At 37.4% G+C, this 72,089-nt stretch overlaps 3 protein-coding genes across 4 annotated transcripts; 2 read left to right on the top strand and 1 right to left on the bottom strand.

Moving 5' to 3' along the window:
* The first annotated feature begins 6,795 nt into the window (after positions 1–6,795).
* Positions 6,796–27,084, top strand: CIBAR1 (CBY1 interacting BAR domain containing 1). Its single transcript, XM_077782917.1, has 9 exons — positions 6,796–6,890; positions 8,707–8,941; positions 11,396–11,464; positions 16,437–16,538; positions 20,086–20,190; positions 20,702–20,815; positions 22,405–22,524; positions 26,265–26,366; positions 26,951–27,084. The coding sequence occupies exons 1-9, from the start codon at positions 6,859–6,861 to the stop codon at positions 26,969–26,971; spliced, it is 900 nt and encodes a 299-aa protein (XP_077639043.1). The 5' UTR covers positions 6,796–6,858; the 3' UTR covers positions 26,972–27,084.
* A 3,669-nt stretch (positions 27,085–30,753) lies between these two features.
* On the bottom strand, positions 30,754–37,120 carry RBM12B (RNA binding motif protein 12B). 2 transcript variants are annotated; one of them, XM_021543201.3, is made up of 3 exons: positions 37,023–37,120; positions 34,090–34,135; positions 30,754–33,408 (listed from the first exon to the last, which is right to left on the bottom strand). In XM_021543201.3, the coding sequence occupies exon 3, from the start codon at positions 33,378–33,380 to the stop codon at positions 31,281–31,283; it is 2,100 nt and encodes a 699-aa protein (XP_021398876.1). In that variant the 5' UTR covers positions 33,381–33,408; positions 34,090–34,135; positions 37,023–37,120; the 3' UTR covers positions 30,754–31,280. The 2 variants fall into 2 exon arrangements, with proteins under 2 accessions (XP_021398876.1, XP_021398878.1); XM_021543203.3 differs by lacking the exon at positions 34,090–34,135 and having other exon boundaries at positions 37,023–37,098.
* Positions 37,121–38,862: 1,742 nt separating this feature from the next.
* On the top strand, positions 38,863–69,295 carry TMEM67 (transmembrane protein 67). Its single transcript, XM_077782910.1, has 28 exons — positions 38,863–38,961; positions 40,867–40,955; positions 42,403–42,496; positions 44,038–44,137; positions 44,573–44,642; positions 44,747–44,821; positions 46,017–46,079; positions 47,448–47,602; positions 47,723–47,831; positions 49,341–49,427; positions 51,312–51,377; positions 53,513–53,669; positions 54,040–54,163; positions 54,999–55,104; positions 56,911–56,967; positions 57,061–57,159; positions 57,638–57,736; positions 58,067–58,153; positions 58,891–58,990; positions 59,091–59,230; positions 60,649–60,789; positions 61,256–61,336; positions 62,478–62,594; positions 63,774–63,890; positions 63,970–64,074; positions 64,433–64,535; positions 65,517–65,659; positions 66,112–69,295. The coding sequence occupies exons 2-28, from the start codon at positions 40,899–40,901 to the stop codon at positions 66,190–66,192; spliced, it is 2,733 nt and encodes a 910-aa protein (XP_077639036.1). The 5' UTR covers positions 38,863–38,961; positions 40,867–40,898; the 3' UTR covers positions 66,193–69,295.
* The last annotated feature ends 2,794 nt before the right edge of the window (positions 69,296–72,089 follow it).

Here is a 72,089-nt window from a genome sequence, read left to right as displayed (position 1 = left end):
ATTGCTTAATTGTCTTATCACTACCCTATTTTTGTCAGTTGCAAATTGTTCTCTCTCAGACAAAGTATAAGCATAGTGCTGGGAATAATTTCCTCCAGGGAATGATCACAAAACAGTTGACTGAGATTGCTCTGGGCTTGCCATGCCCATTTGCCCTGCAATTAACTCCCTGCGCTCTCTACCATCCTTCAACATTATTGCAGCAAGGCTTGCAAATATCTCATAAACCACATCTCAGGACATGTATAGCCTCAGTTCTATGCTATAAGAGCACTCACAAGGGCCATTTCATGCCTTTGCATTATTTCAGCCACAGTGGCAAGAGGCACACAGGCTCCATCCAGGCACACAGCACAGAGGTGGGCAGCCTCTACCCCTGCTGAGCCAGGAATTACAGCAAGGGTGTAAGACAACCCCTTGTTGGGATTTCTGGGAAGAAGTTGCTTATATGAGAAGCAATTTAGAAACACGCCCTGTCTGTGACCTCATTCTTGGAGAGCATTATAGACATCCTTCAGGAACTCTGCCAGCATAAACCTGGTGTAGAAGGCATGAAGAGCCTTCCATAAAAGGCACTGCACCTGGTACATGTTGGAGATTCCTGGTTCAAATACGTGAGCTCCCTCCATATCATCACTCTTCCAACCTCACTCACTTCAGTTGTGAAGGACCTAGCAGAAACTCCCTGCCTGCTGAATGGGTCAATCAAATAACTCTCTGCCCTGCTTTTCAGGCAGCCAAGTGACTTGCCACCAGTTTTATAGCTTAATAAATACCAAATTGAAAGTGAATAACTCTGACTTGCTTGTTCTTGTTGACTCATACTCATTTCAATAATAAAGTATGTCTGGAAAAAAACCTATTTACTAATTAAAATTATGTACTATGTTAATAATAACAGTGTCTATTTAATTAATGTGTTTATTAACACAGTTATCTGAAAACAAAAGGCAGATTAGATTGCTTCTGGCACTAGCCTGAGGGGAATGGCAAAGCAGCCTGGCTCCACTGCCTACCTTCATCAATCAGAGCTCTGGAAAGCTGAGCAGGCTGTGACAGTGTACTGCCACTAAAGAAAGGAGAGACTCTACTGCAGAAAGTAGCAGACCCGCTACCCAAAAGTGCTTTTCCTTAACATCTATACACTAAATTCAAATAAATATTTTGCTTTTTCTAAAGATCTCCATGGAGATGTGTAGTAACAGTCTCTTTCCAAAAGTCCCCTCTGCCTTGTCTTTCCAAGAACAGAAGTAGGTTCATAGAGACCCTTTGTCTTCAGCAATGCTCACAATGTACCCACACAGCTCAGGAACCATGAGCAGACTTCAGGTGAAGCATTCTGACAGCCTAATCTTGGATTTCTACATTGCAACTAACAACCAGAGCACCATTTGCTGATACTAATGAATAAGAACATTCAGAATCACGTAGACAGTGAATCCAAGAAGCAGATATTTTCCAATTTCTTCCTTGGATTACGAATCAGTACTCACCAAACGTTACTGAGATCATGGTCTGCATCACAACAAATATGATTACCTGAAATAGAGTATCAAACATCATAAACCAGGGTCAACAAAGAACATTTTCATCTGTCCATATTTGAGCAGTAGCTCTTAATGATAAACCAGAAACAACGTGGATTAGTCAGGCTGTGGAAGCAAGCCAAGGACTCAGGGTCCTACTACATAAATAAGAGTTTGGGAGAAACAAGTCTGGAAGTTTACATGGCAAGAAAAAGTGGCAGTAACACTGAACAAAAACTTACTGTCTGATATATCACTGAAAGCAAGACACAAATAAAACTTGTACAGCAGCATGTTGCAGACATATTTATTATTTCACCTTTGAACTTAGTTTGCATAAAGAGAAGCACAGGAGCAAAAATACTTACACAGAGGTAAACAAGGAACTCAAGTAAACAAAAGAACTCGTCTTTGTTTATAAAAAAATAACACCTTAAAAACATGAGTGCCTGTGCTGAAGAAAGACCCTGTTAGCCCAGCATCCTGCCTCTGACAGTGGTTAAAGCTCTATTGCAGAAGTAAAAAAACAACAGGCAAATGCATAAATCATCAAGAGGCTGCTATGCTTTCACCAACACTGACAAAATGGATGACAGAAGGTTATACCGGCCTGCGGGTATTAGCCTGAGGAAACAATGTTTTACTGCTTTTCTAATTATGTTGACAATTTTTTCTCTAACAAACTAACTGATTTTTAATTAAGATATCTGAAACTTAGTATTGGAAGCTTGTGCATCAGAGGAAGATGTTTTCCAAAAGCTGCCTCTTGTTCCTGAGAAAACACAGAGCTAGGAATAAGAGGTGGTGTAGTTCTGCATTAAGTAAGGGAGCTGCAGGCCCAAAGAAGTGAAATAGCACAAAGAGAAAAATGGTTACAGAAGGAAGAAACACTTGAAATTATTAAATCTAAATAATGCTAAATCTGCTAGGAGCTAAACTTCTCTGTAAAATAATGTTGTTTGACATTCAAGGTCTGCAATGATTGCCTTTTAATACATATAATAAGACTTGATAGCATAGGTGAACAGGAAAATGGAACATTACATAAAAAGTTTAAAGACTGCAAAAAATATTCTAAAGTTATAAACACACTGTAAGAAAAGAAGTAGTAACATGAACATAGAGGCAGCCTATCAGCCACATACAGACTAATCAACCACAGTGCACAGATGAACCCCTGGACCTGTATGGATCACTCTGTAATTACTATACCATATAAATTAACATCAGTTAGCAGAAACAAAAGTTGACTGAACATTCTGTTGGTATTTTACATATATCTAGAACATACTCATTGGAGAAATTCCAACAGAGAAATATGGCTTTACCTTACTAAAGGCTAAGGCATTCCCTAAATATGATGGAAGAAATTCTATCCCAATTAGTTTTTCTGAAGTTTCCACAGACTTATGCATACCCTGCTTTTTCTATGCAGTAATGACAGGCAATTCTTCACTGCGCTGAACACTGCTGGAGTTACATACTGTTGTTCAATAAAGCAGTACAGAGAATTTACTCAAGCTGATTTAAGTCAGGAGGAGTCTGTTGCTTATCTGGAGCAATATTGGAAAACACTGCCAACTGGATATTTCAGAGCTTTCTTATCTGCAGAATTTGTCATTTATAAGATGTCATCATCTTTAGTATGTTATTCTGGAAACTTACTTAGAGGTAATGAGCAGGAAATTTGGCATAAATTTCAACATAATTCTCCATAATTATTTCTAAATCATCATACAAAAATATTTTTCCACTTCATGATTTATGCAGCTTGTGCTCTTATACACTCTGATGACTCAAAATTTCAAAAGGCCCTCATGACATTATTTTCAACTTTCTATGTGCAGCTGGAGCTGGTGGGCCGTATATTCCAGGACTATCTACAGCATCATATTAAGAACTATTAAGTCAAACCATGTGTGAAATCAGCATATATAAATTAAGTTTTTTAATGTCTATGCCAAGTACCATACTTCAGGACTGAAGTTCGTAATAACTGAAGATGAGCTGTGATTCCTCTTTCATGTCTTACTCCAATGACAAGTACTTCTTGAACTTTAATCACAAGTAACTTTTCCTTATTTTCAGTCTGGTAGCCTTTCATTAAGTTGCAGTATCTGTTTCTCATTGACCCACAGTTTGAAGCAAATTGAATTGTACTTCTTTTTACTGTTTGTATAGTACATCATAGAGCACCGCTCTGCTGTTTATTAAGAATTTCTGGGTATTCTAGAACTTGCTTTGCTTGACCATTCCTGGGTGATGAAGTCCAAACCTAAGTAGCAGAATAGATGTTTCCAACTTTCAGAGCTCTTAAAATTTGTGAGTGGAAGGTTCTGCTGGAGTACAGGTCCTTGTAAAGAGACAAGACTACCTCAGGAGACCAGGAGAAGTTCTGAAGAACATGTCAGGATGCTATCTGAGCACAAAAATAGTGAGGAAAAAAATTACCAGGATAAGCCTTGCTCTGGTATGTCAGTTGTCTGCATATAGGATAAAGTGCTTAGATGTAAATGGAGTTAGGTGAAGGAAGGAATAAAATGGAATAGTATGTCCGAGAAAGTGTGACATATAAACAACATACAGACAATTACATAACTGAAGGAGAATTTGGGGAAAAAAATCTCCCTCAAAAAATCCATCCAGAGATGGATTGTACTGCACCGATAACAAGCAGTGTGATTCAGTCAAGAGAGGGGTGATATTCAATTTTGATTCAGTGGTAGTTTTGTGTAATGAATAAGATCCAAGAGTGATAAACTTCGATCTTGCTACAGTGAGGAGAACTACAGAATTTCACAGTAATAATAGTGATGTCATTATTTGGTAGGTCATTTAGCTGATTTATTAGATTATTAATTGTGGGAAGATTTAACAATAAACACCGAAGCCTCTGTTCTCAGGCCTGCAGTTGAGAAATTAAGACTTCCAAGTAACAGCTGCCCTCTCACCCTTGCGTCCTCTGAAAGATATTTTCCATTTAGACATTAGTCTACCAACTCCTTAAAGGTTGCAAACCTTTAGAGTGAGTTTTATCACTGGTTTCACAAACTTGCCTTAAGAAAAATTGGCAACATTTTGTTTTAGTTTAAGTTGGTCCAAACCACTAATTAGATCTTCATTATTTGAAGAATATTTTGTTTTGTGTGAATCAAAGTTTTCATTGAAGTGATCTGAATTATCTACTTTCAAGAGAAAAACCAAGAAGAAAAGTTAAAAACCAAATTTTAACTAAATCAGTTTCTATTCGCATGCTCATGTAAGCCTATCAAGTTCTTTTCATACATATGGGGAAGTAGCACTCACCTTCTCCCTGGCTGACACATGGGGACAACCAACCTTTCACAACTCAAGGAGGGTATGGGAAGAGGCAGAAGCCCTCGGTTCACAGACAGTGCCCCAGTGAACAGGGCAATGACATTTCTGCACCATGACCTCCATCCAGGGAGAATTCCTTGGTCTGAGTGCCCCTCACCACTCCCTCCCACAGCAGTGACTATTTTCAGATTGAATATCTCTTAGATCCCTCTGACCCTTAGATCTTCTAGGTTCCCTTGAGTGAGAGGCCTCTTTGTGTGTGTGTATGTGTGCACGTGTGTGCACATGTACAGTTTTGTGTAGTAACATAATCCCAATGGATACACCAATTCTGTAACCTGCTAAATGCCATGGGAGCATCACCGTTACCCACCTTGTTCATTACTTTTGGCCATTGGTTTTAGTTGGAACTTAAAGTTTGTTATCTGCATGAAGTTGTTGCCATGCACCTCTGTGCCAGCATGCTGACAGTTGTCCAGGTCCTTAGCTCTCATGGACCACCATAATACCAGAGGGGTTTTTGTTAGACACAGCACAATTCCCACTATCCTCCTTTAGAGCCTTTTCTGCATTAGTCTCATACAACAGGGTCATGGCCACACAGTCCTGAAGCCACATTCCCAATACATTACTACGACAGAGAGGGGGTTAGGGGTTTTTTTATATTTTTGGTTTAGTTTGGTTTTGTTTTGTTCTTCTTTTTTTTTAAGATCTTTTCTGGTGCTCCATTGGATTTTTCCCATGGCTGCTCAACCTCAACAGCTCTTCCTTAGGTGAAGACAAGTTAGCCTTTTAGAAACTTTTTTTTTTTTTTTTTTGGAGGGGTTAATGGGAGAGGTTTGAGCTTTCTGGCTTTCTGCTCCTGCAGCAGCCCAGGCCTTGACACTGCACTTGTCCTTGAACAGACAAGTTCCTTGGTAGGGCTCATGTGTGGGAGCACCAGTCACTGCTTGTGTCTCTCAGGGAGCAGTATTGGTCCCGGTCCTAGTCAGTATCTTTATTGATGATCCGGATGAGGGAATCAAATGCATCCTTAATAAATTTGCGGACGGCAGCAAGTTGGGCAGGAGTGTTGAAAGGATCTGCAGAGGGACCTGGACAAGCTGGATCAATAGGGCAAGTCTGACTGTATGAGGTACAACAGGCAAAATCCCAGGTCCTGCACTTGAGTCACAGCAACGCCCTGCAGTGCTACAGGCTGGAGGAAGAGGGGCTGGAAAGCTGCACCGTGGGAATGGGCCTCGGGGGCTGTTGCCAGCGGCTGAATAGGAGCCAGCATGTGTCCAGGTGTCCAGGAAGGACAGCGGCACCCCGGCCTGTATCAGCAATGGTGTGGCCAGCAGGAGCAGGCAGGGATTGTCTCTCTGTGCTGGGCACTGCCGGGGCCACGCCTCGAGTGCTGTGTCCAGCTCTGGGCCCCTGCCACAAGGACACTGAGGGGCTGGAGCACATCCAGAGAAGGGAAAGGGAGCTGGGGAAGGGTGTGGAGCACAGGTGCTGTGAGGAGCGGCTGAGGGAGCCGGGCGTGTTTAGCCTGGAGAAAAGGAGCTCACGGGACCTTATCGCTCTGGACAGCTCCCTGAGAGGACTGCAGCCAGGCAAGGCCGGGCTCTCCTACCGGGCAACAAGTGACAGGACTAGAATACATAATCTTAAACTGCGCCAGAGGAGGTTTATGTTGGACAAAAGGAGGAATTTCTTCCCAGAAGGGGTGATTAGACGCTGGAAGGGGCTGCCCAGTGAGGTGGAGGTGTTTAAGGAAGGCCCGGAGGCGGCGCCCAGTGCCATGTTCCGGCTGGCACGGGGTGTCCGGCCGGCGGTTCGACTCCACGGTCCCAGCGCTCTTTCCAGCCGCACTGGTTGTGCTTTCCGGGACTGTGCGCCGGCCCCGCGGCGCCTCGCGGCCGCAGCCCGCCCCGCAGGCCGAGGGGCGGGCCGGGTGTCCATGGGAACGGAGCGCACGCCGGCGCCGCCTCCTCCCCCGCTTCCCGCCGGCCGCGCCGCCGTCGCCACCATGATGCTGCTGGGCCGCGGGCTGGACGCCAGGTACGGGGCCGCGGGGCGCCGGGCCCGGCTGCTGCGGGCAGAACCCGCTGCCCGCGGCGGGCCCGCGGCGGCGCGGGGGCCGGGGGAGATGCGGGCACGGGCTTTAGCGCATCTGCCTCCCTAGGAGATGGGACCGCCTCTGCTTTCCTCCGCTAAAGGCCGCAAAACTTTTCCAGGCCTAGTCTGCTATGCGGAGATGGGGTAAAGATGTGCTGCCGGTATTTAGTCGGACCTCTCGCGGATGATTCTGTGGGCAGTTCTAAGCGGTCGCGATAATGAGAGGGGGAATGAAGACTTCTATACTCCCACATAAGAAGATGCAGTGTTCTGCGTCCCAAAATTAAATACTAGTTGTATGGGTGTACTGTAATGTCTGAATTTTAAAGTGGGCGATTATGTCTTCCTTCTGGAGTGAATCAGTTTCTGACATGAAGATCTTTCAAGAAAATAGGAAATATATACCTTTTACTGAAGATTTTATCAGGTAATGTAATTTTGAAAAACAGCTTTATTAGTACTTAATGAAATTCTTAATTGCCTGCTCACCCAGTAAAACCGTCCCTATTCAAGTGGTTCTGTGCTCCATCATGTCTTGGAGGACTGAATAACTTCCATGGGTTTGTTTTTTTTTATTTTGGCCTGAACGGAATCGCTTTTGAACAGTCTTTTAGACAGTTTGCCATGAAGCAATCCAGCTGGGTTTTTGCCTAAGGCAGAACTCTGGCATGAAATACTTTTCCTGAAGTAAAGGTGTTCCTCATTTGACTTGATTGTATTGTTTAGTCTCAAAATACCACATTTTTTCGAATTTTTTTGATTGTCATGTATCCTGATACGAAGTCAGTACTTAAATACTAGTCAGCAGTATTGGGATAGCTTACAGATATGAAGGAAGTTTTTATTTCTGTCCCTTGCCAAGATAGTGGTAGGAGTGAATTCTCTTGCAGAGAATTCTATCACTTCAAATCAACAACCTTGTGTTAGACCTTAGAGATTTCTTAGGACCCAGTATCTGGCAGGCACTGTTAGCTGAATTGTCTTACAGCTGATGCACTCAGATCAACAACGGGCATGAGTTCACATGACCATCAAATAATATAGGAATATGAAGAATATGAAAGCAAAATACAAAGTGAAATATGTGAGTTATTGGAATGACTTATCTGAATCATTAATAATGAAACATACAGGTATTGGATCAAGTAAATTAATTAGATTTATGTAGTTTAAAAGAAAGTAATTTATTAGTGTGATGAATGTCCTTCTTCCAGTGGTATTACAGTTTTCACCTCTTGTGTCCATTCACCTTTGTTCTTTAATTCTTGGTGGTATTTATCCTCTGTAGTGCAGTTTGGTAATTGTTTGCAATTTAAAGAACATTTAATGTCTTTAGTGGTTTGTCCTCTTCTGCCTAATTTCTCCAGCCATTGCCTTGCCTGTTTAGATTGCAGGCTGTTGCAGGAAGGGATGGTCTTGCAGAAGTCTTGTTTGACTGTAGGTGTTACCACTGTGTTAGTAACTAATGTCATTAGTAATAGTGATCTTTTGCTTAAATGCAGGAGAAAATCTTCCAAGCAGATTTTTGTGATTTGGGTTTTTGTCTATTGGATCTTTAAATGTAAATCGCTTTTTTGTTTGTTTGTTATGCATTCATAATAAGCACATATTACATCAGTTACAACATTTTCTTTTTCAGAATAAATTTCTAATTTGCACTGAAATGAGATATCCAAATTATTAGTGGTAAAATTATATCGTTTTTCTTCTATATGTGTTGTAAACATTTCTGCCTGTCTTATTTTTCTTTGGTATCCAGGGACAATCAGACTAGACAAATGCAAGATGCTGTTTCAAATGTGGAAAAACATTTTGGTGAATTGTGCCAAATATTTGCTGGATATGTACGTAAAACTGCCAGACTACGAGACAAAGCAGATCTTCTAGTAAATGAAATATATGCATATGCAGCTACAGAGACACCAAACTTAAAAGTTGGACTGAAAAACTTTGCAGATGAATTCTCCAGACTGCAAGATTATCGCCAGGCAGAGGTACAAAATTAAAGCTGTACATGTTCTGTTTGCCATCTGAACTTTTCAGTTACTTATCTATGATTAAAAGGGAAATCATATACTCTGCAATCAGAAGAGAAAAAGGAGACAACACATCTAAATATATTAATGTCTGAGCAAGGTAGGCTGCCAAAGCAGTCATCATTTACACTCCTAATCACTTCAGGAAAAACTGCATAAAATTAGTACTGTTGAAGTCAGGAAAACTTTCCATATGAACAGTTGAAGTATTTGAGAAAGAGCAATTTTTTTTTATTTGTCTTACACTTTAGATTGTGATTTATGGTTAATAGTGTTCTTTTTAGTTGTGTGACTTGAGTTGTGTAGCAGCAGCTGATGCAAAATTAGTCATTTTCCTTTTGCTGAGCTTTATCAGAAATAGTATTGAAGAGGTGCTGTTAGGGACCACTGTAGATATCATAAGTTTGTACTTCAACATTAAAAGTACAAACTTGATTTGGACCATATGTGGCTATATAATCACATTTCTGTTAGATGAGTGAAAGTGCAAAGAAAGGTGTTTATGCCGCTTACACATTTACGTGTGGTGCCAGTCAAACTGTAACATATGATGCAGAATTCCAGATACTGAGGTTAAATAAAAAATCATTTACATGTACTCAAACTAGTTTTGGGCGTATATATCTATTCTTTTAGTAGAACATAAAAAATTCCCTTTTATAGTTTTGAACAGCTAAGACCCACTATAATTCTAAAAAGAGACTGAAGTAGACATTCTTTATTAATGAAGAGACATTCTTCATGTCTTCAGATAGGACTTTTATTTTGGAGAGCATTGCAAGTCATCACTTCATGATAACAAAGTGGAAAAAGAAAACCTTTTAAAAGTAGTTAATATGGGAAGCAGAGAGCTTTAAATACAAGGAATGTGTGTGGATCTTTAACAGTCTATTTAGGGAGGGATTTTTAAGAAGTAATAAGAAACTTCAGGGTGTGTGCAATTTTTATTTTTCTGAAAGCTCTTTTACATCTGGCTCCAGCTGAGCCACATGTAGGTCCTTACGCTTCAGTTGATGTAATAGCAAATTATCCTCTGCTATTACATTTATATTATGGCCAAAGGTGAATGTGAACTCAGACTGCATGATCTCTGTTTTCATCATTCAGCTAAGAACCTGTAATTTTGAGGTACACATGTAACAACTTGAGTTTTGCTTTTGTTGATTTTAAATGTGTTTTTAAAAACTGACATTTGGCTTCATCCTCCTGCCATGTCTGTCTGTAAACTACCATTACCCTGTGAAAGAAAAAACACAGAAGCAGAAAAGGAAAAGAAAAGCTTTTAATCTTTAAACCAAGTTCCCCTTTGCTCCTCAAAATATATTATCTCAGCTTTGCTTCTTCTGGGCTTCAAGTCACTTAACAGTTTTTCTGTATGCTGACAAAGTGGTCAAGAGAAAAGTATCTTATAAGGATTATCAATTTCTGGTTTTTAGCTGCAGTGCTAGATCTATAAATACTGAGGTGTGAGGTACCACAACATTTGGTAGGGTAAGATGGGCAGGTTATTTGGTATGTCTGTAACACATGTGTTGTTTAGAGCCTTACTGACCTATTCCTTTCTATTCTATTGGCACTTCAAGTGAAATTGTTTGAGAGTGCACTGGTAGATGGTATCAAGGAGAATCTATGCTCAGCTGGCATAGATTTTGGCTGACTAGTGACTACCAGTATCAGTATAGAGGGAACTGTCCCTTCCCAGGAGGGGTATGCACCTTGTTCTACTCTGTATGTAGCAGTGATGGGCCACAGGACTCACTCATGGTCCATAAGTCATTGGCAGATTACACTGAGGCCACTCAGACAGTTTTGTAAGATTTGACGAGCAGGTCTTATCCTATTGCCTGTCTGACCATATGTAGCTGTTTTTCTGACTAGGAGAACTGAAACAAAAATTCAGAACCACTCATCTGTGAGAGCATTTATGCATTCTACATACCTGGTTACTGGTATTTTTAGTACACTCAGTAGCAGTGATGCTATTTCCATTATTTTTAAGTGTTCCATTCTGTACAGTAAAGATTGCTTAGTCTGTAACCTTATCAGTAAGTGTACAGCAAATACACTGATCTTCAGACAGAAAGCTACAGAACTCCAAGATGCAATGCTGGATGTATTTAGTACTCAGTTTGATGTATTCATAATTTTCCATGTTCCATTTATCCTGATCTAATTAGAAAAAAGGAATTCCACTAGAAATCAGCTTGAGCTCTTCAGAAAACAAATTCCTTCTTGGTTAATGTACTTGACTGTAGTTTTTAAAAAATTTTTAAAAACCCTTATCCTAATATATTTTCAGCATATATGGATTTAATTGGTAATAAGATGAGTCACTATTAAAAGAAATTGTCTCCTATCCCTGCACACCATGAATATGGATGATTTTAGCAACCTTGTGATTTCTTTTTGTAGGTTGACAGGCTGGAAGCCAAGGTTGTTGAACCTCTGAAATCTTATGGGACCATAGTGAAACTTAAAAGGGTAGGTTAAACATGTGTTTTCTCACAAGGTACATTTCTACGTTCTGGCAACTCAGTTGAAAACTTCGTGTTTGTAGGGAAAATAGTTCTGATTTTTCATATTTCAGTAATTAGTTTAAATTATGTAGTTAGACATCTGAACTGAAGCAATATATAAGTTGGAGGAAAGAGCTTTGATGCAAAGACAAGGCTCTCCAAGTATAAACAAATGCTCAGAAAAGGCATTAGTATGAAATTGCCTGGATAATGTAAGTTCAGGACTTTTTATTTATAAATAATGTCATTTATTATTGTGTGATTTTGATTATATTATTACTACTACTTAGTCATCAATATGCTGCCTTTAACAGCTTTTCTAACTCAGAATTATGTTCTACATTAAAGTTCATAACTTAGAAAACACATTTGAACCTGATAAGTAGGTAGTGCCTAAATCCCGCTCTGTTAAGTCAACACTATGACCTGAAGATACACAAAAATCTGACATCTCTTCATTCACTATATTTTTGAAACAATGTTTATAGGGGTTTGAAATATTCCCTTAAAATACCTGTAAGTTTCTTTCCCCCAGGAAAGATAAGCTTGAGCAAGGAATTTTTAATAAGCAAATACTAAAATTAGATCTTTGTAATACATGTATCTTATACAGATAATACCTTAATCCTGCAGACTCAAATCTGTAATTGATGTATATGTCTGTACCATAATCTATATAAATCAAAAGCTTGGATCATTATTATTAGCTGATGGTATTTTACAAAAATACCAAAACAGAAATCTTGCGGTGTGTTCATCATCATTGATTTGAGTAGGTGGTGGCAGTGCATCTCAAGCAAGCCGTTTTCCTATGTTTTTTGGTTTTTTTTCATATGGTGAAGAACCAAATATTGTTTGGAACTTACTGCACAGTTACCTCACTTGGTGGTTAGAGAAATGATTGTGAAGGAAATGCATCCTACACTTGAGTAGGACTACCCTCGGTAGTCCTTAGCAGAGCTGTAGACTGTAGAGCCTAAAACCTGGTATCTTAATGGTCACCAGTTTGTGAGATCTGGGTACTTTGTAAGGTATAAATGCTGAGAGTGGAAGACAAGTTTCATGTGTTTGTGGTGGTAGAGTTTGCTGAGGAGACACAAAACGTCACAGCAATGCCTGGGCCTTCCGAAGCATTGAAGAGACTTCCTTGAGGTGCTCTGCCGCTGATACCAGTAATGCTGAGGACAGAAGCAACTGAAACCAAGTCATTGCTTGCAACAGTGAATTGAATTTCCTGTGGCCTTTGCCTTTCATAATGTCAGAAAGCCTTGCATAATCTTTATTTTAGTTATAATGAGAAATACAAGAGCATTTTTAAACTGTAGATGAGATCAACTATTTTACCAGTTTACCTTTGAACTAAGATAGAGTTCTCTAGAGATGTATACCATTAAATGGCTATTTTTTCCCTTGGCACGTTGACAACAAAAACCTTGGTTAAAACTTCAACTACCTGGTCTTCAGTTATCATCTATAATCACTGGGACATATTTAGTGACAAAGGAAATTTTGTCACTCATGTAAATCTAGCACAAGGTGCTAGTTCTAGGACTGCTTTAGCTGTAACTACGTTAGCTGACTCAGTTAAATCAGGCAGAGTATGTCATTATAGCTACTTTCTATAAAGGGGATGTTCTCACTGCTGCTTACTCAGTTGATCTGTTCAGAAGTAGACAGCAGTATTTCTGTACTTTATCTAAAAACAACTGTTGCTTTTTGTGTGGTGTAAGACATCAATGTCCTGTGCTACTAAATGCTTTAAAGAGGCTCAGGTCAATCACAGTAGTGTTGTCCTTGATTTGCTAATGCAGTAAAATTGTTTCATTCACTTGTTCTTCTGGTTTACAATGCTGAATAGCTTCAGTGGAAGCTAAAACAATATTCTTGTCCTGTAACACAGCTTAAATGTAGGATGAGGATTTCTTTCTGTTTCATTGTTCTATATATCAGTCTTCACTTTTCTGCTTTTTGGCAACTCTGTTCCTGGTTCCTTTTCTTCATGTAAAACAGGACATCATAAAACCAATGTGATCCACATACAGAATAAAGGATTGATTTGCTTTAATAACTTCAGTGACTAAAGCAGGTAACAGTACAGTGATGAAGCTCTGCCAGCTCATTGTCTGGTGGATGAATTATAGCTGTACTTTTGTATGATTTGGAAAATATGATTTGACCAGAGTTCTTTCTTGTGACTTTGAATTCATAGTTAAAACCTAGAGGGACTATGAATAATTTTATATTCTTTGTACCTTGTATCTCATTGCCTATTCCATTACACTTTTTCTAGAGTGTACCTAAAGCATATTTTCCAAAAACATGTCAAAGCTTGGTCTAAAGACACTGGAGGTGAATGTAGGACTGTTGATGGTAGTTAGTGGTTAGTTGATGTTTGTGGTGTTTTGTTTTAAATGAAAGATTTCACCTAATCTTTAGTTCTTGTTATGTGCTCCACTGAGATGTAAGAGCTCTGTAATGCCCTGGGTTTTTTTTCTGCATGAAGGTATTTAGATGCTCGTAAAACAAATTTTTCTTTTTTCTGTTAGGTAATAGATACCTTGATTCTTTCACCATAAATTACATTTCCCCAGCTTTTTAATATTTTTATTGGGGTTTTTTCTGCACCCTTTTCTTGGACAAAATATGTATGTAACTGTGCCCTACTTTTGTACATCCAAAACTTGTATATAGCTTCACCACTATGGCCATCATAGCACTAATTCTTTGTCACACTTTGGCTAGAAGAGAAATATGTTTCATGATGGCTGTTGCTACAGAAAACAGAGGTAGAGGAGGGAACAGTTCAGTCCCTGTAGGTATTTCCAAAGTCACTACATGCTAGAAAGAAAATACTGAATTTAATAATGATAACTCTAGAACTTTGCATCCTTGAGTACACTTTGCTTGAAAGTCAGTACCCTTTCAAGCCACAGTGTTAAATCTGATTGACTGTTTTAAATGGGCCTAGAAAGTCAGTGCTATTAACACTAACAGTGCTATTCTCTTTCTCTACCTTTACATTTTTAAACTGGAAAAAAACAATTTAAGAATTTGTACTATTGCTTTTCTTGTAGCCACATGGTTCTCAAAAAAGCAAAAGGCCTTTTCAGTAGTCTTTGACCTTACAGATTTTGTAAATTCCCTTCTGAAAGAACAGCAGTAAAATCAGCATTGATGGGCTGAACATGAAGTAGTTTTTATTATCAGAAGTCAGCTCTGTGTCCCTAGAGATGAAGGAAAATGAGTTATATACAAGGACATACAGACAGTAAGGATAGAAACAAGGAAGAAACTGCATGTTTTGACCCTGACCTCATGTGCAGTCTCATTATTAAAGGAACACACAGCACTGTGAAACTTGGCAATCTTGTGCTTGTCACTGAGTAGTGATCTGGTCATGGGATCACAAAACTTACTGAAAGACGTGTTCTTAGTTGCATATCCATCCTTCTTAGTCATGGCAACATACAAGCATTAAAATTGTGAAATCCAAGGAAGGAGCACAGACAACTTCCCAATATGATAGATTCTAATAGCTCTAACTCCATTCTGGAGTAATAAATAAATGGGAAGTGGTATTTTAGAGTGAAAAGTCATTTGAAATGTGTGCCCAATCCTGCCTCAGATTTTGTTAGACTTTAGACTGTATTTCTACTTATTCTAAACTACTGCTCCTTTAAACTGGAACCATCAAAATTAATGACCTTTTCCATACCGGCATCAGTGGAGTGATAAATACTTGACTGATAATCTTACATTCCATGAACGCCAAACAGTTAGAAAAACAAATTTATAGCATGAACAAAAATTTGAGAAAACTGGTAGATTAACATTCTTGAATTGTCACAGATATTCCTAGAAGTACATACTACTACTCCTTTGGAAATGGAACAAAACCAGTTATCAACAGTTTCTGCCTTTTCTAGATCAGTTAAGTTTTATCTTCTCCAGCTCCATCATTACTTGGATGTATTTTGTTTCAAATGGTTTGAAACACTTTACTAAATGCATATATATATATATGCAGCTTAACCCTTTCAGCCATAGAATATGATACCTTCTAGCACAGAATTGTTTCAGTTGAAAAAGATCTCTCTAATCATTGAGTGCAACCATTTGCCCTGCACCATCATGTTCACCAGTAAACTCCCCAAGTGCCATATCAGCACCTTTTTGGAACACTTCCAGAATTGTGATTCCATCCATTCCCTAGACAGCCTATTCCTGACCACTCCTCCCATGGAAAAAATTTTCCTAATATTTCATTTAAACCTCCCATGGTGCAGCTTATATGTCCTCATTCTGTCACTGATGGCCTGGGAGAAGAGACTGACCCACACCTGACTACAGCCTCCTTTCAGGGAGCTGTAGAGAGCGATAAGGTTCCCCCTGAGCCTCCTCCAGACTAAACATTCCCAGCTCCCTCAGCCACTTCCTCATCAGACTTCTGCTCCAGCCCAGTCAGCAGCTCCACTGCCAGCAGTGACAGCCATTGACAGTGGACAGGTGACAGCAGTTATATTTTCTTCATAACTTCTTGGTACTGACTGATGTCGCTTTATTTGATGCTGCTTTTTATTTCTAAGTACCACATTTATTCTATTGCTAAGTCAGGAATGAGTCTGCCTTCTTAACACTTTGGGGATCTCAGCTTGCAACCATCTGCTGTACTTTTCATGTAAAGCTGTGAATATCTTTTTCTTTTCTTCCCCACATTTTCAACTATAACATGTGCTGTAGGGAGTTGCACAAGGTGCTAAACTCTCCGAGTCCCCACTGACTTCTCTTTCATAGGATCAATTAACAGATCACTAAAATCTGTTTTTATTTGAAGTAGAGCTGTTGTCCATGCTTTCTAGGCAATGCATGTATGAAGAGAGCATATTTTATATTATGCTAACTGTATTTCAAACATGTCTAAAACATTTTATTTCCAGGATGATCTTAGAGCAACTTTAACAGCAAAGAACCGAGAAGCCAAGCAATTATCTCAACTGGAAAAGACACGTCAGCGAAATCCATCAGATCTACACATTATTGTATCCTGCATTTCTAGTCACAATGAGAAATATTTTTTAAATTTCTTTGGAATTAAACTGTTGTTTAGGAAGTAGTAATAACAGGTAGCGCTCCTTAGAGGGTAGAGGGACTGTTTCCAATGTTGAATCTTTTCTTAAACTTAATGAAGAGTTATAGCTGCTACACAGCAGTAGTTACTTTTGACTTGAAAAGAAACTATGAATGATTTTGTTTATTAATTATTTATCAATTATTATGTTTATGCAAGAGAGGCAGGCATAGATTACATCCAGGAATTTGGAACTTCTTGAAAGTAAGTGTAATCAAACAATTTATTTTTTATTTCTGTGGATTTATTGTTTTTCTCCGTGCCATTTTGATCTTCGTACCTAAATGGGATATGAGTTTTCTCCAGCTGCATGAAAGTTGTTATTCTGCTAGTAGAATACTCAACTAGACTACACTTCCTTTCCAAAGACCAGTCACCATCCTCAGTACACTATTCTGTACCATGGTGGGAAAAATTAAGCCTCCATCAAACTGAAATATGATTTCTATTAAAATCTCGTCAAAGTTTCAAATTTTGAAGCAATCAGAATCTAAGGAATGCCAAAATAAATGGGATCAAGGTAATCCTACTTCAGTCTTCTTATGCTTGTGTACTATGATAGAGGATCTATCTTCATGATGTGCTGTTTACTTTTTATCACATTTTAGTGTTGGACTTGAGAGTTAAGCAGTCCTATTCATTGTTGGATTTTATCAATTCAGAATCTTCAGGATCTTTGTAGTGACTGGGGCATGAGACTGTAGAAAGAATGAAAATGACTGTGTTGGTCAAACAGGACACAGGAGAACTTCATTTTATTTTTGTCTTCACCAGAGAATTTCCATTTAATATTAATCAAATCAGTTAAATGAAGGAATTACTTAATTAGAGTTCCTAGTATAATAAAGACAGATCTGTGTCAGCCAAAGGGTTAGAATTTGAGCTGTGTTGCAAAGTTCTCTTTTGTTGGAATTAAGGGAGTAAATTATAACAACAAGCTGTTTTTTCCCAAAGGGAGACTGGTCCCATTTTTCTCTCTTGAGCTAATTCCCATTTAATTTCATGGGTATGTCACTGGCACCTAGTTCATTTCTTCTTGTTTCTTTTCTAAGCTTCTCCCAAATACTTTTCTGTGAATTAGCTTCTTTTAACACCTGTTTTCTACACTTAAGGCTTTGCCAGAAGAGTTATAAAATCTCAGTACAGTCTGATTCTGCACATGGGAAAAGCACCAAATGTTGCCTATTAGCATTTTAAAGTGATTGACACTTTAAAAGGTCAGATTGACACTCAAAACACATAAAAAGGTATTAGGAGCAGGAATGTGTTAATTTGCTTTTGAGGGTGTGTGCAGGTCAGCTTTCAGATCTTGAGAGAGGCTTTACCACATTAGAGCTCATCAGCTGGGTTCCTGCAGGGGTTCTCTTATTCTTGACCAACTGATGTTGCAGCAGTGAACAACTTTGGCCACAGGATGTAAAGAATCTGTACTCACTCCCATCTTAAAAATCGTGTGTTAGCACAGCTTTGAAAGGGAAACATTACCAGATTTTTAAAAATACACTCCTGTAAATCAAAATAGATTTTTTTTTTCTGAAGAAGTCTGCTAAACTGTAGGTTGCCTGCTTTTTATTTTTTTCTTTTAAATATAAATAACCAAGCCCTCAGTCCAAAACAGATAGCTCTCCTGAAATGTTTTGGTCTGGATACTTGAATTCTAGCAAAGCTCTAACAATGTTTACATCTTGCAGCCAAAGGCTTCAGACAACATAATAATAGCACTAAATATATAGATGTTTTGAAATAACTAAGGTAAATAGTTCACAGCAAAAGTAGAAGTGAAAATAAACACATTCATGAATATTGATTGTTACATTGCCATTTTTTCCTTTACTAATATTTCCAGTCACAGGTGAGTGTTCAGAAGAGAAAACTGCTGTTGTCCAAAATATGCTGGCTCTGTGACTTTAGACATTTCACTGTAAAATAACCAGAATTCCTCTCCCAAACCATATGTGCACAAATTATGTCCAATCTAAGATGTATTGAGGAAGTGTATTTGATTATCATAGAAATAACATACTGTATTTGTGTGTGTAAGGGTTGCATATGCTGCCACCACTTACAGAGTGACTGATGGAAGTAATTGAAAATACACAAGATGTCTTTTCTTCCCTCCTGTGGTTTGAGCAAAATCAAGAAAGAGAGAGATGAACATGTGACCTTATGTATTACTAAATATCATTATCAATTTTGTTTGCCCCAGAATGGCAGAATTGTGTCTGTGATTTTAGGCTGTTTTTGAACAGAGATTGTTTCAAATTGATAATCCTGTAAAATAAGATTAGCAGATTACAATCAAAGAAGTGAATAGAGCATGCCTTATGCCTTTGGTTTCTATATCTGTAACACTAATAGCTAGATCACAGGAACTGGACCTGTGGTGTCTTTTTCCATTAAAAAAAATCCTCTCCAGTTGCAGTTTTGTAGAAATGGGAAGAGGCTTACTGCTTCATCATAGGATACAGTACTTGATCCATATACTACTCCCAAATCTCATGACAAAACAGATTTGTGATGATACTGACTGAGCATGTAAGTATCACCAGTGTATGATGTTTCAGCAATAATGTATGGAAAATAACAGGAGTTTAGACCCAAATCTTGTAGATTTCAAGTGCAAGCTCTTACAGCTGTACATTGTTAATTTGTAATAGCACACAGTTCTCAAGCTTGACTTAATCAGAATAGTTTCAATATCTTTCATTGAATGGTAGTCAACTTTATACAGAGTTATAATCGTGTCAAAGTTAAAATAGCTCTCGAAAATGCTTTTTGTAACAAAATAAGAAAAAAACTGTATTTATGTGTTAAAAATTGGTTGATGTGTCCCCTTCCCAGTGCCCTGCTGAAGATGGTTTTTATAAGATATTTTAATAATACAAAAACATTAAGAATATAAAATACCTGAAATGCATTTGAATCTAAAAATTACAATGACTCTAGCCTGAAATTGAGATATTTATGTGATAAGTACATTAATTCCAGCTGCTGCTATAATTGTCTATTTAAATAATTTGTAAAAACTTACTAAGATGAGGTTCAGCACACTATACTGGAAAATAATCTTGCTGGACCCAGCAGGATAATCTGCAGTAGAAAAAAAAGGGTTATCTTTCCTGCTCACCCACCACTCTGGCCTGTGCTGGGTTAAGTACCTAAATCCAGTCACTGTCTTGCCAAAGGGATGTCAGGACTGGCTCAGTAAAACTTTATTACAGAAAATTAATCAGGGCAGAGGGACTTTCCTGACTGGCTGCAGCTGGTCAATTTTCATGTTTCACATCAAAGTCACAACACTGTAGAAAGCATCTTTATATGTTCATTAAGCTACAGATTTAAAATACTGTAACACAGATACGTATTGTTTGGCAAACTCGGACTTAAATCACAGCAATTACAGCAAATAGCTTTGTATCAAATACAAGACTAATTCCAACTTTGTGTTACTTTACCAGGCTGAAAATGAACTGCAGAGAGCAACACTGGATGCTACTCGAACAACTCGGCACTTGGAGGAAACCATAGATAATTTTGAGAAACAGAAGATAAGGGACATCAAAGTATGTGTGCTCACATTTCATCTTGCATAATAAAATTACTATAGTTAGTCAGAGGCAAGATTAGCAACATTCTAGTATTCACTGAAATGCAAATCTCATGGTATTCATGGATATTTTACAGATTTGTAAATTACAGATAGAGAATCTACAGATAACTTATCCTCAGCCTGTTATAAAAAATAGTCTTCAAAACAGCAAAACTTCTGATGATCCCTTGGGAATACATATTGGAGATTATCGAGTGACTTTTCAGTGACAGGTTATTCCTAATATGTTTCCTCTTTACTTTTAAAGTAGTTATTTGGAATTTATTATTAAATAATAACTGCGTAAATGATAGCCCAGCCAGAATTTGTGTTTAATGTCTAAAATTCAGGTCTAATTATTTAAAAGTACTAAGTATCATGCAGTTATTTATATCATGTAAATACCAAACACAGAATACAGTAATTTTTTGAAGTGCAAATATACTTACTGCATTAAGAAAACCTTTCTTTTCATTTGTTTTCAGAACATATTTTCTGAATTTATAACTATTGAAATGTTGTTCCATGGGAAAGCTTTAGAAATATATACTGCTGCCTATCAAAATATCCAAAATATTGATGAAAATGAAGATTTGGAGGTAAGAGTGACTGAGATTTGCTTTTCTGTTTACTTCCTATGTGAAAACAGTATCACAGTTCAGCTACACATGTTCCACACAGAAAAATGCAACAAATACTTCAGGTTCCTAGAACAAACTCATGTATACCAAGCTTCTTTTTTTTTTTTTCACTTCTTCAGCAAATGTGCAGGTTTGTAATCCCAGAGAACACAAACAGAGAACAACTGCAGTGGCAGTTTAATCTTTCCCACAAAACACAGAAAAGAGATTCACAAAATTACCTGCCATTCCCAAGCTCAGCTAAACAAAAAACAGTTTTTAAAGAACACTTCTGCAGTGAGTCTTGCTCTACAGATGCACATAGAAAAAAATCTTATACTGCTGTAGTAAGATGATGTAGAGATTAATTACTACATTAAAGATCTCCCTCTAACCTGAATTTTGTTTGCTTGTATTCATCTTTTAATCATTTTCATTAGGCTGTTCTAGAATTAAGAGACATTTGTTATTTACTACATTGTAGTTTTTTGCCTTGTGGCTGTAACCAGCTTCAAGTCGCCCTTTCTTTTTGAATTATAGTCTCTCTTGCCCAAGATACGCTTTTCAGTCCTTTATTAATTCTTGCAGTTCTTCTGGATGCTGGGTCTTTAAACTTAGCATCATGGAAGTGTGTGTTGTGTATGTATGTTTGGTTTGTCAAAAAAGTTGGATCATTTTCAGTCTTTTTGTAAATCATACCAGTCATCATTTTATTTTTTCTATGACGTAACTCAGAACCAAGTTAGCACAAGACTTAAAAAACCATGAGTCTTCAGTGACAGTTATATTTGAGACTACTTGGTAATTTTACTTCATTTAAACTATGCCATGGGAATTTTATACTATTTTAGTTTCACAGTTACAATGTCACATGGCACCAATTTAGAAATCTCTACTTAAAGTCAGTACTTTGTCTTTCACAACCAAATTTTTAATCTCATTTTAAATTTCCTGTTAATTGGACAATTACTTACTTTTCATAAAAATACTGACCATAATATACCATCCTCTTGACTTAAAGTCTTGCACAAATAGCTGTATTGGTTATCGAAATAACTTGAAAATACTATGGATGTCATCGTCTCCCCTGTATTCCCAAATTTTTCTTGAGTTGTACATATCATGTACATTGCAAGTAACATTTTTCTGATGCAGTTGTGACCAACAGCAGGGATTTGCTTATGAAGGGGTTGAGTTCATCTTTGTAAGAAATGGAGAGCCTGAAGGAGTTGCTGGGGTTCATAATTCTAGCTTGGCCTGAAACTCAGCTATGTATTTTGGTGGGAAATTATTGCAGTTTTCCCTGTGTAAATGTCCCCAAACCTCTTGAAGAATTTTTGACCACATAAGTATGTTGATGTTTCTCAGGTTAAGCAAGGACTTTGTTTCAGCTAAAAGTGATCAGTCCAAACTATAGTCAATGCACATCTCTAGATCTCATGATTATTGCAGAAAATTAATCTAATCAAGCTGCAAGGTTCTTCTCCAGTGCTGCATTTCTGCAAGCTTCAGTCTTGGTGATTCATAGCTTGCAAGTATCTAAGTCACAGCTTTCTCCATTTGATTAGGTTTTTCGGAGCTCCCTTTATCCACCAGACTATCAGTCTCGCTTAGACATAGTTCGTGCAAATTCCAAGTCCCCCCTGCAAAGAACTGGCTCCTCAAAATCTTCACTGAGAACAGCACAGGTAAGAGAAAAAATACATACTAAATCACTATAATAAAGCTCTACTTAATAATGTTTTAGCTAATACACATGGATCCACTGTCTTTACTCAGTTCAGGACCATCAGAAATGTAAAGAAACTTTCAATGGCATAAATACCACAATAGGCTCTTGATAATGCAGCTTTATCATTGTAGGGAAAAAACCCTCAGCTTTTAAAGCTATGTTGCTTACTTTTGACAAATGCTCTTCCCAGTAATACTTGGTCTTCCATCAACAAACTCCACAGAAGAGCTCTAGGAGCTCATTGAAAGAGTAGAGACATTCTTTAAATACTTGCATATTTTTAGTATTCAGATTCTAGAGTGTGGCCTCTCTACCAGATCCTAATCCAGACCAGTGATGCCTTCTAGAGCAGAGCAAACCCATGACCAAGAGATCTCTCATTTTATACTCTGAAAATTCACAGCAAGTGAGGAGAAGGATGACAAAAATGAGTGAAACAGTTGAAGACAGTGCCACTCTTTTTGGACCAGCTACCTTTCAAATATCTTTGCCACTTGTTTACAGCAGCAAACTTGCAGACATTGCAAAATGCCTAAATTATTTTTAATGCATTGCAGCTGTAATCCTGTAACTACAATGATTCTTACCAGTGTTTCAGTTAAAGACAAAGCTGTATTTAAAATGCATGTATCTTATCTTTCTTCTTTAAATATAATCATGCATTGATACTGTAGTAAGGTAAACTTTTCTTGACTTCATACACACTTTACACCTTCTCTGCTCTCAACACAGTTCAATAATTATAGTTGAGCTGTTCTGTTGAAAGCATGAATTGTGTCATCTGAAAAGATACAACCTAGTGAGTCACTGCATGAAGTACCACCTTGACTGAGTAACTTGCCAGTCCTATCACTCAAGCAAATTTCATATTCAAGCTACTTCAGTAAATGTAAGAGAAAAAAAAAAACTGAGAGTATGTATACTGATTTCTCCCAGAGGTGGAGTGGAACTGCATTTTTACTAACTTAGGGTTAACCTTTCTCATTTCCTAAACTACTCTTAATTTTAACTTTGGGCGTTAGTGTTCTCATAACCTTTAACTTACCTGAGAAGAACAGAAGGTCATCTAGACCTAGAGGGAAACTGCAGTGCAATTCAAAATGTCATCTTACTTGGCTGTGCAGTGTGTCTGCAGAAGAGGATCATATGGCAGAAAAAAGGGGTGGAACACCCTACTAATGCAGTCACCATAGGGCAGTGAAGAAAGGGCAGCCCTTTCTGACTCTGTAAATAGCATGGTGCTGAATTACACTAAGGGCTTTAATCTTTGGAACGACCAAACATCTCTTGAGAAAAAAAAATGCTGCATTCAGAAAAACCTGCAAGTGACTTGTTATCTTTTCTGTGGATCTTTCACTCTGAAATTTTGACACATCTAGTTTCCTGCTGCACAGTAATCCTTTACTGCCTGTAATGTAGTACTTTGCAATTTCTAATGTAAAGCAGTATAAATTATGTGGGAAGCAGTTCACAGAATCACACGGCCCAAGTCTGTGGGGCAGGGGAGGACAGACACACACACACGGACACTAACCTGTAGGTGGGGGACAGTGTGGGAAGTCACTGCATACCAGATGGAATGAAGTGTGCCAGTAACACAATTCAGGTCTTTTCAGAGGATTTAACACATACCATCCTTGAATTTGTTTCTAGCTCTGTAAACTAACTTTCTGTATTATCTGTATGTTAAAAATCTAAAGTACTCTTTAAGCCTGATTAATTTTCTCACAAAGAGCTGTGTCCTTCATTTTACAACACATCTCTTGGCAATTTATCCTTAAGGTTTTGGTTTACCAATTCAGGTTAATACAGCTTATGTTTTAGAACTATAGCAAAACAGAATTGACCTTTTTGAGATACTTAAAGTCAAATTTAAATTTAACCATTATTCAAATGTCTGCATCTGTATGCTCCAGCATTAAGATGTGGAGAGAATTGCCATGTTTCAGAAGCAGCATTTGCAGTGAAAGATGGAGCTGAACTGCTTAACCAAGGACTGTCATCACTTACATGCAACTCACAGAATTAATTTTTATGTAAAATTATTTATGGTCAAAAAATTATATTATTATTTTTTTGCATTAACTTATGAAAAATTAAATTTCAGTAATGGTATGTTGTAGCTCTTTGGCACAATAACTTGGATTTAAACTGCATAATTTCTTTTCCCATCTTCCTTCCCTGATCCAGTCTGTATCTTAGGGATAGCCATCTTACCACCACCAGTGATAATATTTAATATACTATTTAGTTAATTGCTGCATGATCAGAGGTATTGGAGTAGTGAGCAGGAAAAACCCATAAAGCCATAACAGTTCCTATTTCAGGAAAGGGGGGAGCTTTTCTTCAGAAATATGATGCAAATTCTGCTGAAGAATTTCAGATGTTCTATACTAGGAAAAAGGCTTAGAAAATTAGTCTATCCCAGTGACATTCATTTCACCTTAACAGGCTAAATCTGCAGCATTCCTTAAACTCCAATTACAAATCACTCCCATTGTATTTCTTTCACAGAATGAGAGACTGCTGTTTAGACATTTCAATTCCAGTTAGCCCAGCTTCACCCAACGATTAACTGAATTTTCTGTTGTGTTCAGGAATTTGTAAGCAAATACTTGCTTTGAGCTAAATTATGTACTTTGTGAGCATGAACAAGATGAAGGATTTTTCTTCTTTCAGCAGTTCAATGACTACAGTTTGCTTTATGCACCCACAAAAAACTTACATTACATACATGGCTGTATGAATTATAACATGTAGGAAGTCAATTTAATAATGAGTATTTAAGGACCTTTAAAATAGGGGGCTGCTTAAAAAAAAAAGGCAAGCTCTGTCTTCAGTAAGAAGTTTTTATTATATCACTGTATGTGAGAAGACACAGAAAATACAACCAAAATTAGAGCTGCAGATGCCCTTAGAAAACTACTGAACCTGAAATTTTTCAAAAGCATTCCAGATGACTTGGATAACTGTCTTCAGTGTTCTCTTTCTTATGGGGAAAGGAAAAAAAATGTATCCTTTAAATTGTAAATGTTGCATTGTCTGTGAAGAATCTATCTTCAATAGGAATTAGATTGAGCCCTCATTAAAAAAAAGAGCAGACTGCAGCATCTGTCAAATGGGATGAAAGCCTGGCAGCTGGCACTTGTTTTTAATGTTTGATTAATCAAAAAGAGGAGTCACTCTAAAGGCAAGTACTTATGGGCAGGGAAAGAAGTTCATCTATGAATCAAGACTCTTAAGTTTGCTAATTCATTTCTTGAAAAAAAAAAGGTAAAAAGCTTAGAGCAGCATTGTTTTGAGCTTTTAACTACCAAGGTCTGATGTCTTCAAGGTAAGATTAGGCCCTAATATGCCTCTTCAGCCTGCTGTTTCAGCAGTCACCCCTGGAAAAAACTGATTTGCATCTTGTTGATGCTAAAAATCAATTTGGTAAAAAATACCATTTTCCCTATCCTATAAAAGCTCTGAAGGACTACATGGATTCTTTTAGCTTTTAAAAATCATTATAGTATTTTTATTGTGTGTCATGTATTTTTCCATTGGTGTGCATCCTACGAAGAGTAAATAAATAAACAACTTGCCCCCAAATGAAAACCCTACAAACATTTAGGCTGAAAATGCCAACGGATAATTATTTTTTGTTTGCAGAAAACAAACAGTTGATATCCTTTTGTTGGGTTTTTGTTTCATCAGATTTCCCGTAGAATGCTAAGAAAAGATGAAGAAGAGGAAGAGGAGGAAGATGAAGATTCTGAAGAGGAGGATGAGGAGGATGAATTTGATGCTAATAAGGAAGTGAGATAACAAAACTATTCTAAGAGGGGCTTTTTTATTAAGGGAAAAAAAAAAAAAAAACCTTTACCTAAAGGCTTTTGTATGTTGGATCTAGAATTTCACCAGGGCTATATATTTAGAATTCCAGCAGGAGCAAGAATCGGCACTGATTTAAGAGTGCCAGACAAGAAATGACCAGTTGCAAAGAATGGAAAAAAAATCCACTGAATGTGGGCAATTTCAGTAGCTAGAAAATTAAATATTTAAATAGATGCCTGTATTATATTTGCATAGATGTTCTATTGTAATCACATTTGCTTAAACTTACGTGATGAACAGCGTCCAAAAACTGCACTAAGCTTTCAAGCAGTTACGAACATTGTTTGCTCGTTATTTTGCCAATAAATTACCTCTCTAGCAATACACCTATTGAATTTAAGTAGTCTAGCTGTAACTGATATAATTGGGTTTATACATCCTAAATAACTGTAGTAATTGAGAATCTGTTTTCAGCAACAACCTGTTAAGATTTCATTTTGCTATCCACCCTGGATGGCAGAAGGCATGGTGAGGTGTATTTTCTTTCTTATTTTCATTTTTCTCAGGCTTTCATCAGGTTCAGATGACTTTTGATTCCTTTACACATACAGAATGAACAGTCACTAATGAGGACCTGGCCCAGTATCTTATGTTCAATGCTGCTTTGCTTTTAAATAAAAGTGCCTTCATGATTAAACTAGTGGATATTTTATGTAGTTGATCTTTATTATATTAGTTGACATGCTATACTTAATTCAAATTTCATGTGTTTAGCTGCATGATTCAGTTACTTGTTCCATCAAACATACAAGAAACTACACATTTTGAGTGTAATTTCTTATCTGATTTGGAGTTACAGGTTGCATGTGTTCATTTTATAACAGTGTATGGTTGTCCGCCACACTTGCTACCACACTGTTCCCCTCCAGCTTTAGTATCTGCTAAAGAACAAATGCAGAAGGAATTTAAACTTGTGACTGGGAAAACAAGTTATAACAAAATCTTCTTTCAGTTACAGAAAAAAATCAGGAAGTGCATTTATAATATTGATGCTACTTTTGTCCACTGATGCAATGCATGCCTGTTTTGAAATGTGAAAAAAACAGCTTTTGCCAAAAATAAGAGATGAAAATAAGCAAAAAGTTCACAATATAGGGTTGTTTTAAACCCAAAACATAATTTTACACCAGCATTACATACCAGACATTGAAGTACTTCTGGCAAGGAGTAAATACTTAAGTACTTTTTAAATACTTTAAAAATATCTACATAATTAATTCCCATTTATTTCAGCAACTAAGGAACTTCCATAAATAGTCCTATCACTTCAGGATTCTGGTGATCACCACTTTACCATTTCACACACACAATGAAGTAGTCCATCTCCAAAACAGATGGCTGACTTCAAAAATTTTCAGGTTTTCATGTAATATACATAGATACAAATAGCAAATATTTGTGTACTATGCCTTAAGAAAGCAATTCTGAAAAAAAGGAGTTTTGTTTAGATAAATTGCCTTCTAAAAGTTTATGCAGTTCACAAGCATAAAATTCATTCTCCCTACATCACAAAAAAAAGTCAACTTCAGGAATCACAGAAAAACTTCCAGAAAAGTACCATTAGGCAACTTTGTCCTGCATGCATATATGTCTTAACTTTGCATGTTGCACAGAAATTGTGAACTCAAAACTACAGATTAAAAGTTCCTGACTAAAATACTCCACAGCCAGAATAACAATTTAGGATGTTAATAAAGAATTAAATACTACCTAAAGATCCTTCTGCAAAGAATTTTCTCATGGTACAAGTGCTTACTGTAAGACTGACCTGCAGTTACTCCATTCACTCATTTGTGTCTTTAATTACTGGCACCTAGATGATGCAGAGTTGTATCCATTCTTGCCTAGATTATTTTGCCTCTCTGTTGAACACACGGGCACATTCCTTTGGGATTAAGAGTTCTGATCAGACTGTCCTGTTAGACCTTCCCTAAATGCCTCAAGCTGCTTTCGTAGGTGATCACTATTTCTAGTGCTTGACAACAAAAACTGGTTTTTTTACATCAGAATTTTTGGACAATGGTAGCAAAAGCAACTTCAGAGAAGGTATAACTAAGGAAACTTCACATGTTCTCTATCAGCAGCACACAAACTGTAGCATTTCATTTGTTACTCCTTACTATATGATTATACTTAAAAAGGAAACACAGGATTTCAAGCCATGTAATTATAGGCAGTCTCTTGATTTGTCCTTTGTACTGGAAATACAGTGCCTTCAAACCACTAAGCATCTGATATTATAAAACCCTCTTATCCTGTTATGTTACCCTGTTAGGAAATGCTGTCATCACACCATGCACTTGTACCATCTCTTCAGGCAGAATCAGAATATAATACCCAGTCTGGAGAGGCAGGGGAACAGAGGCAGATGGACATGCACGGACCCAAAAGATCAACTGGATAACAGCTAGGAACCAGCTGTCCTATTAACCTTACTATTTAACTGATGTATTGGCATCCCTTCCCAAGTTCCCTATGCTTCAGTGCATCTGTACATAGTCTGAGATACAGCTCTTTATAGACAGTAAAAAAAAAAATTTTCAGTCTATCAGTCAGACATTTCAGATTACCCCTATGGTAGCCATAATCTGTCTTTAAATTAAATACAAATCAGCTACAGGGCAAATAAAAGACCATTTTGTAATGCCTTAATTATGACCTCTGCCATTACAAGCTTTATGATACTTTTGATGTGTTCAGTGGGTGGAGGGAAAGTTTACCATCTGAAAAACTATATTGTCAGCAATTACTGTTAACCTTTTCTGAAAACAGAGATTTTTTTTCTAAAAGATTTTTTCAAATCTCACATTTTACTGGCGAAGCAGCCTACTAAACTTTTACCTTTCCAGCCTCCAGGTTTGAAATCTCCTATTGTGTAGTAACTAGTAACACTTTAAAATCAACAGATCATCTAAAACTGATTAACTGGAGAATTTAGTTGTATTCACATTTTCAACACAGCTTAGTTGTAAAGATGCTAGCTTCCAAGAATAGTTGCAATGAAGTTTTCAACAATGATGGTCAGGGAATTATTTTGAGAATTCTCATGTCTTTATTTTTCCTGCAGCATCTTCTGGCTTGACCTCTTTTAAAGTAGATATTAAATAAAGCACAAAATTGTTCCATTTTAATTCCTTTTAAGTTCAGAGGAGGATTCAAAACTCTATGATTCTGAAGCTAATTCCTACCAGAAAGCAAAAACCAGTATGTGTTCAGAATTTGAAAACTTGGCCATTATGTTTCTTGGCTTAGGGGAATCTACATATACAGACCTTGCATTATCATTCAAAAAGCTTTTTTCTTGGCACTTAAAACACAATAAATAATCTGCAGAATAAATAAACCTACACTAACCTTTTAAATATTACAGAACAAAAAGTTCCATTATTTTTGTTTTCTTGTTCCAAACAGCTGGCATGGAAGTTCTGCAATGATAATGATGACTTCACATAAAGTAATAAAGGTGTGACCACCAGTGAGGGGGGATCATTCACTAGAAAGGCTGCCTGGACATCTCTGTCCTTAAAGCTATTCAAGATGCAATAGACAAGGCCTTGAGTAGCCCATTCGAGCCAAAACTTGTTCTGAGGAGGGAACTGAAAGAGACCTCCCTACTTCATGAATTTAGAAATTCTGGTGATTGAGCAAGCAAAGGTTGGAAGTTTTCACTGCCAAGTTGCAACTTTGTTGTCTCAGTTTGAGGGGACTGAGACTTACCCTTTAGTACTACAGATACTATCTGGCACAGTTGTAATGTCAATGAAAGTCCTTGCCCACACAAAGTTTCCTACTAAGTCTTAATTTTGAAGATACAGCTTTTCCAAGCTTTTTTCTTCCTAAAATTTAAATATGCTGGTAACAAACCAATGAAAACAACATATTCTAAATGCTAACATAAGCATTTCTTTTATTACGTAAGAAAATAACGGTTGTCAGCTTGGTTGCCCATGACAGATGCCACTTAAAACTAATCACAGACTGACCTGGAATGCATCCAGACATCATTAGCCAGTTAGTATTCATATTACGCAGCATGTGAAGATAAAACATAACCACCGAAGTCAGAATTCTTGACTGAATTCCAACTTTCATTTTCTGCCTCAAGGTACTACAGTGAATGAGAAAAAACTGATTAACACAGCCTCTGCAATCTCTGTCAACTACCCGTCCTTTGCTGTGTTCACAAACTACCAGTTCACTCTTTCCAGACAAAGCAGCCAGCATCATTCTCACCAAGACCCAGATCTGCTGAGCATAATAATTGAGATCATGAACTATAGAAATTTTAAATATAAGACACACATTTAAATGGCAATTTCATTTTTATTTTAAAAAAGTTGCAAAGCTAGCTAATGAGAACAGCAAGCTCTTAAACAGGAATGCCTGCAAACATATGAAACCGAATAAAACCTGAAAAGTTTACACAAAAAGAAATAAAACAACAACAAAAAAAAAAAAACAAAACAGACATTTAAAAATTTTATTAAGCTAATCTCAGTAAGAAGTGTCATTTGCTAATGCAGGTAGCACTGCAAATCTTCTATCTGAACCGTTTGTGTAGTCAGTCAACCAGCACTTATGTTTTTATTTGATGCAAAGACATAAGACTGGAATTAGTTTAAAACAAAACCAAAAAACAAAGCATTATAACTCCATCCTGTTATACCTTGATGTATGACATTCAATGTCCTACAGGTATTTCAACCAAGAGCTAAACAACTGAACTTGGGTATTATTTACAACCGTTGGTGGAAACTGTTTTGCATCTTCCAGCAATTAAAATAACTGTCAATACTGTCAAACCTAGAATGTGTTATTAGAGCATGTTTTCCTCCTTTACAGCAAACTCAACTTAACTTTCCGTGGACCAATGGGCCTATCATTCAGTTCATTAATAGCAGCCATAGCTTCCTCATAGTTTGTCATAGCAACAATGGCATCACCGGAAGGTAATCCTTGTTCATTGTACTGCAGAGAAACTGACTCTGGTATCACTCTATAGCCATAGAAAAAATCCAGAATCTCATTAGGAGTAGCTTTAAAAGGTAAATTTTTCAACAGAATAGGCACAACACGTTCAGAACCACCACTGAAACTTGGATCTGGCATAAATCTTCCTTCAGGAAAATTTCCCATTTTATTATTCCCAAACTCCATTCTGCCACAAGGTTCACTGTCACCACCAAAATCCATGAGGGGTGGTGGACCCCTAAAATCCTTAGGAGGGCACATGAACTCCTCAGGGGGATGTCTAAATTCAGAATGATGCCTGAAGTTCCCAGGGGGACCAAAAGAATGCATGGGTGGCCCTTGTGGTGGCCCAGATGGTGAACCAACTGGACGGGAGAGGTCACCTCTGTCATACGGATGTGGATGACCATGCATTTCATTTGGTGCAGATAATGATGCAGCAACACCAAATTTATGCATCTGATCTTGAGATATAAGTCTTATTAATACTTCTGTTCCCAAAAATGTTTGACGGTTTAAATTTTCTGCTTTCATGGCTTGTTCTTCAGATTTAAACTTCACTAGAGCTTCTCCCAGTCCAACTCCTTTTTCATCATATAGCAAGTAAATATCATCTTCGTCAATATCAAATCTTGCAAAGAACTTTTGCACTTCAATTTTTGACACATCAAATGGAAAATTTCTTACATAAACACAATTCCTAGGGCTGGAATGACCTTCCCGATAACTTTTTTCTGATATGGCCTGTCCAAGATGATCTCTGTCCAGTGATCTTTTCCTCTCACAAGAGTCAATTATTTTCAACATTGACTTTCTTGAAATTGGAAAAATGTACACAGGACGATTGATAAGAATCTTTCTATGACATTCCAAAGCAGCCTGATATTCTCTCTCATTCCTTAACATCACAAAGGCATCTCTAGTCCTTTTCTGATGCTTATCTGTTAGAATCTTGATCTGCTTGCTGTGTATATCCAGATCAGGAAAAAAATCTCTCAAATCTCTCTTTTCCACATTAAAACATAGATTTCTTAAGTGTATGTAATATTCCTGACTAGGAGATGAACGAGAATGTGTTCTTTGTCTCCTTGGTGATCTTGAATGAGAATGCTTCCTTGAATGCATGTAGCCTGAACTTCTTGGAGAATGGTCTTCACACAAAAAGTGATCAATTTCATCTGGCGTGTCTATCCGCCCACCACATTCAATCCACCGTTCCTCTGTAGTTGGACTAATTTCTATAAACCTCTGACCCATGTATTGTCTATGACGTTTAAGTCCTTCTAAGGCATCGCTAGGTGTAGCACATTTTATCAAGCAATCACCATTGTTTAATCCATTGCGGTGCTTTATCAGAATCACTCCATCCACACGTATTCCCGCAAGGAAAGCCCGTACTTCAACTTCTGTTGCAGAATAAGGTATACCACGTAGAAATAAGTAACGATCGTCTGGGGTAAATGGGTGAGAATCCTTTCTTAACTGATAGTTTGACTTGGGTATACCCATATCACCATATCTTGTGCCGTTGGTATGGAAACCAGCCTCCACGCGATTTGGTGGCCCATAACTAGGTTTTCTTATTCCTTTTGGAGAAGCTGTAACTAAATGTGGTATATCTCCAACACGTGATGTACTAGAACCATCAGTACCTGTTCTTCTAGAGCCAGACAAAGTTTCTCGTCCCCCACGGTCATATCGTTTCCGGCTCATTTCTATGGTATTCTGCATCTCTGCCTTGCTGCTGAGAAAGAGCTCTATGCGCGAGTCCTTGATAAACCCTCCCGAACAGCTCATGGCACGCCGTGCATCTTCATCTGTTGCAAATATAATAAAAGCCTCCCCAATCTCTCCTCCAATAATATGCACACCTCCATCAGGAATATTCAATCCCAAGAAGAAACGACGAATATCTGGAGGACCCGCAACAACAGGAAGCCCCTGTAAACGGATGACTACAGCCATGCTGAGCTCAACCCACAGCAAAAATCACCTGCAGACAAAAAGGTACACATGATAGCACGTCTTTAGTACTCAGCTATTACAGTATCTTATCACTTAAGGAGCTAGAGCCTTTTTAATGAATGCCTTTGTCTCATCAAGAGAGAAGGTATCAAAAAACGCACAAATTCACAAGAACAAGATTAAAACAATTCACTGAATGTTGATTAGTCAGAACAATTAGCTACTCCACCAGCACTCGTGCACAAATCTATCAATATTCCCTACCCTAATGGCAACAAAATCCACCTAAGTCACTCCTCACCATCCACAATACCTAGAGAACACCTCAAGTCTTTTACAGCATAGTTCTATATGCCAGAGATCTCTGCCCACTCCTAAGGAACAAAAAAAATCCAGTTTACTTTTGAACAGGACACTAATTGATAAAAGGAGACAGGAAAAAGAATAACTATGTCACTGGAAAATGAAGTAACTCACAAACAGTGGTGACTTTACTGCTTTGACAAGTTGCTCTACCCAGTATCAGTTCTGTTCAATAATGTATGTTTTCTCAGCATTCAAAAATGTTGTCTCTTTGGCGTAGTCAGAGTATTAACTGCAGTGGCCACAAGCATATCTTAGTTGCCAGCCACTAGTCTGTGAGGAAAAAAGGCTGTGTATGATCTTGTCACAATACTCAGTGAGAAGTGTTAAGCTTTTGACAGCTTACCTGTTTCTGCTTTGGAGACCTGATAAATTCTGTAAAATCAACTTAACTGTGGAAAGAAAATGAAACATAATTAATGGCTGATACCTGTAATTTGCTTTACACACTGTGCTACACTGTTGCAGCCCATCCATAGCAGTGGCTAATACTAAAGCCAAGCATATTATGAACCCATGTGAAGAACTCCTTCCATGTTCCAAGATGCCATGCACCACATCTTTCTGTTTCCATTATAGAAGAAAAAGAAACTCAAAATTTAAGTTGACTTCTGGAAACGATGTAAATACGATGAGATTACTTGGTCTTCAGTTGTGCCACACTGAACTGTTGCAATGAAACAGTCTGACAGAGTATCGAGAGAACAGTTCTCAACTGAGTTCTTGAAAGGTGCTTAGGTCCATCTCAGGATTACACGACACATCCATTCTTCTGAAATCCACCTGGTTTCAAACTTCACAACAAGAGTATGCTACTCACCAGTCCAGCACATACACAGTGAAGCCCATCAAATGAGAGAGCAAAAATATCCAACAAGGAGAAACTTCAGGAAGTACTTGAATTTACAAAGCCAACTGCAGTATTTTCCATAAATCCTTACTCTACTGCCTTTCAAACATAAGAACAAGACATCCTGATTTTCAACATTTTCTAACATCACACAATACATAGGACAATATTCTCAGAACAACACAAGCCTCTGTAGCAAATGACTACATCCCTTTAAAATAAACACAACAGCCCAATTCTCCAAGCATTTGAGAACACTCCTGCAAACCTTGCTCAATAAAGTACTAGATCCTATCAATAGGATCTACCTATCAATGAGTTACCTACCAATAACCATTACTGTCACTCCACCTGAACGTAGCAAAACAAGAGCAAAGCCCAAATACTGTCACTAACGAACTCCATGTCACTTCTGCACCAGTACTCTGTAAGCACAACAAACCGAAAACAACTGCCCATTTAGAAACTTCACTAAAGACCATCTGTTCTCTGTACTTTTGTGGCGAGTCGACCCCAGCCATCAGCCAAGCACCCACACAGCTGATTGTTCACTCATCCCCATCAGCAGGATGGGAAAGAACAAAGTCAAGAAAACTTGTGGATCAAGATAAAGACAGTTTCATCAGTGGAAAGAAAAACACAAAACAAAGGAAATCAGTCACCACCTCCCACAGGCTGACTGATGTCCAGCCTTCCTTCAAATAACAACTGCTTTGAGAGCCAAGAAAAAACCTCCCAAAGAAACCAAAACCATTAAAATCCTTCTTCCTCTACCTGTTTTTTTTTTTTGCCCAGCACAACGTTACATGTCACAGAATGTCCCTTTGGTGAGTTTGGGTCAGCTGTCCCAGCCACGTTCCCTCCCAGCTTCTCACCTACTCTGCGCACATTCACTGCAGGAACGGAGAAGGGAAATTGATAAGGCCTTGATACTGTGCAAGTGCTGTTCAGCCACAGTCAAAACACTGATGCGTTGTCAGCATTCTTTTAGCCACAAATCCAAACTGAACTGTATGGGTTGCTGTGAAGAACGTTAACTCCATCCCAGCCAGACCCAGAACACTTTATAATGTGTCTTCTCAACAGATGCAATGACAGTGCCAAAAAAGCATGGAGAATTCAAGAGCAGCATTTTCATACAGCACCTTCATGTCTTGATAAAGCAAATCCGCTGCCCTGCTACTTCATGATGTATTTAATCTGTAGTACTTCTGGATTAACAACTCCGCTTTCATATCCCAATTTTTAAGCAAAATTCACAACAGCTCTCCTCCATAATTCTTCGGTGATAAACAGCAAGTTCTTGATGATGAACCAGAGATACAATACATAACCTTCAGTGGTGAAGACCAGACACAGTGGTCCCAGATCAAAATGGGACCTCCAAGAAGTCCATAAACAAATGCAAGTTCAAATAATAGCTCTTACTGACTGTATAGTAAACCATCACATACAGACAGAAAGCACAGACAAGCCATCCAAGTTTAAAGAGCATAACCTAAAAGAGTTGACTTGTCATGAAAAGTAAGAGCAATTCATTAACTGAACAAGGACTTCAGAGAGCAAGGATTTGGAGAATAAATAAACAACTTCATGCCACAGCTTAAAAACACAGAAGTGTACAGTTTTATGAAATTTTATATATGAGTAAAATTGGCTAGAAAACAATACAATGCCTATTCTTCCACAGTTTCAGGAAATTCCAAACATTAAAGCCATTAAAATACTTCACAACTTGTAAACGCGGTAGGAAACTAAGTCTGCACTAGACTAGGATTTTTATCATAACACTGAAAGATTAAACAGACTGCAAGCTAGAAAGAACACCCACAGAACCATCCCGTCTATGAAACTGGACCAATATAGAATAACCAGCGAAACGGGATGGTTTCTTATTTTGTACTTCAAATAAGTCTTAATAGAGGAAGCAGTCTGCTGCGAATAGCAGTTTTCACAGTGCTGAAGGAAAACACGAGTGAGCCCTGCAGCTGAGCCTGCTACACGATCGAATGTAGCACGGGACCGCTCCCGAGCCAGTCGCCCCGCCGGCACCAGCGCTGCTGGAGACCCGGGCGGGCGGCCGGGCCGGGAGCGGGCGGGGGGCACGGGGCGAGGGGCACGGGGCGGGGGGCACGGGGCGAGGGGAGGCCGCCCCGCGCCACACCCCGTCACGGCCGCCGGTGCCCCGCCCCCACGCAGACGCCCGCCTGCTTCCCGACACCGGGACAGGGCGACGGGAAGCAACGCGAGCGGGGAACTGTGGTGGGAAGCCCAGGGACACGAGAAGGCCGGGGCACACGGAGCAGCCGCGCACCGGTTCCGCGAGGGTCGGGTAACCGAGAACCAGCAAACTGTGCGGCGCCCTCGACCACACGTCGCACCCCGGGGAGGCGTGCTTTGTCCCTCACGCCATCCATCCACGCACCCACCGGACACGCCGCTCGGACGGGCCCCGCAACTCCCGGCACGGCTCTGCCAAGATGGCGCCGCCTCCCCTGCCCCCCCCAACGCTGAGGGGAAGCGGAGCTGCGCGAGCGCGGAGCTGCGCGCGCACCCTCCGGGCAGGGCGACTCCGCCCCCTCCGCTGCAGTGCGCGTGCGCAGGCCGCGTGCCCCACCGGCGCGCGGGCGCGAGCCGCGCCGCAGGCAGTGCGCATGCGCTCTCCGCCCCGGCGCGGGGTGTGCGGTGCCCGTTTAAGTCGGTCTGAGGGAGCTGTGCAATGATAGATCGCTGTGTCTGTGGATAGGCACAGTGACAGACCTGCGCGGCGACAGAGCCGTGTGTAGAGATCGGGCACACGGTGACCGAGCGCCGCCGCCGCACGGTGCGCTGTGCTCAGGCTCGTTCCCGTCGGGGCCGGCGCGTGCCGCGCCTCAGGCGCCCCTCACGGCTCTTTGGATGCCTGGACACGATTTGTAACGCAGCTCGGGGCTGGCTCCTGCCTGGGCTGGGAGAGGAAGGGAAGGCAGGGATGGAGGAACGGAGGAGAAAGAGGAAAGGTTCAAGATTAAGTAAAGGGAAGGGAAGAGGCCGAGTACTTTGGTTGTGCAAGCGAGGTATACTTATCCTAATGTTTATCCTACCTGCCTTCTCTGACTTTACGTTCTTTGTCTTTTTATGTATACCCAGTACTTGTCTGCTCCATTTTATGTAGGAAAAACATCCCTGTGCTGTTTATGGTAGATTCACCTAGAAATGTTACCGACTTTAGGATGTGTTTCAACACGGATAGTCTCGTTTAGAAAAAAGACATTGTTTATTTTGTGCAGGGTACAAGGTGGGGGTTTCCACAAATCAAGCACACCACTAAGAAGTTATGTCTTTACACAATCAAATTTACATGAACGTGAGCCTAGGGACAGGTAATTTGATTTGAAAACATAAACTCAACCTTTTAATAGTTGTTGAGCCAAGAAAATAAATCCAGTGAGAAACAAAACATGCTAATGTTGAAAATCATAAGGCGACTAGCACGCAGGAGAGGCACAATGAGAAATAACTAAAATCCAGGACACAGTGTGTTGCAAAGTTTTGGTAACAACTGAGGGAATGAGACAAAAGGCAACAGGCAGAAACCTGCAGAGAAAGCTCCACCTGAGCGTGAAGAACTTCACTGCGCGGGTGCACTGGAACAGACTGCTCAGAGAGGCTGTGGAGTCTCCCTCACTGGCGATACTCAGGAGCTCTGGTCACAGAGCTGTGCCATGTGCTCTGGGATGATCCTGCTTGAGCAGGCAGGTTGGACCAAGCCCCCCGCTATGGTCCTTTCCAACTGGACTCATTCTGTGCTTCTGTGGGACGTGAACAAGAGTGTCACAAAGGTATAACAGTAACACTGGCTGAGCATCCACTGCTCTCGGCATTTTGTATTTTCACCTTGTTACCCTCTCTGGGGAGAAGTTACAAGCACCTGTTCCATTTGGATGATGCACTGTGCATCAGTTCAGGAAACGAGGTACCGGAAAGTGCAAACCGGGCCGGGGTGTCCTCTCGTTTCTGGCTCCTGGTCCCGCACAAGACGCACAAAACTCTCCGCGAGCCAAACGCATCAACTCCGGCCGCCGCGCCCTCCTTCGCCGCGCCCCGCGGACGCTTCGCTTGTTGCGGCGGCGGGCCCCCGGCGCTCGCCGTACCGCGCGGCTCTGGCCAATGGGCGCGCGCGGGCGGCGCGCGCGGTGGCCATGGCGACGCGGGGCCGCGGGGCCGCCGCCGCCGCGCTGCTGCTGGCGCTGGCCGCGGCGCCGCGCCCCGCCCGCGCCTTCTCCGTCCCGCTCCAGCGCCCCGCCGACTGCGGCGCCGACCGCTACTTCGACAGCTCCCGCCTGGCCTGCGCGCCCTGCGGGGCCCACCAGCGGCAGAGCGCCGGCGGTGAGCGGTGGGGGAGGCGGGCTCGGGCGGCTCCGGCTGAACCCGTCCCCAGCAGCGGGAGGTGCTCAGCCGGGCTCCGGCCCTGGCGCTGGAACGCGCCCGAGGGCGGCTCTGAGACAGCCGCGATGTGTCCGAGATACAGCTCAGAGAAATTACTTTCAACCTTTTTCTAATAACCTTTCTTTTCCTCGAGCGTTATATTGTATTTGCATTTTCATCTGTGAAATTCTACAGGACCCTGAATTTATGTTCTCGAGCACTTCTGTACCTTGAAACTCCTTGTCAGACTTGAATGTCCGAGATACCAAGTGTCTGAGATCCTCAGGCTGTGCCTGTTCTAGTCCAAGTCCCACACGGGAACTTGGAGCACATACAGCACAGCCTGACAGTACTAAATGGAAAATACAGGTAGTTGGCTGCTTTCTTTTGGCCATAAAGAGGTGTTAAGGGGTTAATCTTTCATAAAATACACAGTCCAACAAGAGTAGGAGTTCCCTGTGTACAAATTTGAGACTAAGACCTGACAACATCTCTGTCCAGAGCTGGTTGTTTGGGTGGAAGTAGTGATGGGCAGGGCTGTGTTCACAGCTGCTGCCTGAAAACTGCTCACCTTCACCACCACCATGAACCCCATATTTCACTTCCTGGAAGAAAATACAGTATTTTCAGATGCCCTGATAACGAGGGTGCCTAGATCCTTAACTCCTTTTTAGGCTGAATCTTCCTCTAAATAAAGGGCTTCAAGGAGAGGAAAATTCCAAGGAGAGGTCAAGGGTTAATTTTTTCCTGTAGATGTAACTGGAGCAGTGTAGGTAGGTGCTGCTCAGTGCTGTTTGCATCTTTACTGAATTCCACTTGAGATTGCCCAATTCCACTGGCTAGCCCAAGTGGAATTGGGCCATCTTGGCTAGCTCATCAGTCTGGATTCTGGTGTTAGGTCACATGCCTAAAAATCTAGGTATTGTCACTGTGAGTGTCACAACTCAAACTTTTCATTTATCTAATCCAATTGGGCTTTTTCTTCTTTAGAATTAAGTAGAAATGTTTGATCACTTTAACAAATGTTTCTGTACAGCTGGTCTCATTAGAATGTACTTTAAAGTGATAAACTTCCCACAGAATTTGACATTATTTTTGCCTGCACAGTTCAGTAAGCTTCAACAATAGAAAAAGTTCATTAGTACATATAATCAATTTTGTTTTCTGCTATGTGTTTAAAAATACAGAGGGAAATTCATTACACTGAGAGAGGGAAAGTTTCTAAAAAAACTGTTTAGCACTAGTAGATGGGCATTATACTGTTCCATTAAAATAGTGTTTAATTTCATACAAAATATTAAGTATTTTTTGTTCACTCACTGGAAACCATTCAATATAAACCTTGATCCCCATGCACAATTTTAAAAGTCTTGGGTTTAAAACAGTTTTTCATGCAACAGTTGTATTTTGAAAAACCTTTTCACAGGAACACATTTTGGTTTTAGGGCTGACTTCAAATTGAAAAAGTAAAACCTACATAAAAACACGTAATGTGTTTTATGTTGTAGAGGGAAAGGTTGTGGCAAGATTTAATGGAGAGATTATATCTATTACAGACCAACTGGTAAAATTTGGTTTAATTAAAAAAAAAAAAACAAACCACAAAATACAAGCTCTGGGTCCCTGTTCCACCCTGGTAGATCAGAGGCCGTGTAACATTCTCCTAAAACATCTATGTGCAAACTGTAACATCGGCGTTTTTTAAAAAGCAGGATGATTTTCATTCACATCTCACTCAAGTGTTTTATGTCTCTAATAATCCATCTTGATCTCTTGAGAACAATAGTATTTATTCTTAGTATTCTGTTGCAACCTGTCAGTTCTATATAGCTTAAAAGTGCATTTGTTGTTTTTTTTTTCCTTCAGGTAGTTCCTGTGAATGTGAACCAGGATACAGGATGGTTTCTAGTAATGATGGGTTCTCTGTTACTTGTGAAAAATGCCCAGAAAATATGGTAAGTATTGAATGTTTCATGTTTGCCATAATGATAGAATACAAATCATAATCATTATGGGATATTAAATTTTATCCTGACTGCAAGTTATTTTTCATTAATTTAAAATATTTTTGCATAATAGTCTTTCATTGGGAATTTTTAAGAACATGCTAATATGTAGTATTTTTTTTCAATTTAGAGTTGTCTATTTCTATTATTTTGTAGGCTTTTTTCATTACAAATTTGGCCCCACAGACAAAATAATAATTTTTTAAGCATTTAAGTTCTTTCCACTGCTTTTCTTCTCTGCTTTGTCCTTGTCTAGAGAGCACAACTCTATACCTTGTTAAAGATGCTTTTCAGCTCATAGGTATCTTAACTGATTATTTATGTAAATACTATTACTGTAATATTTAGGCTGTATCTTCATAATCCAGAATATTTCATCTTCTTACTTCAAAATGAGCTGTTCCTACTATGTTACTTTAATTAAAATTATAGTTTGATCAGTTCTTCTGACATTCCTTGACAAATTAAGTTATAATTTTTTGTCATAATCTCAGCACTGATCCCGAAACAGCAGGCTAAACCAGATTTTCCCCACTATAGTAAGCAAAGAAATGTATTTTTCCATCAAATCAACATTTGAAGCATTCCTGAATACTTCTTTCTCTTCAATAGCTATAGAAGAACTCCCAGGAGAGCAGCTTACTTGCCTGAGTTAGGTGTTCAGTGGCTAATGGGCTATGTTGGTAACCTCCCTTTTCTTTCCATCTTCTTGCTGTGTTAGACAAAGACTTTGGCACATATCCTTTCGTGTTGTGATCTTTTGCTTTTTTTTCCACTTTACTGCTATGGTGGCATTTGCCTTTGATCTGCTGCCAAGGCTTTTGCAAAGATAAAATAGTCATAATGGAGAAGGGAGTCACATCAGTAGCGCTTGAGGATGAGCAGTTGTCTTCATTCTCCTCGGTGTTTTTTATCTGTAATGCAATTTCTTCATGGTATATAATCAGTATGGTTGTGAACTGTCTGGATAGGTACAAAATTCCAAACAATTATATAAGCTGTTTCACTTGGAACTCTTCCATTTCCATTACTTCTGTATATTTGTATGCAATTGCAGTATGCAATTTATATGCAAAATGTATATTATGTTATTCAATGTATCAGTGCATTATTATGTTTATTCAATGTATCTCTTTTTAAACATTCTACTTTTCATTTTCCCTGAAGGATGTAAGCTAACAGGTTCAGAAGAGCTTAACTTTTTTTTGTGTGTCTTCTAGAAATTACTTTTGTCGGATTGTTTAGCCTTTTTTTATTTTTAAAAGCTTCATGAATGTTATCAATGTTTTATCTGAATACATTTCCTAGTAACTAAAGGCTGGATAAGGCATTCTTCACAGATACTAGGTGATCTCTACATTTTTGAAAATTCTAATGGTTTTATATTTTATTTTAGAGCGGAGTTACTCAAGATGGATGGAATTGTATTACTTGCCCCAAAGGCCTGACTTCAGAAGGAAATTGTAAATGCCCCAGTAATGAAATATTAGGTAAAAAATGTAGTCCAATTATGAGATAATAGCACTTGTTTTACATATTTGAGTTTACTAAGATAATGCTCTTCTGTTCAGTAAGAAAGAAAATTTTACATATGTTTTCTTATCTGTTGTAAAAATTCAAAATTGGTCTTGATCTTAATTGTTGTGAAAGACAATAGATAAATCTGTACCATTGCTCATTGCAATAAAAACTATTATGAAAACATTCCATAAATGAATACTGATGTATTGCTTCTTCAAGCTCTTTGGCAATTGATGGTGTCATTAAAGTTGCAATAAAAACAGTATCAGTATAGACTATAAAAACATTACAACATTTTGAAGTATAAAGAGCAGAAAAGGAATTATACCTACATGAGTAGGTGGAAGAGAACACGCTAAGCAAATCAAGCAAATGGCTGTGTATTAGTGTCAGTGGATTTCATGCCTCCCTGAGACACTTGTACCTGTGACTTTCTGAGATGTGCTTCCCTATACCTGTGCTTCTTACTTGATGCTCTCTAGTAATTTCAGATGATTTTCAGTAGACAGAAAAAGAATGTTAAATTTAGTGTGTTAAATAGATTTTTGCTTATTTTGCATAGTAGAAACATAAGAGCAAAGTACAGTTTTCATGAGTCAGTTTTTCTTTTAAACATAAAAGCTCTTGGGACCACTAATTTTCCTTATTTATTATTCCCTATATATTATATATATATATATATATATATTCCTTCTATATGTATATAAGGAATATATATATATATTTATTCTATATATTTCCTTATTATTCAGAGACATGGAATGCCTGTAATTCTCTGAATAAGTATTACAAATGCCCACTTTGGTTATATTTCTAACAGAGTATATTGGAGAATCACTGTTTTCCAGATCAATAATTTTAAATTTTCCTAGGAATCTGGAAAACACTGAACACCAGTCTTCTGCCTTAAAGTTTATGACAGTTACAAAATACATTCCAGGCCTTTATGGTAAAATACTGAAAGCAAAGCTGATTCTGTAATTTGATGTTCAGGAAGAACATTAGTACTGTATTTGTTTTATTCACTTTAGATTTTTTTTTTAATAATTAGATTTGAAATATCTTGCCAGATGATGTAGTTGGTGGAACATGCCATTTTGAAACTTGGAAATTGTGACATTTCCGTGAATTATTTCAGATTAAATGTAATTTTTTCTCCAATAATTTGCCAAATTGTTGTGTTGAATTTTTGCTTTGCAGTGAGGCTTTGTTTGAATCTTATTCAGAATAAATAACAGAGGAACATTTCATATCTGGAAAGTAGACATGAAGTCTTGCATTTCGCATTTAAAACTAAACTGCATGTGCAAAGCTATAAAAAGTGCACACATACACGAATGTGCATTTATAGTGGATATTATTTGTATGTTGTGCTCTTGAATTTTTCAAAATAAACTCTTTGAATTTATTTTAGATCTGCAAAGATGCTGAATTTTTTCACATTTATCTTGAATTGTGTGAGACTTGGCATCAGGCAGTTTTATCACAGTTGCTTTTCTTTTCTACTTAGTGGAAAGAAGCGTCGATGGCATTTTGCTTAGTGAAGCGAAGTGCATACACTGCAATGGAAGTGAGCAGTCCTTCTCTGCCCCAGATGCATCAGGAAGCAGGTGATGATAAATTTCAACCTGTCATGCTAGTTTAAGTGGAATATTCCTGAGGAACAGATTGTATCTTTGGGATGACAGTTTTGAAGGCAGAGAATTGTAAATCCTCAACCCTGTATCAAACCCTCATGTTTTGTGCTCACTGAAATCCTTGTATGGCCAGCAGCTTGTTTTTTTTTTTGTCTTACTTTAATGTGACTAAAAAGCAGGCTTTGGATTGGAGGCAGAAGAGAATTCCTATTCTGATAAACTATTATTTGATTTACTTTCTACTTCACTGATAGTAGAAACAAATCAGTAATAACTTCTGAATTTCAGTTAAAACTAGTGAAGTTCCTGATGCTGTTCCCAGGCAAGCTATATAATCAACTTCCTCTGAGGAGTAAATATCATACTTGATTACATTTTAAGTGCATTCTTCATGTTTGTGATCTATAGGTGTGTAAGATGTGAAAAGACATTCATCCAAGTAAGCAAGTCTTGTGACTGCAACACCCCAAACATTCTAGTAAGTAGAAGAATTGTTATCGTATTGAATTCAGAAAAAGAAGAGTAATTTTGACAAGTGCATTAATACCTTATTAATATTTTTTATTATTTTATTTCTTTCAGACTGGGGGATTGTGTTTCTTGGCTCGTGAAGGCTTACCCCCAAAGGGAGTTGCAACCGTTCATTTTGCACAGCTAGTAAGTGTATTTATTCTAAAACACTTTCAAGCTTTCTCATTACTTACTCTCAGTAAGTATTTCAAATTCCTATTTTTTTGTCTGATCCCAGTGATAGTAAGGTCTTGATTGCATCAAGATAGAGTGCAAGTATGGACATCAAGTAAGCATTGTTATAATGGAGTAAGCTTTTAAAAATTCATGCAATTTTGGACACTGAAAAAGGGAAGTAATTTACATGACTTTAGTATCAAAAAAGTAGCATGTGACCTTTTCCATTAATTGTGTGCATTTAAAGCATACTCTTGTATCACAAAAACATACTGAAGAGTTCATGAGTGTTTCTGGACTGTTTTACTATATAAAATTTGTATTTGTGTAAAACACTTGAAAAAAAAATATAAGGCTTGAGTTTACTGCTTGATCTTAGAGCTTTTAGAAGAAGATGGGCACCTATAAAGTTTGAGATTGCGTATGAAATTGCTGAACTCCTTGAATTGTTTAATGAACGAAAATATGTTCTATTGAGAAGATTGAAGGGGTTTTCATTGTTTTAGCTAGTGAGCTTTCATGAATTGTGAAATCTGCTCGAAGTTATTAGGACCATTTTCCAAGTAGTTTTGAATTCAGGAAATGCTATGTGGCTAAGAAATGTATTTTGCTCCTAAATGAATTGATGCTAAAAGCTGCCACTTGAAAGAAAGTGAAAAGGAGTCTTCAGTTTTTCTGATATCAAACATCCATTTGCTCCCTGAAAATGCTGTCTTCTCAGGAATATTTTATTGAAAATATGTCTTTTCAGTTTCTTACAGTATATATGAATGCTATGTGTAGTTCAAATGTGAGTAGTTATAAAAAGGGGGTTGTGAAGTAATTAATTTGGCAAATTTAGTCCTGAGTTAGATTTTCCATCTTACTCTTGAAATTGGTACTACTTCCCTTGTGTGGTGAAGAAACTTCTGCGTCACAGAATACATATTCACAGCTTAAATATTTCAGCTCTTGTCCTGTATACTTTGTGTACTAGTGAAGTGATATAAATTACTGCTTTTTTGTTGTGTTTTGAACTGATATTGTTAGGCTGAGATACTTAAAAAGGACAGAAAGCTCTTAGAAAAAAATAAGTAACATCTTCTAGTTGACATAGTTTTCCCGACTGTTACATTATGAATGAGTTGTTGTGAGCAAAGAAAGTGAAAAAGTTCCTTATTTACAGGGTATAACACTGGCATCAGCATGGTTTCTGAAAAACCTTCAGTCCTCAGCCTTTGCCTGTTGGGTGAGTTTCATTAATGTTTGCAGTTTGCTTTTTTATACAGAATGGTACTCTATAAAAGCATGTCGCTTTTATATTTGGAAGTTACCTTGCTTATTTTTAAAGAATTTTATTTTGAGATAAGAATAGAAAAGAAAAACTATATATACAGAATGCTTAGAAATATTGAGGGCTAGTCAATGTTAATGTGAGTCTATAGCATTGGAATTTTCACAAGATGAATAGTGTTAAAGAAAAAATCCTTCAATATTCAGTAGTATGTGACCTACTGTCCATATATATGGATATAAATTAGAATATCCAGTAAGGGATCACTCAGAAAATTAACTTCTTACGTATCCAGTAGTTACTACCTTTTCATGTACAACCATCAATAGCAGTTGCATATTCCTACTCTTTTGGAATGTTTTCTCTCTTCTAGACCCTCACTCTTGTCTAGACTCTTTTTCATCTTTTCAGATGGTAGGTTGCTGTTACAATTCCTTGGGTTTGTGCTTATTGATTACAATACCTTGGGTTTGTGCTTATTGATCATATCTCAGTGATCTCTGAAGTTCAGATACTCAGCTGCACTTCTCAAGGATGTTTCAGACTCCCAGGTCATGTTCCTGGGTTGGCAGGTGGTGTTTTTACAGTCAGTGTTTCAGCAGACTTTTGTTCAGAATTTTCCCAGATCACCTTTGTAGCTTCTCCTATCACCATCTCATACACACAGCTTTGAGATGTATTCTCCCACTGGTCCCATTCTTTATCACTGACATCAGTTTATCCTGTCTGCCTCACCCTGCTCTGCCATTCAGAGGTGCTGCCTGACTGTGATGAGCAGCTGCTGGTCTGACCCACAAAAATGGGGGTAAGGAGGTGGCAAGTTAATAACAGTGCAATGACCCCTGCACACAGATGCCAGGTGTCACCTCTGCATACCACTTGGCACTGGTGTGTTTACCAAAATTGAACGGGGTGCATGAATCTGAAGAGAAAATACTACTTGCATCTATAGTTGCAGTTTTAGGTCTTTGAAGGAGAAATCTCTGTTGTACAGTCCAAGTGGTATTATATATTTTGATTCTTACTTTGTTTTCTAAGTGCAGATCTTGACATTTCTGTCACTTTTTACCATCTAGCAGATGCAACTAAAATAAGCTGAAAAGTTAGAGTACTGATTTCATGCTGTCATCTGCAGATCTATAAAAATATGGTACCTGAATATGTGGAAGAAAATAGTAGGTATTGACAAAATGAAATTACTTTCAAGTGAACACAAAGGTTTAGGAGTGGCTTCTTAAAAATAACATTAATTTTATGACTACCTCACAAAAGGGAGGGTAATTAAATACTTTTTTGCTGTGTTCTTGTGTTTCTCCACTGCAGTTGTACTCTAATCTAACAGCATGCCAAGCTCTTGGAAATATGTGTGTGATGAATATGAACTCATTGAGTTCTTCAAGTACTGATGCCTGTGGTTTATTTCAGTATATTTTTGTCAGTACAGCAAGGGTAGGCATCATTCATTCGATACCCTACTGGTAAGTTGCCTTTTCCATAACTTTTGGTCTTTAATAGCTTTGTATGGAAATTATTATTCTAAATGTTGTTTGATGAAAAATATTATGTTTCTTTAAAGAAAACATTGTAATTCTCTTCAGGAGGCATAATCTTCCATGGCTGTATTATGGTGACCAACCAGGATTAGCATCCCAAGTGCTTGAGAAAAATAATTTTCCTACAACCTTCACTTTCAAGGGAACAGATAAGGTAGGTGTTGGGTAGTAGACAGAGGGAAGCAGCCATTAGGAAGAAGACATAATCACATAAAATGTTTAGATTTATTATAGATGTGACTCTACTAAAGGTAAATTCTAGGCAGTTAGTGTAACAAAACTCAGTGTAAGATCTTACGGAAGAGGAAGGTGATACTTATCTAAAATAATGTCTAGTCTCTTTCTTTGCTTACACTTTCATACCCACATTCTCATAAGGCCAAGTAAGACATGCTTGCCTGTGTGGTCTGACCAGGGCAGAGGGAACAAAGGATGCCAGCTGTTAAGTGTTCATTGTGTCCCCAAGGATCTGGATTGGCAGTGGTAAACTAGTAATTAGACAAATGTTTTAGACACCTTAGGAGTTCATAGTTGTTTTGACACTGTCTTTTGCTTCAGAGTCTTGTTTACTTCCATCTTCATAAGTCTGAGGCAAAGTTGATCTTTGTCTTTTTTTTAAATATGTGCATCCTTTTGTCGGATTTTATGGTGAACTGTTGTGAAAAAGAGGGGTAAATATGATGTGCTGTATCTTTACTGCCACCCTCCTGGTGTCCCATAGTGCTGGGTCTTTTGCTGACAAGTTGTCTGTGCCAGGTTTTATCACATTTATCAGCTCTGTAGCTGGAAACAGTGTTCTCCATCACTGTTATGTGGTGTTTAACACTTTCTGTTGCTTACACACACATTTCTCCCCTACTCAATTTAGTTGTAATATTTCTGTTACAAATCTCTACAAGCTGATTGTATCAGAGATGGGTTCAGTGTATTACTCCAGCCTTTTCCTCTTACTGCAGTGAATTATGGAAATAAAAAGAAAAATAATGTTAACAAAGCTAGATATCCATCCCTGGGAGGGATGAACTGCTTAAGTAGTTTGTAAATTGTCACATTTTTATGAAGAAATCAGTAAATCAATCAGTGAAGTGATTTATTTTTCCAAATTAATTGTAAATGAGAATAACTGAAATAGGTTATTCAAATTCTGCTAATAAGAGAAAATAGTACTAGTGATAACCTTTTTCAGTTATACTGCCAAATTTATCTAGTTTTCTTACTGACTCAAAAATAAAATTAGTATGCCTTTTTCAGCCATATTCTACAAGACTATGTTTTAAATTAAACAATATTGTAATGTAGCAGTTTTTTTAATAACTAAAATACTTGTTCCCCCTAACACTGAAGGTCCTGGAAGCCCATTAGATTCCAGCATTGTATACATTAGAAATCTGCATGGATTCCTGATTAGGTTAGGGTATGTCTACATAGGTAGAAGTTCCTTTGGATTTTCCATTCTTCTGCAGTGAAGCTGTAGAAGAATGGTATGTTTTTTTGTAAAAAAGTAAACTACCAAACCCAAAATTAAAAAAAAATCAAAAGGGCAGAAAAATTAAGGATTGTGCTGAAAGTTTTAAGAAACATGAAACAATTAGACAGCAGACTCTAAAATGTGTATGTCCACTTCAGGGCAGTTTCATTGGTCTTTATCTTTTTTCATCAACAGGATGTAAAACTGAAATTTATTGCAGCCTCATTTGATGCATCTGGAAGCTTTCTTAATTGGCAAAGTTTGGAAGGAGGTCTCTTACAGGTATGTTTTATTACAGTTATCTTCTCTTGACAACACAATGTTCTGAGTTCCTTTAGCCAAATTAAGGCAAAAGCCAAATGTTTGGTTATTACAGTAATGACAGTTCATAACTGTAGAGCTAGGTTAGGGAAAATAGGCCTTTATTCTTGCTCACAATGATCTCTACAAAATCAGAAGTATAAATTCATCAACACTGCCTTTATCCTTTGGACCAGAATAAATTTGGCACTTTGGAAAATTCTGAAAAATCTTGTTAATCATTTGGAATCAGCTATCTCTGTCTTCCATTCAGCATAGTTGCTCACGTGTAGTTTCTTACTAAACATCCTTTTCTTGTTGAGAAAATTATGTTCTTTAGCTCTGTGTCCACATGTGTTTATAGATGATGCTATGAGTATGTCCCTATTAGATGCTGTCAACTATTTGCACACATCATGGGGGTGACAATCAAATCCGTGGTTATGTCACTGTCAAGGGATGTAGGAAAGCTGATCTTTGCATTGTCTTGGGATTTTTTTTTTGCTTGCTTATTTCTTTTTGTTTTAAATAGAAAATGCACACTATGACCAGCATGTGCCTTTTTCATAACAGAAAGTTATAAATACATTAGGGGAGTCTTTACATAGAAAAGAGGAATACCACTGGCAATACCCTTGGACACTACATCCTCAGATTTCAGGGGCACAGACATTCTACTTCAGTAGTACTACACTGTGTAGTTAGGCTGTGAAAAATGCAAGTAAGCAGCAATTAGAAAGTGCAATAGTAATTAGTCTATCAGAAAGAACAGTGGGCAGCTGCAACATGTTACAGAATAGAATTTGTTTAGCAGTCCAGTGGTGATCTAGGCACTCTCAGTATTTCCCTAAATAAACAATAAGAACACTAGCAAGAACAATTGGGAATTGTTGGTTCATTTTCTATTGGAGCACATCACTTCAAACATTTCAGTGTCTACAGAAGAGCAGCTGACATTCAGGATTTACTTTGTTGTTGCCTCAGGATGAGCCATCTTGTGTCTGTGTCTCCAGTTTTAAGGAAAACTAGTGTTTAAGATAACAGGTTACTAAGACAGTTACTCTGCATGGAAAATTATATATTCTGACATACAAGTTTAGGTTTATGGGGCACATTTATTTTCTAGGGCAAACCTTTTAACAGCTGTCAAGAGCCAATGAGAGAGGAATAGCTTTTCCATTCAAAGCCTCCTTTAATGCATGATGATAAGACATCACAATGCTAAAGTGGTATCAATGCATAATTGTAGCAGTTCCCAGAATTTCAATTTCACACAAACAGAATTGTGTTTTATGCAAATATAAACTTCATTCTCATTTGGGAAAATGGCTCTGGCCTCCATGTTGCACTTTGGACCATTTTTTTCTGTATTCAGCTGAATCTGCTGTTCTTTGACGAAAATATAAGTTTTGTATTAAAAAAAGAAAAAAATCTATTACTTGCTATAACTCTGATTCTCTGAGAATGCCAACTTAAGAGAAACCAGGCTGTATGAATATGGACTTATTTTCTTATGGTATTCTTGAATTTAGCAGAAGCCTCTGACTGAGCTTGAGGCCGTACAGTGCATTGAATGTTCAGTCCACAGAAAGATTATTCTTGCCTGTTTGGATGCTGCTGTCCACAGATTTCAGTGATGGAACTGAAAAATACTATACAAGTATGAATAAGTTAAACTAGCATTTTAAGCACATCAGTGTTAGTGAAACAAATAATTGTGTTTACCAAAAACATAAATCCTTCTCTTATTAAAAAATAGAAAAATATCTTTTGTGAGAACTCTTATTACATAAGTGCTTGTAAATATTTTTCACATGAGAAGATGATACTTTTGAATTAACTGAATTATAACTATGTTTTATTCAGCTTTGTCCTGATACCGAAACTAAATTGAATGCCGCTTATGTTTTTGGAACAACTTACCAACAAAATGTAAGTAAGATATAAAATGATATTTTCAAATTTGAATTAAGCTGCCTTATATGTCATTAGTTATTCAGTGGATACTGAAGAACCTCTGGAGTTTAGGCACAGGCTGAAACATGGAGTTCTTCCTTGGGAAATTGAATGAAATAAGTGTAGGTTTTTTAAATTATTTAACTGCATCACAAAACTTTTTTACTACATAGCATAATCTCAGTAAATTAAACTGACATTTGTGTTTGTGAGGTTGCTGACTTAGCAGTGGAAGAACACAGTGCCTGAATTATGACAGCCGTATGCTTTGTATCATATCTCCTAAATTTCCTACCACCATCTTTCATATGGAAAGAAGTCAAGTCCAGTCATGCCATGCCTGAATATTGTTCCCATTTACTCTTTATAGTATGCCCTGATTTCAGTGAATTCAGTGAAGAGATTGAAAACTTATTTTAATTGAACAGATTACTCATCAGAGGAAAGAGAATCTTTACTTGTCTTAACTATGAAAAAACATTGTTGGGGTTTTCACACTTTAATAAACATCAGGAAAGGAAGAGGGACTAGAACACTGAACTATGTCAGCTGCAGAAATGGTTCTGCCAGTGATAAAGCATCATTAATTTTTGTCACTTAATATGTTAGATGGGAAGTCGGTAGTCTCTTTGGCAATCGAGTGGAGAAAGAAACATCTTTATAATCACAGCATCTCATACATATTAATATTGTTTATTAACTCATCGAACACTGAAAACCATTCCCCACATTATGTGTTGAAGTGTAAAAATACAAAACTCTGGCTGCTATTTAGGTGGTGTGAAAGTTTTGGAAAGTCATAGCTGTCAAAGCTTACTCTGGGAAATTTAAAGTGTTTACCAAATAACACTGGCAAATCTTTGTTAACTATTTTTATCTATCAAGATATTTAACAATATCTTTCATATTGTTTAATGTTGCTTAATCCATATTTCAATATTTCAGACAGAATGAAAACATTTTGTATTTAGAATCATTGAACTAGTTGAGTATGGGCCTTTTTTTCTTTTTAAAATCTTGAGTATTTGATACTGATTCTGTATTACCTGTATTAATAACAGTTAATATTGTTGGGTTTGAATAGATACATCAGTAACTTACTGAGTATTTTTAATATAACTTTTGTCCATGGTACGCATTACTTTTGTTTTTCCCCATGTGGCTTTGGAGAAAACAGAGTTGACAAATTATATGAGTATTTTAAATGCATGGTTGTTCACATTTGCAAAAAGTTATCTGCTTTCATATCTTAACTTCTTTGCACAATCACAGAGTGGTTGAGGTAGTCAGGGACTGCAGGAGGCTCTCTTGTCCACAAGTCAGGCAGGGCCACATAGAGCAGGTTGCCTAGGACCGTATTCACATGGGTTTTTATCTTCAGGGAGTGAGACTTCACAGCCTCCCTGGGCAGCCTGTGTCAGTGAAAACCTGTCTTCTGATGCTCAGAGGGAGCCTCCTATTTCAGTTTATGCCCATTGCCTCTGGTCTCGTCACTGGACACTGCTGAAAAGTGCCTGGCTCTGTCTCATACACCCTCCCTTGTACAATGTTTGTACACATTGGTAAGATCACCCTGAGCCTTCTTATTGCCAGGCACAAGAGTCTCAGCTCTTCTCTGTAGCAGACATGCTTCAGTCTCTTCCTCACCATAGTGGCCTGTGCTGGACTGTATCAAGTAGCTTAATTTCTCTCTTGTACTGGTGGGCCCAGAACCAGATTTCACAACTTCTGCATTTATGTTTCTTGACTTTAATGTTAATGCTGTTTCAAATTTTATGTCTGTGAGGTTTGCTAGGATAGTCTTTCCAAATCTGTTGAAAAATTCTCCACATTAGTCATTCTAGTTAATTGCAATCATTTCCAGGAAGTTTGCATAAAATCATTAGTGCTTTGTAATTGTTTGCAGATAGCTGAAATGCCTTGTCTATCAGTACTTCAGTAAAGCATTTGACACAATTTCTCACAGCATTCTCAAGAAACTCTCTGCTTGTGGCTTGGACAGGTGCACTCTTAATGGAGTAAAAAAGTGGCTGTAGGGAAGGAATCCACAGCTTGACAAATTAACTAAATGGTTAAAGTGATCTTTTAATTTTCCCTTTTTTTTCTTGTAGTGCAAAATTTCAGTTTCTAAGATTTTATTGGATTTTGCTAATCCGGTCTTTTATGACCTGTTCCTTGAATATAATGGTGGCAATGGACAGCAACATCTTTGGGCTGTGCCAGTTTTAAATTTGAATCTTCAATACAAAGAAAAGTTTGTTAATCAAGGTAAGATGGTGATAGTAGCATCTCTATGAATTTAAACAATCTGAAAATTTCAAATAGAAATAATCTATGTTAACTACTGTTACTGTGTTATGTTTAAAGATACCACAACATCATAACTTGTTTCCATTTAAAAAATGGAGTATTTGTGGGCAAGTTCGGATTGTTTAAGTGCAAGCTTTGGTTGCATACACCATTTGAATCAGTAATATGTACAAATAAAAAAATCTCATTTCATTATATATTTGTATAAGTTGAAAATAAACAATTTTAAATCCTCATTACTTACTATGTGTTATTACAACATATGTGTTGTTTCTAATATATTTCATTCTTTTTGTGTGTTGAACAATGTGTGTGTCATGTTTTCTAGACAGTAATATGAACAACTGGCTTTTGACTCGTCGATTTTTTTTGGTGGATGCACTTAGTGGAAAAGAGAATGACTTGGGAAAACCACCAAGGGTAATTCGGATTGCTAGCAAAATAACAATAAGGTGATTAACTCATATAATATACAGTACATAGAAAATAAAGCCAGTGTTGTACAGTCTGCATTTTATTGTCTTAAAGTTGTTTTGTTATATATTTTTTAGTATGTAATATGTGCTGCTTTTTCCATTGCATATTTGGGAATGGAATAAAATTCCATAGGTTGTTCTGATGAGTGAAAGAAAACAACATTGACTTGTGAGAATTGAAATCACCGTGATTCCCTTCCAGGTACAAGGATCAGACCATGTTGGCATAATGCAAGTTAGCAGGTATTCAGTCACCTCTTACAAGCAAGCATTGTCTGGAAAGGCCTAAAAACTCCTCTGTTAATTCTTTTTCAATATGTATGTTGCTGACTATACAATGATCTTATTTCATACTCCATATTCTTTTTTACAGTATTTTTTCCAGCCCATTGCCTGTTCTGTTATACAATCCAGAATAGGTTTGTAGTTATTTAACTAAAATTGTGAGACTGCCTGTTAGGGTCATTACTAATTGCTCATCTCAGCTGGAATATATTTTGGAGGAAACTTTTTTCCTCCTTCTTTATGTGATGTCCTCCTGTAAGATGAAGACAGGTAAAGATTGATTAAGGTATTTTCAGTAAACAATTCTTACCATGATTTTTAAAATATATTTCTGTACATGCTTTTGTACACTCCAGTTGTACTTTCAAAATGTGAAACCATGTCATTGGATTAGAAATTCACATTTAATTGCTCAAGTTGTTCTGTTCATTTAGTATTTCCTTGTTAAGTTTCAATGATTGCTTCCCAAGCACTCATCCAGTTGTTTTTTTTTTTAATTAAAAATCATACTCTTGTATTTCTGCAGTATCCGTCTGGTGTCCCATACACAGAGAGGAACCATCTACCCTCCTTTAATTACTGTTGCTTATACAGATGTGCTTATTCAAAACCCTGAAACCCAGAGTGTGATGGTGAGATCTTTATGCTACTTTAATTATACTTTTAGTTCTGTTTTTGGTAGTGGGTTATAAAAATCTAATAAGCAGTTTCTAGTTCTGATCAGTTTTGAAGTTACAAGTTTTCATTAAAACCTTTTAAAACAAATCAGTTAAAAGTGTTCTCTTTTCAGTTTATCTTCAGTCTTTTTTAACTTAAAACACTTGGAACTTGAAACTGGTTTTATAATGCTAAATTAGGCTACAGTTCAAATAAAATTTTACACACATAACAGATAAAGGACTTAATGCAGCACCGCAAGCAATTTATGCAAGGAATTAGTATTTTTATTTAGAACAGTGCATTAAGAGGAGGTTGTTATGACACAAACATTTCAGGTAATGTGTAGTTTAAGTTAAATTATTGGTAATATATTTAAAACATCCTTTAGTGTTTCATCTTTCTGTACTGAAAACCAACAATTCTACTGTAGCAGGTGCAAAAGGGACTTTTCCTACTTGCCCTTTTGCTTGCCTTCATGGGCAGCAGCACAGATGTCCCATTCTTCTGTCTTGGTGTGTTAGATCACACTGCTTTAAAAAGTAAATATATTGATGGTAGAACAAAAAAAAAAAAAATAATATTAGCATTTTCTGCTTGTCAGCCTTCAGCTGTTCAGACTTCCAGTACAAATAGACATCTGGCTAGAAGAAATTTGTGGTGCTAGCAGCATTCCTTGAATTCCACATTAGTTGAATGAAAGCAAGAGAATTAGACAGACAGAAAAATTAAGACCTTTTTTTTTTTCTGGCTAACTGATGTCTTTATTTAACTGCTAGACAGCACTGCATCCAGAAAGTAATTCATTCAAATTGTGATGGTAGGAACAATTGCTTTCAGTTCCTCAGTTTTCATATTATTTCATCCTTGTATCTATGTGAGATGTATTTGGGTATTGCCAGTTTTGGATGTCTTGTTGCATTTAACAAATTTTATGCAACTAAAAAATACATTGAATTTTGTTTCCAGTTTTTGTAAACACTGAGCTTGTAGTAACTGAGGATATTTAGACTTAAGTCCAAGTTCAGTGATAGATGATAGACTTAAGTCCATGTTCAGTGATATCTGACTGGAATAAATGTTTGGGGAAGACGAGATGTCAGGAAGGAGGGGAGGGAGGGGTGATACTTCTTTTAAACTGAATTAGAAAAACTATTTATTATCATGCTTGTGTTAATTTTAGCTGTGCAGTGACAAAGACTCAGGAAAGAATATTATAAAACAAGGTGAACATTTTCTCTTCCATATACAAATTTTTCAGACCAAAGTCAAAAGAGGAGGTCTTAGGTTAAATTTAAGCTAGAGGGAACAATTTTGATGCTGCATGACAATTTTTATTTCATTCAAGCTGAAAAAAATTCTAGTATCTGAGCTGTGCAAGCTTACCATGATTTTGCATGTTGGTCTAATTACATCAAGGTTACCTTTAATCAGTGATAAAAGGGAAAGTATCAAACATTCAGTGTCTCCTTTCAGGAGGAAGAAATCATACACATTTGAAAGAATTACAAAAAGGTATAGCTGGTATCTTGCAGAGGGCAGGCATCCCCAGCATTACTGGTGGTAAAATCTGCAGTAAGAGTTGCATAGTACATGCTGGTACTGAGCCTGGCAACAGAGCACACCAGGTCATATGCAGTAAAAAAATATGGTTTTGGTACTTGTATAGTAGCCCTAGATGAGAATTCCCACCAACTGAAACTGAAAGCTACCACTGTCTGTCATGGTTGTAACACTTCAGAATTTCTGTGTATATTTACTTTTTGTATTTTAATATTCAGGTTTCTTTCGCAGTCAGCTATGAGATGAATCAGAGAGAGGCTCAGATTCAGACTGATGTAAGTTTTAATTCCCTTTAATTTGCTGACATAATGATTTACTTCTGTATTTTGTGCAGAAATTATCTGCAAATATTTTTTTTATATTTTCAGATTGCACTGGGTGTGTTGGGTGGACTGGCAGTGTTATGGTCTCTTCTCAAGACTGCAGGCTGGAAGAGGCGGACAGGAAGCTCTATAATCGACTTGCAGGTATGAACAGCTGCCAGACTGAAATGGGACATCTCTTCCTCTCTTTAAGGGCACCTTTGCTGTCACTCCCTGTGATTATAATGATTTGTTTTCTTAAGGTAACTGAAATAATTTCTAGCCTAGCTGCATAGAACTGTGCCCCATAGTTAGGCTCACTTGAGGAAGTAGGTATTTTGCATTCTTTTTGATTCTGATATTGTCATTCAGGAAATGCTGCTCTAAAAAATACATGTAAATACAGGGCTATTCTGATCAGTTGAGTGGACTTGGTTTTCAGATTAGTTCTTCCTTGAACAACAGCCAGCATGTAGGAGTTTCAGCTGGTGATATAACCACAGTGGAAAGCTTTTGTTCAGGGCTACTTTTCAGTACTAGAGTTTCTTATGTGAGCTACATAATGTTTTATATGAATGCATTATGAACATGTGCCTTACTTAATAGTTTTACAGATGTCTACAGTGTGTTTTTATAATTGCAGACAGTGTTCAAGTTTTTACTGTTCTATGCTGGAGACCTAGCCAACGTTTTCTTTATCATCACAGTGGGCACAGGGATTTATTGGCTTGTATTCTTCAAAGTAAGTGTTCTTCCAGATTTGGATGTATAAAAACCTAGTAATATTAAATATATTTTTACATGGACATTAATATTCTTTTTTCTTTTTTTTCCTTTTCTTGTCAGACTATTGAGGCAAGTTCTATGTAACATTGTGGTTTGTGTACTTAAATTTTGTGTTCACCTGTTTTTTTTTCCTTAGGATTTGTTGTACTTGCAGTCTGCTTAATAGTCACTTAAAATATTTTACACATTCATTGATCTTTTTCTGGAAAAGCTTATTCACACTTAAGCATTTATTATGTTGTCACGTATGCAGGTTTACTGTTTCAATGTAACTTCTCAATTATAGGCTCAGCAGTTTGTATCTGTCCTTTTACCTCTTCCATCTCAAGAAGAAGATTTTGTTACATACATAGCATGTGCATTTAGTTTAAAGGTAAATAATTTTTTCCTCACCATAAAATACATGTCAGCATGCTTCTATGTATGTATCCTATTTTCAGTAGGCTTGTTTTTAAATATCTTGTACAGTTATTAGTTATTAGTGTGTGGGTGTTATGTCCTAATAGTTATGTTCTTCTGAGAATTAAGTAATTTTTTCATAGAAATTTATTTTGTGGAGTCTTTATAGGAAAATAAATGTCTCAAGAAGGTCATAAAAGACAGACTGAAAAGTCATTCTTTTAAGGATAAAGGTATAAAGAAACACAAATAAAATAGCATCATATCAAGAAAGCAAGTACTTCTATTTAAAGCAGAATGTAAGTGCTGTGAGTTCCTGATTAGAAAGAAGACAGAACCAAATAATTACATTCAAATATGTAGAACTCCTAAGATCACTGTTCTGTCTTCATGGCACATACAAATATTATATAAATTGTGGGTATTATACTGAATTGGAATTCCTAGTCCAGGTTAGTATTTTATGGGGTAAAAGTCAATTTTTAAAATTTGTTACTTTGCTGTATTTTCTTCATAATTTTAGACATCATCACACAACTTAACATTATTCCAAGCTTTTAAACAAACAAAAGATTATCAAAAGTTGGTAATAAAGTTGCAGTCTCTTGTATAATCAAGATATTGCTTGTTATGTTTCATGAATAATACATGCAATGACTATTCCTCCATCTTTGTGTATATGCTGTTTCTGTCCTTACTTTTCTCTCCTAGGCTCTACAATTTTTGCACTTGCTGGTTTCACAACTTGCTATTGATATTTTCTTTATTGACTGGGAAAGACCTAAGGGCAAAGTTTTTAAAGCAGTTGAAGGTAATTCAAACTACATTTCTTTAATAAGCAGCTTTAATGAAATTCAGATATTACTCTCAGATATTACATTTTAGAGCTTTACTGTACGTACTCTTTTTAGGTGAAGGTGTTACTAAAAGTGCTGCTGCACCTGTGAGCATATGGAGGACGTACTTTATAGCAAATGAATGGAACGAAATTCAGACAGTGAGGAAAATAAATCCTCTCTTTCAAGTCCTTGCAGTTCTTTTTTTTCTGGAGGTAATATTACTATTATTATTATAATTTATAATTCACAACCAGAGTGTAACATAGGGTCTGATGTTTAATTCTTGCATTTTGTGTGGTAATAGTGAATCACTTTAAATTCATTTGAAATCATGTAACCTAGTAAAATAATTATTCTAATGCAGTTTTAGATTTATATGTATGTATAGGTCATTGCAATATTTCATTAAGGAAGACTTAAAAAAATGTCCAACCTTTAATTACCTTAGAGATCTTTGTTAGATTTGTCTGGTTTTTTTTTTAAGTAATTAGTTACCTTAAAAGGCTTAAGAGACTGATAAATCTGTGTACACACTCAATTCTTTATTTGCCTACTAGCACCCTCCTGCCACAGTCAGGAATCATTATTCCTGATCTCATATTTGTCTGAACTGAGCTTCCTTCCTGTTAATTTGCTGCAGCACCCTTTTATTATGCTGGAAATAAAATGTGCCAGTTCTGTTCCCCATGGCAGTATGCCTTCAGTTACAGCTTCAGAATATGTGACGAACTGTGCTTTAGCTTTTAAAAAATATTTGGGCTTGTTTCTTTTGCAGTTTATTAGTTTTTTCTATTTTAGGAAGTATTCTTTAAGTGTGTAGCATATAGTTGTTTTTTTGAGGTTCTTATGCATATTTTAACACTTCCATTTAATTTTATAGTCCTTATAAAATTTTTCCATTAAATTAAGTAATGAAAGTCCTGAAACTTTATTGATTCACTATGTGAGCATTTTTGCTGTTGGTAAATACAGGCCAGGTCCAACTTAGGTGCAATGTTAAAAGAGAGGGAGAAGAGAGCAGTTATTCTTACTGCACTCTGCAGCTACCTGAAAGGAAGGTGAAGTGAGGTGGGTGCTACTTCTCCCAACTGACAAGCACTAGGACATGAGGAAATAGTCAACCCACCACAAGTATATTTTGGTGCAACTTCTGTTATGAAAGATTTTCACTAATTTTTCACCTCTTAAGTGTTTCAACACATACTGTTCCTCTCATCTTTTTTATTTTGGAACTTTTTCTACATTTTTTTGTTTAAAATAGATTCAACCATACAGATGGTGGAGGAAAATATATTTCTATACAATAAAAACAAAACAAATCAGTCTTTTAAGAGTTGCAAAGCACATGAAAATTTGCTTTGACATTGGAATATATAGTACCAAAGAGCTGAAATTTGGCAGAAGTTATATCCCTATGCAGAACAGTAGTAGAATCTTCTGGACATTTTCAGTAGAACCCAATACTGACTTTTGGATCACACAATTGAACTCTGTCATAGGGAGCAGGCTACTCTTCCCAGGTCCATTTTTCATTATTTTTTCTTATTTCCTGTTATGATGGAAACAACAGGATCCTAATTAATACTATTCATTCTCACCTGTTGTTATATTGACCTTCTTATCTCTTCAGGTGGTGGGATTTTCAAACCTGGCCTTAATGGATGCTTCTTCCAGTCTCACGAGAAGCAGTGAGAGTTATGTAGCTCCTTGGAGCTGCATTTTAAGATTTGGTGTGTCTGCTGCACTCTGGGGAGCCATTGCCATCCTACAAGTATGTGAAATATGTGACATCCTGAATTACCATTTTTAGGCTGGTTCTTGGAAGCTAGAATAAATCTCTAGACTGTCCAAGCTGCTTATCATAGCATGGAGGATGTTCTTAACTGTAATGTTTAGTTGTTTTAGCATAGTACACCTTTGGGACTCAAAATGAATCTTCTGAGATATGAGACATCTGAATTTGGATCAGAATTTTAATCCTCTCAAAGATATGAATTTATGCACATACTTTGTTTTATTTTAAACAACTTTGAAGCATCTGACAAGTTCAAAATAAAAAGCAGGTTCTTGCTAACAGTTTATTTCTTAAAGGAAGTAGGATGTCAATCCCTTTTCATTAAGTCCAGTGCAGTGGTGGCCACTACTGAAGTCTGTTGTTTGTGGGTGTGAAATAGTGAAATTAATTGCTTAATAACATCAATGAACTAATGAAAGAAAATGTGGTTGATTTATTTCAGGTTATATTTTTTGCTGTGATTTATGAAAGATTTGTTGAAGATAAGATAAGCCAATTTGTTGATTTGTGTTGTGTGAGCAATGTAAGTATTTCTTTGTCTCATTTGTAGTGTGGCATTTTAAATAGAATAGTACATAAGATAGTTTTAAGAATATTAAGTAATATTTATTAATTTAATTTAGATTAGTAGCTAACAGCCAAAGCTGATGTTTCCTTCAGCTCATTTTATGAGCTCAACTTTAGTTGGAAAATTATTTCAGAAGCATAGGTATCAATATGTTATTTTAAACACCTGATTTTTAGGTTTTTTTGTTTGGTTGGTTGGGTTTTTTTTTAGTTTAAATTGGTTACATGTGCTGATACAGAATTCAAAAATAACAAGTTGTAACAGACATTAGGCATGGAACCATTTACTGCCATTCTGTATACTAGTTTGTGTTTTAGTACTTCTGACTTGCAAGTTGTCTTGGTTTTATTTAATATATATATGTCCAGTTTTTGCTCCTGTCTTGTGCTTGTTCCTCAACTGCTGAACTTAATTTTGCTCCTCTTAACAGTTATCACCTTTTGCATTCATTTTCTCTTACTCACATCTGAACTTTCTCTTCTTTACATATGGGTTTTGAAGCTTTGTACTGCAGGAATTCCCTTTTAACCTATGAAGAGTGCAGTCAGAATAGATTGGATTACCTCATTTCCCAAAACTTCTTAAAAATACTGATTTACCTCTTTTATCAATCTTTCCAGCTGTGGTTATTCCTCCTCTGTGAAACACCCATGTAGTTCCTGGATTGTAGAAAATAATTAGTTTTGGAATTTATGTGGTTTATAAGCATTGTATCATACTTAATGAAGTTATGTTAAATACAGCCTTTTAGGAGTTCAGCTGGAATCATGCATATGTATTATGTAGCACAGAAATAATCTTTGAATAAAAAAAATCTAACAGCTTTAACTTCTTGGCTCAATGGAATTAAGCAGCAGCAGATCCTTGCTCTTGATGAACTAAACGTGAAGCTGGTATGTATTTCTAGTTATATACAGATAAAACTAATTAGTAAAAGAGTTGCTAAATATTTTTCTCCCACATTTTTTTCGGTACTTGCCTACTTTGTATTTGTAGCAGGACTGGCTGGTTTGACTGATATTCACTCTGAATTCAGAAGATCAAAAATAAAATTATAATTGTTGATTAAAGCATTCTCTCTCTCCCCATCTCTTAGATTTCAGTGTTTCTCTTGTCACACAACTGCTTTGGTCATTATATCCACGGTCGCTCAGTGCATGGACATGCAGATACCAATATGGAAGAAATGAATATGAACCTGAAGAGAGAAGCAGTAAGTAAAAGTATTCACGTTTATATCTGCTCAATTATTTACTTTATATAAAGACCACACACATTTACATTATGGATCTGCAATTGTGCACTACATTGAACCATGTTACTTAAAGATAGCAGCTGTTGGTATGTAAATATATGACTCAGTATTTCTTTCAGCTAACTCTTCATCTTTCTTTTTCTTCACTATTTCATCTTGTTACTTCTTCACATTTCAAGGATATAAAATTCCTGTTTCTCTAAAAAGGTTTTTTCATATAGTTAAGAACCTTCTTCTCAATTTTTAAGCTTTTCATAAGGTCACAGCCACATTCAAAAGAGTGTATACCAAAAGGGTTTGGTAAAGAGACAGATCTGAAACACTAATACAGAAACTTGTAATCTGCCAATCAATTCCTTTATTCCATCTCTTCTACTATGGTGATACAACCCATTCTTTATAGAAATTAATTTGCATAAGTATTTTTTCTAGTTTTTCATATGTTATATCTTTGCTGCAAGATCAGGCAAATATAAAATGTCTAATACATGCATTAAATTTCATGATATCTTGTATCTTTTTAGGGACAAATAAAGATATTCCTATTTCAATGTTAAGTGGACAGAAAAAAACAAAACCATGTGAAAATTAAATCTCAAACACTGAAATACAGGGGAATCTTATTAAAAATGTTTTTGATTTATGCGTTCTTACAATTTTTTTTTCTAATTGCTTATTTTAATATAATTTTGGGAAAAAGGGGGTTTTCCCCATTAAAATGTCAATTTTTTTTTATTTTCTTGCGGTTTCTGAGACTTATTTAATGTGATCTGAAAAACACATCTAAAAAGTCAGGAATCCAAAACAAAGAAGCAAAAAAAGCAAAGTGAGACAAGTATATAAGAAACTATAGACCTAAAAGAAAGGTCTTCAGAATAAATACCAGAATATGTATTATTAGAAGGTAATGAACTGAACACAGGTGAAATGAGAAATAGAACTTTGTGACAGCAGGGGTCAGGATTTCATGTCCTAAGGAAATCTTGCTGCCGTAGAACAAGAGTACAGTGATTTCAAATATTTAGAGATATTAAGTATTATCTATACATGAAAGAGAGGAAATTAAAAGCTTTTGACTGTGTTTGGGTCTATGATTGACATTAATTATGTTAATTTACACTTGCTTTAATTGTATAGGAAAATCTGTGTAGTCAGAGAGGTTTGTTACCAAACACAGATGGCCAGACATTTCAGATTTCCATTTCAAGAAAAATGCGACTAAACTATGACTGGATTCATGAAACCTTAACAAGAGTAAGTGAGATATTGGTATTCTTTAAATGTTATTTAAAATACAAAATTTCTCTGTTAAAGTCTTGGTCTTGTATTTCAGAAACAAGGTCCTGCCAGGCTTTTGAACTCATCTGCAAATACTTTCGAACAAAGCACAAGGGCCTACAATGCCATGAACAAATTTCTCAGTTCTTTTATTGATCATGTATGTATACTGACATTACTATATTAAGGAAAATATACTTACTCTAAATACAGACTAAAAATTACAGTTCCTCTTTAAGCTCATGTGCTTTAAGATCTATTGTTAAAGATTTTATGGCATCCAGAACAGTGCTTCATTAAAAAAAAAAAAAAAAAAACAAACAACAAGAATTGGAGTGCTGTTCAGAAGTGCAGACTGCACTTCAAGATGACAAATCCTTTTTTGTTATGTGCTTATTTTTGTCTTGGAATAGACCAGTGGGTTTTGTTTCATTCATAAAGGTCTAAGTAGCTGTACTTCACTTTGTAGCAGGTTTGAAATCATAAAACAAGATGTGTTGTTTTTATTTTTCTTACAGGTTCATAAAGAAATGGATTATATTGTCAAAGATAAGTTGCTGCTTGAACGAATTCTTGGCATGGAGTTCATGGAACCAATAGAGAAAAGTATTTTTTATAATGGTAAAAAGATGTGTGGTATTTGTACTATTTTAAGTATTCTGGTTTCTATGTAGATTTCTTTCCCAGGATTTACAATCTAAGATGGACTTGACAGCAGGAGAGATCAAGTGACTAATTGTGAGGGAGGTATTTAAGAGAAGTTCTGTAGGTTATAGAAATCCTGTTTATAATTTGTCATTTGACTGTGATCTTTTTTATTTAAGGCAGCTGAAAGTGACCGACATACACATTTATGAAATTCATAATCATAAGCACTGATAGAAGTATATTATTTGATAGTCTAGACTGCTATGGTTCCCAGAAGTTTAGATATAAATCAGGATTTCATGGCACTGAAGTACACAATTTATAATGAAAATACACTGTTCCCAATCAAACTTGTATTGGACATTTTTTGAAAAAGTAAGAAAACAGAAAAGTTTTTTGTAATTGTTTACATATTCTTTTCTCTTATAGAAGTGGTGTTTTTTGATTAAAATAAAGAGGTAGATAAATGTTCTAGAGTACTTTGGCTGTGAAAAAGGTATTTTCACCTTAAAAGACCCGTTTTCTGGGGGACCATTAAACAAAAATAATGCAAAGCTCTGAACCTTCTCATAAATAAGGCAAGAAGCATATGTTTTTATGATTTTGTTGAGTTGGGGCCAGAGCTAGGAGCTACTAAAACTTTCAGTGACAGGGAAGCTACATCTGCTTCTTGATTTAAAACAACTTTTTAAAATAATCTGATTGAGATCTCAGGAGTAAATAGAGCTGTGTGTGACACGTGTTCATCAGTATGATGCCATTTTATAAGTGAAAAGTTTGTATTGATTTTCAAAAGAATGAGAGGACTATCTCTGTGTTGCCATAGAATGTCATAAATTGCTCTATCTCTGATCTTCCTTTTTCTTATCAGCTTCCTCAGCACAGACTGATGAACTCTACAAACTTGCAACTCACAGAAATACTAATTTTTAAAAAAATATTCTCTTTCCATAGATGAAGGACACTCATTCACTGATGTTCTCTATTATGGCAATGAAACAACACTGCTCATCTTTGATATCCTGTTTTTCTCGGTTGTGGATTTAGCTTCTCAAAGTTTTGTTTTAGCAGCTATTCTAACATATTTGCAACAAGAGGTAAATTTCAATTTAAGAGTAAAGTAATATTTTTTAAATGGGAGTCAATATGGCAGTTTAAATAGTTAGCTAGATAATAAATGCAGTGAGTTAGCAGTGTGCAGTGAGAGAAGATTATACTGAGACCTTATGAAATAGTTTTTTTATTTATTTTGTCAAATGGACTTGTGAGAAATTAATTTTGTTCACATGGTGATCCTGAATGAAGAGATTACAAATAATTTTCAATAGAAAATGGAAATATCTGTTAAAATTAATCTCACATAATTCTGTCATAATTTGGGATAGAAAGATAGTGGAAAATGTTTTAAAAATGCTAAAGGGGATTAAGCACCTAATTAATTATTATTTACAATTTAAAGATAATCTGAATTTACTATTTTATGTTAGGTACTGAAACATACTAATGTAAGTATTTCTTCATTAATACATGTTTTCCAAAATGTTCTTAGATATTTAGGTTTATTCGTAATACACTTGGGCAGAAGAATTTGGCTTCCAAAACCTTGGTGGATCAAAGATTTCTCATTTAATTGAGAAGATGAAAAACTGTTAAGGATTTAATAATGGAAAATATGAACATGATCAAAGCGTCTCTGACCTACAGATTAATTGTAGTGCACTTTTCCACAATAACAATGTAATGGGTTTGAAACTTGTCATTTTTTATATTGTGTGCTATTAAGCTTTATTTTTCTGTATTTATAGGTTTTTTTTTTAATTTGTGAACACTAAGCCATAGGCTTTAAAAAGAAAGGTACATGCAAATAAGACAGAAGTAAACTTACTGTTCTTATTATTAGAATAAGATTAAAATAATTTTATGTCTTTTGATAAGATATGCACCACTGACTTTGAGGAAACAATTTGAGCATCTTATTGACAGGAGAGGTTGACAACTCTGAAATTCTCTGAAAATACCTTAAATCTTTGTTCCTTTTTTAAAGTTATTTTGACATGTAATGTTTAGCAAATATATGTCAAATTTTACACAGCACAGGATTTGTTCTGAATTAAGTTAGTATTTCAGGAGGAATTTTTCAAGATTTCTTATTTGCAGAAATTTTAATGTTTCTGTCTTGTGTGATACAGTATTGTATAATTCTGTCTCTTCTCTTGGAGTTTATCATTGTTTTTTCTTGGGTGTGGCCTACATATGACTTCCCAAACATGTATTTGAGATACAGTTGTGTTACAGTGATGTAGAGAAAGAGACTGATGGAGCAGAGGAGATGTTCATCAGCATTTGGGATTTGTTCTTGATCTTCTGTCTTGTGAAGCAAGAGGTTCAGAGAAACAACAATAATTATTCTGTTCACTTTTTCTGCACAAGTGAAATGGAAGCAATTTTTTAAAATCTTTTTAGAATTGTTTTCACAGGTGCTCATGGTCTCTTAATTTTCTGATTTTTTTAATCTTTAGGTATAACAGAGATATAATCATTTTACTGTCATCATATTTTTGGAATTTAGAGAAGTTAGTAATTACTCAAGTGCCAAAGGAGATTGTGAATGGCCTTCAAATCACCTTAAACCGAGGTGTCTACCTCCCATTTTTATTACTAAAAAGTCTCCCTATCTTTATACTTAGTGTTTTTTCAGTAAATGTTTAAACATAAATAGTGTTTGTTGGGTTTATAGCTGTTACTTGTCGTTAGATGATTCAACAAGGGACTTACAGGAGGAAAAATACCAGAAAAATATCAGTCACCATCATCTCATGTTTATTCTGAAACAGAGTGAGGACATGACTAGTTGAACTTAGCAGATTTCCAGTGCAGATATGCTTATCTGAGTTGAAGCAGCATTGTGTTTCAGATGGTTTTTGGCTTCATAAAGTGGAACATGTTCTCATGTTGGTACATTGTCATATCATACTAAACTGAGAGTAACATGGACGTAAATCTCACAGTTGCTATTGCTCCACTGCATTTGCTTTTGGTGTTGCAAAGCCTGTGTCACTTACTTGTCCAATGCAGTTGTATTGAGTGATAGAACATGCCTGCCAGTAAGGCTGTGACCAGAGAGATAACTAAAAAGTTGATTTGCAGTGGTACATACATTTATTAATGTGCAGTTTAGCATGGGCATTTCCATTTCATGCTTTCCTTGTTTCTATCTGCTTATGGACACAATTCTTAGTTTGCTGGTGCACACTATGCCTCAAAAAGGTGTACATACAAAATTTCTGATGAAGTGTTCAGGATAAATAAAATTAAGGTTGTTGCATTTATGGTGAATGTAGTAATTAAAGTGTCCATTAGGTTCTGAATCTGTTTAAACAGCCAAAAATCGTATTTCCACTGGGAACCATGACTGTATGAGCTGATTAGTTGTGAGGTTTCTTGTCAGTGATCTACTGAGAGCCATAACTGTAAATTAAGCTAAGGAGCCATCTGAAAAAGAAGCTGCAGCAGGACATTCACAAGGCAAAGGCAGCCTCACCTGGTGTCCATGTATTTCTTTGGGGTTGTCTTTGCATAACTTAGCTAAACTTAAGTCCTTTCAAGTCCCTGCAAAGTCAGTATATGAGAGGAAATAAAATCTTTGGCATGTGACTATGTTTACTCAAGCTAACAGATGTGACTAAAGGGGTGCAGGGACTTGCTGTGGTCCATTAATGAGCAAGGGTGACCCTGGTGCAGTGCCCTAATACTGGTCTTTATATACATCACTGTCAGTGGTCACAGGCACAGGTTTCTTCTCTCTGAATTCTGGTGATGTGTTCATGATCATGAAGTGTTTCTAATACCACGCCTCAACCATACTTTCTCCTGAGTGGTCAGATTTATGATCAGTCAGAATAACTAAACTAACTAGATTTGGGTGAATCAGAGAATGTCTGAAAGCAGAATGAAGATGTGGTTGTGCCATCTGTAGATGTGTGGTTTTAATTAGTTCAGCTTTCATCAGTTCAGTACCTGCAGAAATGGAGACATTTCAGCATGGGGGCTCTGCAGCCTGTTCTCAGTGCTTGTGCTAACCAGGTACACCTCTATATACATAGTTCCTGCTTTGAGTTTGCTTTAGCTATGCCTTTAATTATCTGCTGCACAGTGGGGCACGTGAAAGCTTTAATGACCTTGCATTTTGCAAGAACTACTGCTAAAAGCAACTCTTCTTAACAGATAAATGATAAATTAATCTAAAAACATCCTGTCAAAACAGTTCAGTCACTTGGCCCTCTCTTTCTCCTCAGTGTACACACTACTCTGTTTTGTTTTAGTTTTCCAGATCATTTGTCTAAAATGTTAATATTGCTAACATAGGCACTCTACGTGATTTAGGAAATAATTACAGGAGTCAAAAGCTCCAGGAATTCAAAGAATCTTTTCTTCACTCTTGCTGTCCAGTGAACACTTGGAACAGGTTGGCTGAGCTTTGTTCCCCTATTCCTTGATATTAGTTCAGGAAATATCAAGCTTGATATTTGTTCAATAACTATCCCTTGTGGTTGTATTTCCAGCTTAATGTTTTGGTTGTTGTTTTTTTTTAATTAATATGTATCTACAGTGTGTTGTTCATGTGATGAGTGTCTTTCAGGTTTCTAAATGTTCTGTTTTACCACATGGTATTTCAGGCTTTTCAGGCTCTCCTGTCTGTTTCTCTGAGCAATAAAAAAATATTAAAGATTTGAGACAGGTTTTTTTTTCATTCATTGATTGAGTTGACCCAAACCTACAAGTTTCTTCTTCCATTCAAATGAGAGTAGGGGCTGCTGCTGGCTCTGCAGTCCAGAGAAGCTCTGTCAAACAAGTGTGAGAAAGGGGTTTTGCAGTCCACGCAATAATGGCGGGTATGGTTTTGGATAGTCAGAACTAATGGAATGAGATGGTTGTTTTTTGCCAAGTTAAATACTAAACAAATTATTTCTAGCAATAATTAAAATTTGTATGTACAGACAAAGTACAGTAATTTCAAAAATATGTTAACATTTACAGGTTTCATTTACTGATGAGGACTTGCCATTTTACTACAACATTTATTTGAATGGTAGGGGTGGGTGTGTGACAGGTAAACCCTGCCAGAGGTGAGAAGTGGAACTGGCAGAGTGCTCAGCTTCCACCCTTCCATCAGCTGCTGCAGCACAGTGATGCCAGCCAAGCCCAGCTCAAGGGCTGTTGTTTTGTTTTCAGGCTCAACAGGAGTGTTTGAGCAGTGGGTGAAGGGTACAGTGACATTGTGACACACTCCTAAGAAAATCACAAGTAAATGGATGGTGGAAGGAGGTAACTCCCCAACCTCTCAAAACTGGTCTCCCTCAACACTACCTACTTTGCCCTAACTTTTTTTCTCTACCCAGTATCTTGCCCATTTCTCATGTACCTTTTCACTAATTAAAAGTACTGTTAACTCTCCTGTACCCCAAGTCACTGCCTGACACCTCCTCCATCACTTCATCAATGTCAACAGAGAGGCAGATCCTGCCCCTCTCTTCCTGCAGGTCTGGCAGCCAGGCTCTGCCACGCCAGATGCTGCCTTTCTCCACTTCCCTGGGCAAATAAGGAGAGATGTGACCTCAGCAGGAGAATGCTGCTGAGCTGAGCAGCACTGTGTACCAAGGTGTGCCTCAGGGTTGCAGCACAGGTTCTTTGATGAGCAGAATGAAAATCCAAACATAGCCTTAAAGGTCACCTTAAAAGTATGAAGTCCCAACTTCTGTGTATGTCTAAAAGGAATGAAACCAAGATGAAACCGTCCTCCAGCTTTGCCTCTTCTATTGCTTACGTACCATCTCCATCCCAGAACACCACCTTCCTTCCTTCCTTCCCAGCCTCCTGCCATGACAGAGCAGACAGGTGACCCCTGTGTGAAAGTCACACAGTGGGTCAGTCCTTGCTGACCCACCACTGCCTGCCAAAGGGAGCAGAGCTGTGGACGGTGTCCTGCAGGCAGGGTGGCCGAGCTGTGCCAGCCTCCATGGGCACAAGTGTATGGGCAGGTCTGGGCTCCAGGGCCCATGGGGAGGACCTGGATCCACAGGTTGGGCTAAGGATCCTGGAGCCTGTGGGACAAGCTCCACGGAACTCCATGGGAGACGCATTTGCCTCTCTGCAAGCTGAGTTACATTTTACCCTGGCAGAGCTTCAGTAAGCTGTGATGGTCCAAAGGCCTGACCAGCTGCATCCCTCTCTGTTCCAGCTGCTTTACCAATCTACTGATGCTACTCGAGACTTGTCACTCCTTTAATTTTCCCCTGTGATTTCAGTCACAGCAGAAGTAGCTCCAAGCCTAGGAGCTGGGGAGAGGTGAGGCAGCCCTTGGGACTGATCAGGAAATACATGATGTTCAAAGCTCATCTGTGGAATAGCTCTGCAGAGGTTAGGAGGCAGCACTGGATTAGCTGACACTGAGAATTTCCTTTTGAATGTTCAGAATTGTTCTTTTGTTAATTCGTGAAAGTTGAGCCCACACCTGTCAATCTCCTCACAACCTGTGGTGTTCATGGAATCAAACCAGAGGCTGAATCTGAGCAGAGAGAAGGAAATGTACTTGCCATAGCATTAAAGCAGTTATTCCTAGAAAATCTGCAGCAATTAAGAGACAGCTCTAGAGGGTTTATTTCAGTGGTTGGGTTTCTACATAAGTGTGTTTTATTATGGAATTACCAAATTTCCATTTTACAGGTCTGTGTCAGGGTAGCAGAAAGGCTCATGCAGTATGCAGGAAATGGGAATGGGTAAAATTACCTGGAACCCCATGGTCACCATAATCTTCTCACCCTGGTTTACAGCTGCAAGAAAATAACACCCTTCAAATCATACAAGAAATAACTCTCCAGTTCTTCCTGCAAATGCTGAATGGGGTTATTTGCTTTTGGCTTTGCCTGATCTCTAGGACAAGAAGAGTTGTGCAAGTGACCTCCCAAGCAAACAGCTCAGTACCTCCCAGAGCCTGTTTCTCTTTCCCATCCGTGCTCTGCCACTGGCAGCCAACCTGGGATGAATAAACTTTGCACTTTCATGTGCTACAGTTCCCCCTGAATTCTCTACACACTCCATGGAGCTGTTGGGGCAGCATCCCCCCTCCGCAGCATCTTGGAGGATGGATCTGGATACTGGCTCTGGGGCACATCTCCAGGCTGCTGCCCCACCTGCACCAGCCCTTCTCCTTTTCAGGCTCCTCCTCTTCAGGCTCACCTGGCCCTGCAGGGAGCCAAGCCCCAGAAACATTGTCAAGGGGATTACAGGAGTTAAACTGAAATCTTTTTGTTTAATAACAGCTGTGTTGAAAGCTCGGTATTTATTGCACTATCCTGGAAGGTCAGAGCAGCAGTGACATCGGGAGAGGGACCCCTCAGGTGTTCATTTCTCCTAAAAGCATGCAGTCAGAAACTAGTTTCTGTTTTTTCAACAGTTTGGGAGGAAAGGAAAGGAAAGGAAAGGAAAGGAAAGGAAAGGAAAGGAAAGGAAAGGAAAGGAAAGGAAAGG

This window comes from Lonchura striata, chromosome 1 (assembly GCF_046129695.1).
Source record: "Lonchura striata isolate bLonStr1 chromosome 1, bLonStr1.mat, whole genome shotgun sequence".
NCBI lineage: Eukaryota > Metazoa > Chordata > Aves > Passeriformes > Estrildidae > Lonchura > Lonchura striata.
This window is presented reverse-complemented; position numbering and strand designations above follow the sequence as displayed.

Coding starts and splice junctions, on each gene's coding strand:
- CIBAR1 (XM_077782917.1), top strand. CDS start 6,859: ATGATGCTGCTGGGCCGCGGGCTGGACGCCAG. Junction 22,525..26,264: donor CTTCACTGAGAACAGCACAG/GTAAGAGAAAAA, acceptor TTGTTTCATCAG/ATTTCCCGTAGAATGCTAAG. Junction 26,367..26,950: donor AATTTGATGCTAATAAGGAA/GTGAGATAACAA, acceptor CATTTTTCTCAG/GCTTTCATCAGGTTCAGATG.
- RBM12B (XM_021543201.3), bottom strand. CDS start 33,380: ATGGCTGTAGTCATCCGTTTACAGGGGCTTCCTGTTGTTGCGGGTCCT.
- TMEM67 (XM_077782910.1), top strand. CDS start 40,899: ATGGTTTCTAGTAATGATGGGTTCTCTGTTACTTGTGAAAAATGCCCA. Junction 54,164..54,998: donor GCTAGCAAAATAACAATAAG/GTGATTAACTCA, acceptor GTATTTCTGCAG/TATCCGTCTGGTGTCCCATA. Junction 58,154..58,890: donor CATGTGCATTTAGTTTAAAG/GTAAATAATTTT, acceptor TTTCTCTCCTAG/GCTCTACAATTTTTGCACTT.